General features: G+C 39.1%; 6 protein-coding genes across 10 annotated transcripts in view; 4 read left to right on the top strand and 2 right to left on the bottom strand.

Moving 5' to 3' along the window:
• The first annotated feature begins 10,376 nt into the window (after positions 1–10,376).
• Positions 10,377–34,495, top strand: rnf24 (ring finger protein 24). 2 transcript variants are annotated; one of them, XM_033965930.2, is made up of 6 exons: positions 10,377–10,466; positions 18,076–18,225; positions 21,101–21,143; positions 22,112–22,153; positions 30,238–30,317; positions 31,470–34,495. In XM_033965930.2, exons 2-6 carry the CDS (start codon positions 18,083–18,085, stop codon positions 31,600–31,602), a joined length of 441 nt encoding a protein of 146 aa, XP_033821821.1. In that variant the 5' UTR covers positions 10,377–10,466; positions 18,076–18,082; the 3' UTR covers positions 31,603–34,495. The 2 variants fall into 2 exon arrangements, with proteins under 2 accessions (XP_033821821.1, XP_055079556.1); XM_055223581.1 differs by lacking the exon at positions 10,377–10,466 and adding an exon at positions 15,988–16,455.
• A 3,750-nt stretch (positions 34,496–38,245) lies between these two features.
• ccdc86 (coiled-coil domain containing 86) lies at positions 38,246–42,614 on the bottom strand. Its single transcript, XM_033965708.2, has 4 exons — positions 41,972–42,614; positions 41,594–41,723; positions 39,080–39,154; positions 38,246–39,003 (listed from the first exon to the last, which is right to left on the bottom strand). Exons 1-4 carry the CDS (start codon positions 42,427–42,429, stop codon positions 38,836–38,838), a joined length of 831 nt encoding a protein of 276 aa, XP_033821599.1. The 5' UTR covers positions 42,430–42,614; the 3' UTR covers positions 38,246–38,835.
• Positions 42,615–43,043: 429 nt separating this feature from the next.
• glb1 (galactosidase, beta 1) lies at positions 43,044–49,491 on the top strand. Its single transcript, XM_033965040.2, has 16 exons — positions 43,044–43,116; positions 43,572–43,741; positions 44,354–44,504; positions 44,581–44,641; positions 44,716–44,810; positions 44,873–45,053; positions 45,168–45,226; positions 45,955–46,076; positions 46,217–46,257; positions 46,327–46,439; positions 46,529–46,603; positions 46,675–46,764; positions 46,835–46,948; positions 48,088–48,219; positions 48,311–48,544; positions 48,641–49,491. Exons 1-16 carry the CDS (start codon positions 43,045–43,047, stop codon positions 48,887–48,889), a joined length of 1,959 nt encoding a protein of 652 aa, XP_033820931.1. The 5' UTR covers position 43,044; the 3' UTR covers positions 48,890–49,491.
• Positions 49,492–49,519: 28 nt separating this feature from the next.
• Positions 49,520–53,475, top strand: cldnd1b (claudin domain containing 1b). The gene is made up of 5 exons (XM_033965834.2): positions 49,520–49,628; positions 50,209–50,616; positions 50,888–50,995; positions 51,086–51,223; positions 52,081–53,475. The coding sequence occupies exons 2-5, from the start codon at positions 50,331–50,333 to the stop codon at positions 52,299–52,301; spliced, it is 753 nt and encodes a 250-aa protein (XP_033821725.1). The 5' UTR covers positions 49,520–49,628; positions 50,209–50,330; the 3' UTR covers positions 52,302–53,475.
• Positions 53,476–53,498: 23 nt separating this feature from the next.
• Positions 53,499–61,724, bottom strand: LOC117370087 (N-acyl-aromatic-L-amino acid amidohydrolase (carboxylate-forming) A-like). Of its 4 annotated transcripts, XM_055223551.1 has the most exons (9): positions 60,519–60,575; positions 60,379–60,411; positions 58,619–58,657; positions 57,083–57,309; positions 56,823–57,015; positions 55,932–56,028; positions 55,744–55,851; positions 55,557–55,669; positions 53,499–53,849 (listed from the first exon to the last, which is right to left on the bottom strand). In XM_055223551.1, the coding sequence occupies exons 4-9, from the start codon at positions 57,307–57,309 to the stop codon at positions 53,655–53,657; spliced, it is 933 nt and encodes a 310-aa protein (XP_055079526.1). In that variant the 5' UTR covers positions 58,619–58,657; positions 60,379–60,411; positions 60,519–60,575; the 3' UTR covers positions 53,499–53,654. The 4 variants fall into 4 exon arrangements, with proteins under 4 accessions (XP_055079526.1, XP_055079529.1, XP_033821376.1 ...); XM_055223554.1 differs by lacking the exons at positions 60,379–60,411; positions 60,519–60,575 and adding an exon at positions 61,572–61,724; XM_033965485.2 differs by lacking the exons at positions 60,379–60,411; positions 60,519–60,575 and adding an exon at positions 58,740–58,863.
• A 2,827-nt stretch (positions 61,725–64,551) lies between these two features.
• Positions 64,552–70,701, top strand: part of tacr3l (tachykinin receptor 3-like) — a 6,579-nt gene continuing 429 nt past the window's right edge. Inside the window, exons 1-4 of the mRNA XM_033965821.2 lie at positions 64,552–64,916; positions 65,316–65,504; positions 65,745–65,895; positions 69,637–69,833. Of these exons, the coding sequence (XP_033821712.1) occupies positions 64,558–64,916; positions 65,316–65,504; positions 65,745–65,895; positions 69,637–69,833 (896 nt within the window). The 5' untranslated portion in view covers positions 64,552–64,557. The remainder of the gene's footprint in view (positions 64,917–65,315; positions 65,505–65,744; positions 65,896–69,636; positions 69,834–70,701) is intronic.

Below are 70,701 nucleotides of genomic sequence, written 5' to 3'. Positions count from 1 at the left end.
TGTGCCACATCCACACTTTACTCCATATGCAGAGTATAAATAACTTATTTTTCTCTATTACACAATCTTTTCACAGCTGGGTTCTTGATTTTATTGGTCGACACTGACCACATGTTCCTTTCCCATCGTAATTAGTTAGTTCCCATAATGAATGTGAGGTGATGGACACGTGGGTATGCATGTGTGTGCCTGAATGGACAGCAGGGGAGTACTGGTGATGTGGGACTGGTCAAGCAGTTGGCTGGAGGCAAAGGGCCTCTCTGTTTGCTTGTCTATAGCAGCACACAGAGACAGCACATTGTGAGTCTGTCCAGCATTGGGTTACTGTATTATCCAAGCTTTGAGCGCCTCCCTGTTGCTCACTTGCACAGCCACACAACCAGAGCGAGGGAAGAAAGTGCCCTTTTCATTGGACCATTGCACGGGAACTTTGACTGAGTACAAAGTCAGCAAGGCGGCCTTCTGTGGTGTTCTACCATCCCCCGGCAACAAGACTTCCAGGCACAATACAAAGTCCTGAGAAACGTTCAAATGACAATCACAGCATACAAAAGAGTAATAATGAGATGGTGGTTTTCAGTGATTTCTAACCAGGTGCAACATTGTATTCATTGGTTTCACTTTAGTCAGCCTGTAAACGCTCGTCTTTGCCAACTGTGCAAACACCGTTCACTTAAGGTGAAATGATGAATAACACAAAATAAATTACTTGAATGTTTCACTAACCTTACAAGCAGAGAGTCCATCACCTTGTATCCATGGAGATGTTATTGCTTTGCCTATGTTCCACAGTATGCCATTTTTAAGACCTTTCTCCATGGAAACAAACAGGTGATGGTACCATTTAAAGATACAGGTTAAATCAGTGGGGAGGTGAGGCCACTGACAGTAACAATGCATGTTTTGGTGTTTTTTTTAATTATTTTTTTATACAAAGCATTTGTAATTAACACATAGATGAGTTTAATGCCATACTGTGGATAATTCAAGCAAAGAATCAACATCTTCATGAAGCAGGTGCCAGAAAAATTACAAATACCTTTAATTTCAGAATGAATCCAATCCAAGCCATGTTTCCATTCAGGAATTACAAGAACTCTTTAACCACTTTAACCCAATTACAGTTTTAGAAGTGCAAAGATTGGCCTTAGTATTTTTCCCGACTTTCTCTTTTTTCTTTGTTTTGGTCCACACGATCACACCACCAGTTGCGCAACCCATCTTGGCCTGTGGTCTGAACTTTTTATTGTTGTTAGTTCACTGCCACCCCCGTCTCTGCTCTGCTTGCTTCAAGTGTCCCTGTGTCCCTCTGCCACACAATGGTGAATTGTCGTTGTCATAAACAGTGGCAACATGGCAACACTGTGGCAAGTTTTGTTATCCACTCTATTTGACCTGATACTGGCCACTTTAAAGTCCATTCAATTTATTTCTATAGCGATATAGAAATACAATTTCAGCTGACCAAAGTGCCTTACACAAAAGTAACCAAAACAAAAAAAAACAAAACAAGAATACAACACAAGATAACACGATACATAGGAAAACAACAATAAAACACCAAGATATCCTGTCTAGCTTTTCCCATTCACTAAAATATTTTCACTTAACCTTGATGTCAATGAACAGGAAATGTATTGGGTGTGTTAAGATTCAACCTGGAAAAGACCATCATGCCCCAGAGCATTGTCATGAGAAAATCTCCTTGATCTTAATTCGTAAGTCAACAAAATGTTCACATTTTACCTGACCAGCCAGGACCATAGGCTTTTACAAAGACGGAATGGAAAGACAAAAATGAGGAAGGACTATCTCACCTCCTGCAGTACCCCCTGACACTACTATCAGCACTATTTATTCTGGTCAGGCCCTGTCTGAACTCAGTAAGTCAAGAGTAATTACAATATACAGTAAGTCAAAGTTCAGCCTTATTGCATATGCAAAGGTGAACTCAATGAGTGAGCTTCCAGACCTGGTTTAAACCTGTGTCTTTATAATGAGTGAGTTTAGCATTTTGTCACATGTTTTAATCTTTCTCAGTGACACCTTCAGAAAATATTACAAATGGGGAAAGACATTGGTTGATTTGGATGCAGGAAGGAAGGGCGTTGTTTTGCGAGATATGGTGCTAAAGAAAGAGACTGAATGGTTTGACCAGTGTAACTTATGATGTTTACACTTCAAAACTCAGTCCCCAATCCAATGCAAATATATGGTCAATGATTTATATTTTACATTATGTTACCTTTGTTACCCAGGTTAGCCTAAATGATCCACTGTAGATATGGGCTATGTTCTAGATTTTGTGAGTCCGGGTTACACCTCTATCTTCTCTATCAATACAAGGATTTTAGTTTTGCAAAATATAATACTTTTCTATTTTAGCACTCTATTCAGGCATTTGTCTGTGGTGCCATATAATCCCAGGGTAACTTACAGTGTTACTCTTACGCCCTGTGCTATTGTGCCAGTAATGCAGATCAAATGTGAACAAATGTGTCATAACCTTTGTCACTGCCACATTATTTGTATGTACACAGTCATTTTAACAGCTCTAATAACAGTGTACAGTATTTACATACATTTCTCTTGTTTTCCCACTTTGATTGACAAGATGTAGATCAACAGTGGTGGAATCTAACAAAGTAAAAGTAGTAAAGTACTGTAGTATAAATTTGAGGTATCTGTACTTTACTTAAGTCCATTTTAAAATTGATTTTTTATTTTCATTTTACTTCACTACATTTGAGAGCAGGTATCTGAACTACAGACAGACACACCCGCTGTGTAAGGAATACACACTGACCAATACCTGCTGTTTGATTCACACCATCAACTGCAGCACAAACTCAGAGTTATCTGTACTCTACAACACAGAGGGAAAAGTGAAAGAGGTGCTCCTCTCCACATGTGGAGAAAGCCCTCTCTGCTTGTGGATATCCAAAATGGGCCTTCAATAGATTTAAGAGAGCTAAAAAAACAAACAGGAGAATAAGGAATCTGAACCTAGAAGGAAAGGTGTAACTATTCCTTAAACAGCGGGTGTGTCTGAAAAACTTCAGAGAATTTTCAAATGGTACAAGATTCCTGTCTTTTTCAAACCTACAAACACTTTAAGATAAAAACTGGTTCACCCAAGGACAAAGCCTCGAGCCATAAACAAAGTAATGTAGTCTACGCCATTCAGTGTAGTTAAGAGTGCAGTGAGAGTTACTCTGGAGAAACTAAACAGATACTCCATAAGTGGATGTACCAACACTGGCGTGAGAGCTCCTCTGGACCCCAGTCTGCTGTGCATCTCCATCTCAGACACTAACCACTCCTTTGAAGATAGTGAAGTTCAGATCTTAGGCAGAGAAAATAAATGGTTTCAGAGGAGAGTTAAAGAAGCTATTTTTGTTAGGAAAGACCATCCTTCCTTAAACAGGAATGGGAGCCTGAGACATCATCTCTCCCCATCTACAACACCCTCCTCAGTCCCAAAACAAAGAGGAGAATAGCAGGGTCATTAAAGGTTGAATAGGGTAGTGTCAACTGAAACTGGAGACAACAGCTGTTTACAGTTTCAGTGTAGTTAGCTCCTCCCGTCAGATATAAGGCAGTGTCCACCAGTAATCTGACCAGAACTGAAGAAGCGTCTTGGATGAGCAGCAAACGTCTTCATTCCTACAATAATTTGTCCAGCTGACAGACTTAAACTTTGTCTATTGCTACTCTTTAAATGGGATACATTTTCAAATGGGTACTTTAATACTTTTAAGTTGATTTTTTCATGTGATACTTTTATCTTTACTTGTGTATTATTTTGCTACAGTATCTATACTTTTACTTAAGTAACAAAACTGAGTACTTCTTCCACCACTATAAACTGGTAACAAAAACATGCTACTAATAAATATACATATCCTCTCGGAACCCTGATGACGACGAGCGCATGTGTTGCTGTAGTAGTGACTTCCGGTGCTTTTATTCTTATGAATGGGACACAGGCCGTGCTTCCTGCTGCCTCCACAGGGTACATGACCTGTGAACACAGCGGCACCATATATTTGGGACATCCAGGAAGGGAATGAGAAACCCACACCCAACTGTCGTCATCCTAACATGGGACAGGACCTACCTGTTCCTTCCCATGCGCTCCATAGGTCAGATGCTATAAACATGAGGTTTATGGAGCTCAACAGTCAGTGACAGTGCGATAGAAGGCTACTCATTTGACTCAAATGCAGTTAAAATTATATAGATCTTACTAGTTTGGGGCAGCAGATGTGATGTACAAATAATTAAATAAGCTGCAGCCATGTAGGCCTGTCTACATAAATACTGTATCGACTTATCGTTCAGTATATGACAGGTGAATCAATACTTTTTGGAGGCCAGTATTTATCGTGGGGACTTTTTCTTTTCACTTTTTTTTTTTTTTTTTACCATGATAACATGTGAGCTGTAGAGTGTTGAATTATGAACGTCTACGGCATATTATAGACACAAACTAACTACTTAAGTGCTGCAGTTTGCGTATTGCACATTTAGAATACTTTTTGGAGGATTATTCTGCTTTATGTTTTGGTTTAAATAACGTTCATCATCGTTTATTGTCTCTATTTACTTCTGCAATGCACTGTACTTCAAAATTTGTTGTATATGTTTATAATTTTAACATATTTCTTATTCTGTAAAGCACTTTGAAGTATTCTGTGTTCAAATTGTGCTATACAAATAAACTTGCTTTGCCTTACCAAGAATACCCCGCTGGACATGTTATTATTTTGCCTGGAATTTTCTACAAGTTTAATGCCACACCGTTTTCTATGGTGTGGCATTAAACTTGTCTACAAAACAATTTAAGAAAATAAAAAGAAAAGCAGTACTGTGGAAAATTCCTGACAAAGCAATAACATTTTTTACTAGAGCAAAGTCACATTTAGAAACACATGTTAAACACACAAACCCTGCATATTTAGGTTGAGTTCTTCTCTCAAACTGAAAACACTCTGTTCCACCTTGTGATGTCATGGCATAATACAGGAAGTGCTCCACTGTGTTTTAAGCTCCACACACGTTCACTGGAATCATTTGGATGATTTCAGCCCTGGAATTAAACAAATGGTGAAAGTTAGGTGGAACACAGCGTTTTGAGCTTTGGAGATATAAACAGACTAATAAAGCAGAATTACTCAAACATGTGTAAATGAAACAAAACACAACTCCAGGTCTGTTTATGAGGAGTTAACACCATTATAACATGACTTAAAGCTCATAAGAATCCATTATGTATAATATAGGATCTTTAACTGGCAAAACTCGTGAAACTGCTTGTTTCACCCGGACAACTAAGTGCAACTGATTAAAGGTGATTACTGAAAAGAATTACAGCTATTTTGTATGGAATTCTGTTTTTATAGAGCGTGATGCAATAATTTCCAGCCAACGCCATAGACCAGTTTTGGAAACTACTGGAAATCATGGAGCAGCAAAATCTTCACACCTTGACTGGATAAGTGAGTACAAGCTACTGAGAAAATGGTAAAAACTTCCTGCGCGCACAGTTCAACAGTTCAGCAAGTGAAGTCCCTACACATGAGGTCAGCAGAAACACTTGTATTTCCATCTACCCAATGTTTGTCACATGATCTGATCTGAGGACTCTGCTGCTATGTGGGTTCATGCATCCAGTTACAAAACATACAGTACCCAAAGTCTAGCATGCAGAATCTTACAGTACTTTATTAATAAACAATAAAAAAAGCTAAAACATTATAAGGAGGAGTGCAGCCAACTTTGTTAACTGACAGCTAGTACTCTGTTTGTAAGATTTATGATAAGCTTCTATCTTTAATTAATAGAACTTTGTATTGTTCTATTAATTTGCATAGACTCAACATATTGCACAACTGACTAACTGACTATATTAAAGCTCTAAATATATTACAAATAAAAGTACTGTGAGTTGCATGCGCATCATGTAATAGTCTTGTACTAAGCAAAATGGTACCACTGCGCCCTCTAGAGGCAAGTATTAGTCAAAAACAAACTTCAACCATTCATGAGAATTAAATATTAGATAACAGGTAAATTTTATATATTTATTATAATACAACAAACAAAAAGTATATATATATATATATATATATATATATATATATATATATATATATATATATATATATATATATATATATATATATATATATATATATATATATATATATATATATATATATATATATATATATATATATATATTATTTATATTATGTCATTTTCTGATCTATGTTCTAATGTTGTTTCCTCATCACAAACAGACCTGGAGTTGTGTTTTGTTTCATTCACACACGTTTAACATACAAATCCTCCATATTTAAGCTGAGTTCTTCTCTCAAACAAAAACACCACCTTGTGATGTCATGTGGTAATACAGGAAGTGCTCCACTGTGTTTTAAAGTCCATACACCTTGACTATAATCATGGATGATTTGAGCCATGAAATTGCCAATCTCTACTGAACTAAAGGTAAAAGGAGCTGTTAGATTGAAAACTACCACTGACATCATAAGGTGGAACAGAGCATTTTGAGCTTTGGAGAAGTAGACAGACTAATAATGCAGGATTATTCACTGCACACTGAAAAGGTCACAAAGAGGAGCAAAGTATTTTTGAGCCTTAGGCATGCAGACAGACTAATGATAAAGTGCTAGTCAAATGTGTGAGAATTAAACAAAACACAGCTCCATGTATGTTTTTGAGGTGTTAATGTGAACAACATACAAATATAAAACATTGTTCTGTTGTATGAGGAACAGGTGCAGGAATCATTTTGTGGATCTTAATGTGAGTTACAGCAGTACAGTCAGGTTAAAGGCTCCGTAAAGCAAAATTCAAAGCAGAGTCTAACAAAGTGAGATTACACCAGTGTTTTTATGGCTTACCCGTAGTGGGAGTCATGCACTCCTGTATGACAGGAGGCTACAGAGAACAAATGTGGCCTTAACCAAAATGACCGAAAAGTAGCTGCTATATCAGTTTTCTGTGATTATGATAAATGGCAACTGTTACATGGGAAGCAGAACTTTTTAAAACAGAAGTTTTAAGAAACTTTCTTACGTTGTAAGAAAGCAAGCAAAGCAAGCAATGTATTATATTTGTATATTGTTCACCGTTACAACATGGCTTAAAGCTCACAACATGGCTTAAAGCTAATTTGCATAATACAGGACCTTTAAGCATCTATTGAAAATGTAAATGTTCTCATCTTTTTCAGAGAGATCTTATCCTGCTACTTCGTTGTTTTTGGAGTAGGCTAAGGATATTGTACTGTACATTTACATAACGAAGGAATTAAATAAAAAACATGTTCCAATTCTAACCCGTTTGTTGACTATTTTTTCACCACTAGAGGTCAGCAAAGAGTGCACAGCCTAGTCTCTCCCATCAATAGTGAAACATGTTTTATGTTTTTACACACAGTATTGGGATTGGAAATCTGAAAGAAATAAAAAGGTATGTGATATTTTTTTATTGCTTCATTATTTTTCAACAAAAAAGTTGAATTAATGACTAAAATATGAAAATATGAGCAGTGAAATGCCTTCACTCCTACAACAATATCCCTTAGCCTACCCTACTCCAAAAACAAAGTAGTAGGATAAGTTATATTTTAGAAGCACTCATGTGGATGATGTAGTTATTGCATTGCATGTTGTATATGTAATATGTAATATGTATTTAATAGATGCATATACCCTTTGTTTTGTCTATACGTGGTTGTCATTACAAATGAGACGTGGTTCATTTCTCTACCATATATCTCTCACTTTAATTAAATTATCCTTTCCCCAAGCACCAATTCTTCTCCAGTTAATTAAACAGGAAGGCTATTGTGCATGAGTATAAGACAGACATGAATAGACTAAGGAAGTATAACATTGTGATAATAAAACTCCTTGCTCCAATTCTTCACAATAATCCCTGCATTGAGTCAGTACCAAGCAGCAGTCTCCTCCTGCTGTCCTGGAAGGGAAGGAAGACCAGCGCCACTCTTGTACCTCGTCTGCAGTTCTTCAATGGCCCATTGTGGACACTGCCATCCTTCCCCCTGCCCACCCCTGGCAGCCCATTCAGGACCATCACATGGCACTCTCGCTCGGTGCCCATCTCACAATGTAGCCCTGTCATCTGCACCTCATTGACATGCTCTCATAGTGCATCAGGGCATGGCTGTGCTCCTCCACTGCTTTCAGAGGAAATGAAGTCCCTACAGGCTGGGTGGCCAAAGTGTGGCTTCCTGGGTACGGTATTCATATTTGGGAGGAGGAAGTGCACTCCTCTTTAAACGTGGGAGATGGTGTGTGTGAGAAAACTGGACAACTTACAAAAAATGTGTCACAGGAAGCTCACATACACCTCTATCTCTGAACTTGTATTTAATATGTGTCCTTGTGCAGCATAGGCATGACAATGAGACCAATCTAGAAACTGTTCTGGGTGAGTCATGTATCTATCAAAACCATATCGCAGCTAGTGATAAATGTCACCCTGTTGTGTAAAATATTTTTCCTAAAACTTCATTTCCACAGATTAACTAGCACACTACAGCATTGTATTTTAACACAAAACCTCTAACTACAGTCAAACATGACTCATAGAGGCATGACCTGAAATTATATATTGCACAAAGTGAGTAAACCAAGAGTTTTGTTACTTTAAAGATGCAAGACAATCATTAGTTGGCCAAAAAAGCATTCAAACGTTTTTAAAAAATTTTCATGTTAAGCCTCTGGGTCACCGATCCATGATGGCAGAGTGGTTTGCAGTCTTTGTACCTTCCAGTGCAGATCCCAGGGCAACACTTCATCTTGTGAATGGAGTCATCTGTCTACTATTGAAGCCTGTTTTCAAAATATTCTAGAGTCTTGAATGCCTATAGGAAAAAAGGAGGAGTATAATCTCAGAGGAAATGTTGTTATTTGGTTAGATACTCGAACTTTGGTCCTGGGTTTCTAAATTTACATGATCTATAATACACTTAAGGTTAAAAGTCGCTTGGAGCATATTTTTGGAAAAACAAATATGAGCAAAGACATATTAGCTGTAAACAGAGGTAGCCTACCCAAACTCTGAATGATCTGAAGTCATAGTTTTAAAACATGTGTGTAAAAGGAATGCTCTAGAAGAATGTGATGATCATGTCATACTCCCTGTCAGAACAACTTCCTCTATCACAACCCAAATCTGCATATGAACAACAGAAGGGTCATTTTACCCAACGCCAATTAAATGACATTAACATTAACATTAAATTACATGTAAGCTACTTTAGGCGACCTGGGGTCAGTATTTCAATACTTTGAATCCCAGTATTTCAACACTTTACAGGTTTGGATCAAAATGATCCTGATCCTAACTTACATTCCCCATCTAAGGTGACATTTGGACAGAGATCAATCAAATTTTAATCAGATTTAAAACCTTGTATCTTCTTTTAATTCCACCTCCGTGGAAACACACTAATCATGTTTTACAGGACCAAAATGATCCAAATTTGTGTCTAAAGTTTTGAAATCTCCAAAACGGCAAAAAAGAAAATCCGAATCAAACGCAGGATTTGGATTTATAAATCGGGATATGAATCTTGATTATTAAATCCGGTTTGAAATACCCGATTTTGGATGAGTATGCTTGAAATACTGGCCCCTGATGTCATCTGTATCCAGCTCTGGGGCGGAGGTCAAGCGGTCAGGGCCTAGTCCAAGTCTGCTGAACACAGGAGTAGTTGCCTTAGTGATTTCTAATCAATACTCTTTCTTTTGCTCCTGGGCTTATTCTCTACTAAGATTGCATTAGTGAAAACACAGAGCTATGCCTTTAAGTGGTGCTGTCCCCCAGGCTCGTTTACATTCAGCTACGTGACTGTGTGCAGCCCCCTCCCTCTCTGCTTCTACAGCATCTCTCCCGTGTACACGCTGTCCTACCTCCAGCTCCATTCACCCTGCTCACAGAGTACGGCAGAAGGAGGAGGTGGGGTCTGTGTCCCTCTGGCCCAGTGGAGTGGGACGTGCGCGCCGTGCAGAGCCAGAGCCAGAGCCAGAGCCAGAGCTGGAGCCACAGTCAGAGCCACATCCTCCCTGCTCCCGTTTGTCCGCGGCTGTTTTTCTAACGTGCGACGTGAAAGCCTCTATGTGAACTCCTCTGACTGGACGAACATCCTCATTCCCAGTCACGTCCTCTTCAGTCCGTCCGTTCCCAGTTGGAGTCCGCGCGTCGCCTCTCTCTCTGCGTCCCGTCTGGACCTCACTGTCGTCGGCTGCGTGAGATGAAGTTCCCCGCCGCGCTGCTTTAGAGAAGGAAACGTTTATTTACAGTGTCCGTGTTCATCTGGGATCACACTCACAAACAGCAGCTGCTCTCGGGGAAGAAAGAGTTAAGATACGTAAAATACAACATCAGAAGTGGAGCAGAGGCTGTTGGTGAGTTTGTTTGTTTTTTATTTTTAACCCTAAACGCCCCTGTGTGGATGAGCGGGTGTCACTGATGATGAGCTGGATGCTGTTACGAGATCACATCTGACCTGATCTGTGTGCGTGGATTTAACACTCTCACTGAAGTGTTTATATTTGTCTTTATGATGCATTTACTTACCAAATGGCAATAATACATTTACGTTAAGTCCTGGATGACATTACATTTGTGGTTCGCGTACAATAAGTTAGCTGAGAGAAGCTAGCTAACGCTAACTGGTTAGCCGCGTGCCTACGCCCAGCTGCCCAGTATGATCCACTGGCCCAGTATGATCCACTGGCCAGTATGATCCACTGGCCCAGTATGATCCCACAGTATGATCCACACAGTATGATCCACACAGTATGATCCACACAGTATGATCCACACAGTATGATCCACACAGTATGATCCACACAGTATGATCCACACAGTATGATCCACTGGTCCAGTATGCCCGGGTCAGGGAAAGATGACAGTGTTATCTGTTATCTAAAGCAGTGGATCCTACTTTTAGTTTACAATCTCCTTTTTGAGAGTGAAATAAACTTGTGAAATGTGAATGACACACTAAAACAGGCTTTTAAACTTGTAGTTCCTTTGTCAGTGCACGATGCTGAACTCACATTGATATGGAATATGGTGTGTTTTATATTATTAAGTCAGTTTGAAAAGATTGCAGATATGATGATGAACAGACAGTGTAATATTTTAGTTAAGGTTATAAGGGCCATTATAATTGATATAATCATCACTGGGTGGGATCATTTCAAAGACAATCAATTCATTTTGTCAATCTCACCCACCCCTACAGTCTGTGTGTGTACTCCTAACATCACACATTCACATCATCAGAAACACACACCCACATGCCACTTCAGCAGGTGCATGAATGAAAACGGGTGGACGTATGTTCACAGATTAGTCTAAGCAGATAAAATTCTTAGGCAGATTCAAGTCCCATTGTTGCTCAATCACTTGTAATTGTTTATTGTTAATGGCAGACAGTACATAGTGCTCACGTGGTTTGATGTTCAGAATGGAGGAAAAGGAAATTGATCATCAGTGTCAATGAACTGTACTCACTGAGGTGAACAGCCAAAGAACATTGGGTCAACACTGGCCCACTCATGTTTTTATAGCATGTGTGTGGCAGCATTGTTTTCAAGCTAAAAGATACTGTTGTCAGTCTTAAGTTATTATTATTAAGATTCATATATCAACACAACACAATCATAATCATAATCATAATATTCATAACAATCAAAGTTCAAACCAATTATCTACCATTCTGAGTTCCTTGAATATTTAAAGAAGACAGATTTTTGGCCTGGTAATCTATGACACACAGATTATAATTTTACATTTAGTTAATTTTAAATCACAATAAATTATCACACACTACACATTATCAATCTGGAATGGCTCTTGTGGAAAGAAACCGAGAAATGGCAGAACCTTCAGACCAGAACTTCAGGATGATTGGACAATTCATCAACAGTGGAGCAGGTAAAAAATAAAAAAAAGATTAGGTTAAATCCAGTTGAGAGAAAAGCACCAGACAGCAAATGTACAAATCACTTCCCCCCTGTACAATTTGTCAAACATAACATAGGGGGTAGGTGTAAAGAGGAATTTTCAGAGCAATAGCGCCTTATATGGAGGATGAATAAACATTATGCCTGTCACAATGACACATTTTCAAGTACGATATATTGCTGAGATGCAGTAAATAAATTAAATACTTAATGAGTTATAGAAGTTATTTACTGGACCATCTACAGCTCAAATCTTATAGTGCAGAAAATGATAAAAGGTTCTCCACTAATACAAAGAAAAAGTACTAAAGATAAATATTGACCCCCAAAAATGATTGCTCATGTATTGAACGATAAGTCGATACTGTAATCATCATGACAGACCTACTAAACATGGATAAATCTACAACTTGGAGTGAGTAGGTAATGAGGGGAAGTTATTATAACATGTTTAAAAGTGGCATATGCCTCTGGGAATTGATTAAACAGAAGAAAAGGGTCTGCATTAGACTGTATTTCATTGCAGCAAGTTAAAACCAGTTGTGTAAGTCCACTTAAGAGGATATGAATGTGTAATGGCCATTCACCAAGTGTTGGGATTTAGATGGGGCCACTGGGTCCTCATGTTGAGGCCAGAGGTGAAATCGTGATCTTAGCCCGTTACGTAACAAATTTAAGGTACATTTATGTCCCAGAGATTTAGATTGTAAATGTAGTTTGTTTAAAGAGATCATATTATGCTATTTTTCTCATCACATGTCATGTATGTTATAGTGTTGTTTCTTCATCACAAACGGACCTGGAGTTGTGTTTTGTTTCATTCACACAAACACACACAAACCTGTATATTTAGGCTGAGTTCTTCTCTCATACAGAAAACACTCTGTTCCACCTTGTGATGTCATATGGTAATACAAGAGGTGCTCCACTGTGTTTTTAAACTCCACAAACCTTCTTTAAAATCACGTGGATGATTGTCAGTTGCTAATCTTTACAGAACAAAAGCAAAAAGGTAGATGCTAACTAAAAACTATCGCTTCATGACATCACAAGGTGGAACAGAGCATTTTGAGTTTTGGAGATATAGACAGACTGATAATAAAAGGTTACTCAACATGTGTGAATGAAACAAAATACTCCAGTTATGCTTTTGAGGAGATAACAACATTGTAACATGGCTTGTAATTGTCATTACAAATAGCAGATTTGCATGAGCTGCAAGATATTCAACGCATGGTTCCTATTTTCAAGGGACTTACTCATTAAATTTACAGATCAGATCAGATACATTTATTCTTACACATGTTTAACACTTGAATGAGCCAATTCTTAAACAAGAATTCAAGAAGTTGAAGTGAGTCAAGAAGAAATAGACTGTGAAATGGTATCGTTTCAGTTTGACACCTTACACGTGGGCACCTGGGCTTGTGAGTGTGTTTGTCAGTGAAGAGACTGTGGCAGATAGCCCCAAAAGCCAATATGACTGGAGGTGTTTTGGTTTCTACATTTCAGCTCCCCGTCACACGACTGCCTTTATTTATAGTAGCTGTGACCCTGTGCTTTACAAATATGAGACTCATATTTCTTCAGGATTTTTAACTCCTGTTCTAAAGAGGATCATTCATTTACATTACCCCTTGGGCTGGCAAATTTGATGTAGAACAAGACAAGTGTATAAGGGAACAGCTGTATTTACAGGTTCAGCTTGTGGCTATAGTAGTTCCTGTCAGCTGAGTGGTGATTGAGCCCCGGACACATTAAAGAAGATAGGATGAGAATGTAAAAAGTTTAACACAAAACAACATATATTTGCCTGCTAAATAATGGTGCTACTTATAACCTCTCCCTTTTATTGTAAAGAAGTGGATTGACCGCAGTAATAAAATTGCACTTGACCCCAAATTACTACACAAGAATGTCACAAAAACACAATGAAAAACACTGTTAAAATGTGAGATGGTCCATCTGTTTGTAAATCATCGAGTCAGCAGCTGTTATAGTTTGAGTGCTTGGAATTGGTCACATGTGGCCCCCAGATCTACAACTGTAGTTACAGTGACCTACATTATAAAGTACACAAGGCGGTCTTTTATATTAGGTAATACATTATCTTAACTACATGGACGGATTTGGTAACTCCTTACTCTATCATTTGTGAGTGTGTTTTAGCTGTACTATCGTGCCAAGTATGAATCCAAAACAACACAATGAGATGGAGGTGGGGAATTTATCATAGATGTACTAAAATAAAATGTGTATTAAAATAAAATTGTAATACAAACTGAAATTGTGCATATTATCCCAAGCAGCTACCTCTTCTGCAGACGAGGCCTTGGTGTTTGTTGCTGCCCTTTGGCATATTAAGTTTCAGATGTGCAAATCTCCAACCCAGGCCAGAGCTGGTGGAAATTTCCACTTCTCATTTGGACAACACCCTATGAATGTGATATGTTGAATGTCTGGATACGAAAATAAACTTTTATGGCTTTTGAAAATGTATTTGATAGGAAAGTTGGTAAAGGTATACGAATTACGAGTAGTTAAGATTTGTTGAATCTAAAAATGTCTTAAAACATCTCTTTTAGTTGTGACATTCTAGTGTTTTCTTGTGTAATGATCGTGTACAGAATGACGCAGCAAATCAATGTGTTGTGGTTTTCAGCTGTCGATAACTTGTCATCACTTTTGCCTGCTAACATGTGTTATGGATTACAAGATTGGTTAAATAGCTTTAGCTCGTCTGGAGGGAAACTGAGATGGAGACACATTGTTTTGAGTTCTCAGATGTCTGCCTTGAGATTTGAATTGATTTCAAAAGATACTTATTTTCTTGCCCAGCTACTGTATATAGTAGTTTAGCCTAACAATAAATAGATACATAAATCAGTTCAACAGTAAGTCGTCGTCCTGCGTATCCAATTCAGTTCAATCTTGTTTATATAGCACATTTAAAACAACTTGAGCTGACCAAAGTGCTTCACAAGTAAAAAAAAAAAAAAAAAGCAAATATACAGATAACACGATACAGAGGATAAGAACAATAAAACACCAAGATACCCTGTCTAGCTAGTGTTAAATGCCAGGAAGAAGAGGTGGATTTAAATGCAGTATGTTGTGAGACGTTATGTAAGAGGGTGAGGCAATGTACGTATGACTGAGTGAGAGAGGCAGATGGTGGGAGAAGTGAGGAGGAGAACAAGAGACAAGCGACATCTGTGCAGCCACATAGCTCCCATTGCTGGATTGTTTTTGTTGAGGATGTTTTGTATTTGACAGTAGCTTATCTTGTGTTTTATATCACAATGACTTCACTCTAGATGTGGGCAGTATTGTAAGTTCGTATCACAGTTTTCTGGAGCCTGGATGATGTTTGTTTCTTCACTATTCTTGTAGTTTTAGTGCCTTTAGGAGTCATGTAAAGCTGCTGCTTAAAATATGAGAGTTCAAATGTAACTGTCATTAGGTTTACATGTACACCCCAGGAAAACCAAAACCAAAAAACTAGCTGGCTTCAATGTCTTTGTGGAAGGAAATGACTGTATTTTCTAACAGGTCTAAAGGTCAAATGCTCAAAGTAAATGAGATGTGTGAAAGTGTGGATATATGTGTGTTAGAGGACGTATATGTATGTACCAGACTCCCCTGAACGTCCCTTGAAGATATTGTTTTTTTTGGGGGGGGTTTGGGTGGCATGTAGTCTGACATGAGTTGTCTGAGCAGTTTTCTGGAGAAATAAGATGATTTGTATTTTCATGTAAATGTTATGATAGATCTGGGCATTATATATGAAGCGATGTAAAAACTCCAAATTGTGTTAAAGCAATTCAAGACATTTAGTTGGTTCTTAAATCTCAAATACCAAGACTTCAGTTGCATACTTCTTTTGTAAATGACACCTTGGGGTAAGATTTCTTCATGTAGTCAAGGCAGATCTACGAGCAAAGTGAATCCTGATACTAACTGTCATCAGTTCTAACCTTAAGGGTGTCGATGTCAAAATGCAGTACATGGTGTATACATTTTATTACACGGGGAATGACCCTGAAATCTCAAGTGCCTTATTTGGGTCAAAGTTTATGTCTGATTCTTCCACAGTAAGGCGTGAATGTGAATCAGCATTGTAGACATTTAGTTAGAACTGAACTGAGCAGAAATGAATAGTCACTGTTTTTTTTTTTTATTGGAGAACAATAGTTTGAGTAGCTTGCCCTTTTGTCAGTGGTGACTTGTTTTTTGGGGTTAACGTGTCCGGGAAGGATCAGTTCCTGAGTTACATTGTTAAAATGGTCTACGTGTGGACTAGACCGCTGCTGTGAAGTGACGGTGATGTGGAGCCGAGTAGAAGTACTCGACAGCTGAGACAAGCCTGAGTTGTTTTGTTGAGCTAATCTTTGCTCTGCACCATGAAGTCTCCAGAAGGGTGAGTCTGGCTACTTGGAAGGCACTGGATTTGCATGGTGAGAAAAAAGGGGGGAAAAGTTGGTGTAGTATTGAGTTTTTGGGTGCTAAGTGCTAACAGATGTTGCGTTGTATTGACCAGCGTCATGGTCACAATGTTGAGGGGCAAGTTTGTACATGCTGTCAGCTTGGTAAGACACTGTTTAACACTGGCAAAGTTTGAGGTAATAAACTGGATTCATATAAGCACTACTTTTTACATTTTCATTAAAATGCGGTCTAGTATTTTTAGAAAACTTACCCTACATAACAAAAACAGACTTGTACTAAATACCATAAATGCTGTGAGCACATACGGTTTGTGTTAGTGACCCAAGACCAACGTGGGTGTGAACTGGGTCAAGGTTATGACGTTATGATACCATGGACAGTGTTGGGAAGAATACTTTGAAAATGTATTTAGTTACAGAATTCTGAATATCTTACATGGTCCAATCAGAATACCGTATTCAGAATAATATAATATTGTACAATAATGCAAAGTACTACAATATAACAGCTTTGTATTTGTTTTCTTGTTCGTTATGCTTTTATTTATTACTATTTAAAGAATAATGAAGAAGCAGTAACTTTACCAGAATATAGTGACTCAAAATTAGTATTCTGTCTTTTCAGTACATGTATTTAGTGACTTCCCGCGGACATCAAAGCTCAGCTCATCATAGTTTCTCAATCTCTGTCCTTTTAACTCACTGCTTATAAAAATTATGTTTGAATTATGGGAAAATATTATATTGTCATAAAAAGATATATGTGAAAGTGTAAATTTTTGTTTTTGTAAAATGACTCTAGAGCAGTGGTCAGTTTTGTTATCATACCCCCAGGACTTCAGCTGGATGTCTCTGGGAGGGGCAAACCCACAAAACTTTCCACTGAATATAAAGCCATTAGTGTTTGTGAAGGGGAGGGGCACAGGACGTTTCCCAAAAGGAGCCGGAGCTATTCCTGTCCTCCTCCTCTCTCCTCGGCTTATCCCAGGCATGTCTGGTCATGCTCCCCCATACCTATTGAGTAAGTTCCCTGATCAAGATGTTTTTTATACCACACATTTCTCAGGGTGTATAGCTCATGTTCAGTGTTAAGCATTAATAGAGTAAACTACGGAGGCCCCCCATAGACTGAAAACCAGCTCAGCAAAAAATTGGTAAAACAATTATACTTTATGCTTGTAGAGTTATCATAAACATAGAAGTAACCATTTTTATTCTGTAATCAGTGCGTTTTTGTTCAGTAGAGGCAATAAGTGACATTTATACAGCAAAATATTGTAAATAAATACATGAATAAAATGTTTCAAATATGGATCACTTGTGTTACCATACATATTAATGGATGGATATGTGTTTAGTATCTGAAAAGAAGCAAAAAGTGTGAATTCAAGTTTTGGGAACATTAGCATGTTTTGTACAGCTTTTGTTTTATTTAGCCTTTGATGAAAGTCTGTGGAGGTGAAACTCACCTTCTCATTTTGAAAGTGAAAGATCCCCGTCTCCCTTCACATCAGGCTGTGTTGTAATGCTAGTGGTATTTCAATGGATTGATGTAATTAGTTGACCTGATTTGCCTTGTGTCTCTGTTCCAGATTATCCATGAGCTCCGACTTTCCGCACTACAGTTTCAGAATGCCAAATATAGGGTTCCAGAACCTTCCTCTTAATATCTACATCGTGGTGTTTGGGACGGCCATCTTTGTGTTCATTCTCAGCCTACTCTTCTGCTGCTATTTGATCAGGTAAGTTCTGCAAAGCCTTCCTACATTTATTTTTCTTCTGAGTGGTGTTTGGTGAGTGTCGTACAGGCAGTGGTTCAGTCTATAACGTTTCAGTTAGACTAAACCATTCATAACCAACCCTCATCACCAACACTATTTAAATCCCTATTTTTCTAGTAATTCATGATTTTTATATTTTATTTTGGATATATTTGTACATGATTTAATAATACAGATTAATGCTGTTTTGTTTTATAGGAAGAAATCAAAATCATAAGAACAAATGTGCCATAAGATAACATTAGATGACTAGGGTTGTAAAACTGTTGCATATGCTAATGCTATCTCTGTTTTGTTCTTAAAGGTCCCATAATATGAAAAATGGACTCTTGTGAGCTTTAAGCCATGTTGTAATGTTGTTAACTCCTCAAAAACATATGTGGAGTTGTGTTTTGCTTCACTCACACATGTTTAAGTAACTCCTTATTATTAGTATGTCTACATCCCCAAAGCTCAAAATGCTCTGTTCCACCTTGTGATGTCATGAAGAGGTAGTTTTCAGTTAACGGCTACCTTTTACCCTATGTTATTAGAGATGGGAAATTCCAGGGCTGAAATCATCCAAATGATTCTAGTGAAGCCTTTTCCTCTCGTGTGTCTCGTTAGTTTCTGTTGAGACAAAGAATAACCTTGACCCAGAGATGAAATTCAAATTCAAATTTACTTCATCCACCAGTGAAGAGCAATACTAGAGTCTGTGCAACTGACATTCCCAGGCAGAGACTGAATGTTTATGCTTGTACAATGAGTTTTATACACATACTATAGTGGGAGGCCCCATGGTTTAGACTTAGCTCCTCTTCATTGGAGGACAGTCCAGCCAGACCCCTTGGCACATTGCACAGTCTTATCAGTCTGTGACAAGCATCCTTGCGGGGGGTTGTCTCTTGCACCGATTGCTGACACATATTTTGCTTGACCAGGTTGACATGTCATAAGTCAGTACATGTCTATCAATAAGTCACTGCACTACTTAGTTATTTGATTAGATTTTTAGATAGATGTAGAATATCTTGTACATGTCCTGAACACAACATCTGTGTCACACAGCTGTAATCAAGTCCTCGTCTCCACATGAGACTGGTACAATAATGAACTATCACAATACAATAATAAACTATAGCAGTGGTTATGCAGAATAGTTGAGCACAGTTATTTATCCTGACAGAGCACTTCCTGTATTACCACATGACATCACAAGGTGGAACAGATTGTTTTCTGCTTGAGACAAGAACTCTAAAGTCTAAATATGCAGGGTTTGTGTGTTAAACAAAACACAACTCCGGGTCTGTTTGTGATGAGGAAATAACATAACAGATCAGAAAATGTCATAATATGGGCCCTTTAAATGTTCTGATAATCTGACGACATCTTCCCCTGTATGACGCTCATCAAGTTTGCATTTTTATTGTGTTATTAGTAGTTTTGGTAAACCTCTTACCTGAAGGTAAAAGGGTTCAACAGCACAGTTTGGAGACACTGCTAACGATTTTTGACCTGCATGTCTAAATTATTACCATGGCATTAAAATTGAGTCGTAACCTATTTTTCCGGAAGCAGTTTCATCTTTTAATGTAAGACTATAAGAAGCTTCCCCTCAAAATTCACCCTTGATGCGGTAAGTATAGGTTATTTTTGCTTTGTCTCTGCAAAAAGACAACATAAGATTTTGATGTGGCACCTTGACTCACAGTGAAAGAATATTGCCATGTAAGTTTACCAAAGAAATAAGGGGAAGATTTGCCCCTCACTGCTCCTAAAGATGCAGCCTCCCAAAGGGCCCGGCACATTTGTCCTACCAGGGCTATTACTCACCACTTTGTACAGTAGTTCTGCCCCTTTGCCCCACTCTGTTATTGGTTCTCTTACTAAATTAAATGTAGTAATGCAGTAGTGTTAATGATTATGTCCCCAGTTTTATGGTGCCAGAGATCAGATTCAGGGCATGAAGCTAAAAACACCAAAAAGACTTCATGGACCATAACCATGTCATCCAGTAATGTAGGAATATGAGAGCGCTGGGTGTCCACACTCTGTCAGCATCACTATAGTGTCATTATAAGTTAAACAGCAAAGGAGGAAATTACAATCTTGACTTTTGTCATCTTTTCTGTTGTTTTTGCACTGAAAATTAGCTCTGGGCCCCAGCCCCTAATCTCCATTTTTATACTTTGGGAGTCTCTGCACCTTTACCTGCTGGTCTCTTTGAGAATCATGTCAGTTTCTCTCCTAGACTGTGCTGCTTGTTTTACAGATCCCTCTCACTCTGCTGCGAGGGGTTAAGGTTACTTTTAATGGAGGTAAATCTTACAACCTACATGTCTTATATATTTCCTTCCCTCCTCTTTTACAAAAATGTATCTCAAAGTTTCTCTTTTCTTGTCATCCATCCTTCTTTTGTCCTCCGTCCTCATTCAATTCTTTTGCACTCGGTATTAGGGTTATTTAAACATTTCTTTTTGGTATGGACCATCTACAGCATTGCACTTAGTTCATATTGTACCAGTGTTCTTCTGTGCCCACGGGTCTATCCATTGGGGGCTACGGTCTCTTAGGACTGATCATAGTACTTATACTAGTTAATGTGTAACTTAACTTACTATTGCGTTACATATTAAGCTCAATATGAATAAACTGCTGCTAACTAACTGTGCACAAACAATCCTGTTTAGAAACAATCTGGCCCAAAACAACAGCTTAAATGTCAAAATGCCTATTGAAATGAAAGGTTTTCTTTGTGTTATTTTTCTCTTGCAGGATTTAGGAATAGTTATTTGACATGGAGGTTTGATTCACAGTTCTAATCAAAGCATTGTTTTTTGTTTTGTTTTCACAGGCTACGACATCAGGCACACAAGGAACTTTATGCCTACAAACAAGTAAGTATAGAAACCAACCATGTCATGATGTTTTCTGAAAAAAAGTTTCAACCTCAGAATATCTTTATTTATCATTATATAATAATTGGTGTCTTTCTCAGTGGTTCAACTGGACAAGGCTGGTTTACACTTACTTTCATGTTCCTCAAAATGTTTTGGGCATTTCCTATTTTAAACGCATGGTCAGTTTGTGGCAAAATAAACATTACAAGGATATTCATTTTCAAACAGAAATAGGAGAATGATTTGTCAGGCTTCTGTAAAGGTGCTCTGAGGTAGAACAGGCATCTCCATAGTCTTATGTAACACCAGCAGGGGACAAACGCTGCATCAACCCAACACATTTCTATTTGTCATAGTCTGAGTTATGTAACACCACAAAGTTTATATGAACAGAAATGTTAAAGGGTCCATGTTACACAATTTTCTGATCTATGTTGTAATGTTGTTTCCTCATCACAAACACACCTGGAGTTGTGTTTTTGTTTCATTCACACATGTTCAATACACAAACCCTGCATATTTAGGCTGAGTTCTCAAACTGAGAACACTCTGTTCCACCTTGTGATGTCAAGCAGTGATACAGGAAGTGCTCCACTGTGTTTTTAAACTCCACACACCTTCACTAGAATCACTTGTTTAATTTCAGCCCTGGAATTGCCAATCTTTACTAAACAAAAGGTAAAAGAAAGCGGTTAACTTAAAAACTACCACTTCATGACATCACAAAGTGGAACAGAGCATTTTGAGCTTTGGGGATGCAGACAGCCCAATAATTCAGGGTCAGTCAAACATGTGTGAATGAAACAAAACACAACTCCAGGTCTGTTTTTGAGGAGGTAACAGAATTCTAACATGGCTTAAACCTCACAAGAGTCAACTTTGTATAATATAAGATTTTTCAGGACCCTTTGTCGCCTATATCACACTGCTACTGACCACATTATTTTTTTCCCAATGCTCTTTAGGTCATCCAAAAGGAAAAGGTCAAAGAGTTAAATTTACATGAGGTAAGTCATAATGTTCTGTCAAGTTATCTTTAACGCTGTCTGTCTTTATATCATGGTTTATGTGTTGCTAAATGCGGAGGGATAAGATTATCTATTACACTCTGTGGACTCTGTGAATGAAAAGTAATGTGATGATGGTTATATTTCGGGCTTCAATGTTTGTACCAGAGAACCACTGCCTGACATGTCCTTCAGAGATTTGGTCTTGTTTTTGTTTAGCCAATAGTTAAACAACAGCTACATGTAGTTTCAAAATGTGTCTGGCAGTTAACTGAAAGATGGAGAGATTGTGAAGCAGTCAAGTCGAATCGTCAATGATATGGTTGGGGGTTTTGAATCAAGAGGTCTACAGCCTGTCTTCTGTCCATAAAAGCATGTGGTTTCTTGTTGTAGTAAATTAAAATGACATCATTTTAGGAATTCTGTGTAAACCCTCAGTCGTCCACGTCTGATCCATAGCAAAAGATGAAGTTTAAATCTGTCAACTGGACAAATCATTGTAGGAGTGAAGACGTTTCGCTGTTCATCCAAGCCTTCTTACTTACTTTCTACTCCATTCAGTGGAGTGAAGAGTGCGGTGAGCGTTACATTGGAGAACCTAAACAGCTACTCCATAAGTGGATGTACCAACACCGGCGTGAAACTTCCTCTGGACCCCAGTCTGCTGTACATCTCCATCTCAAAGACACTAACCACTCCTTTGAAGACAGTGAAGTTCAGATCTTAGGCAGAGAAAATAAATGGTTTCAGAGGAGAGTTAAAGAAGCTATTTTTGTGAGGAAAGAGAATCGTTCCTTAAACAGGAATGGGGGCCTGAGACATAATCTGTCCCCCATCTATAACTCCATCCTCAGACCCAGACAAAGAGAACAATAGCAGGGTTGTTAAAGGTTGAATAGGGTAGTTTCAACTGAAACTACCTAAACTGGAGACAATAGATGTTTACAGTTTCAGTGTAGTTAGCCCCTCCCCTCAGATAGATATAAGGCAGTGTCCACCAACAATCTGACCAGAACTGAAGAAGCGGCTTGGATGAGCAGCGAAATGTCTTCACTCTTACAACGATTTGTCCAGTTGACAGATATAAACTTCGTCTTTTGCTATAATTTGAGGAAAGGAATCAAAATCGGCCCTACATATCAGCCCAAAAACATCAGCAGAGCCTCCTGAACTACCTATTTGCGAACATTCCAGTTACACCTCCGGACAAATGGTTTCAGACACTAGGCTCATTAATGATACACTTTTATTGGAAGAACAAAAAAGCAAAAATCTAACTCTCAACATTACAAAAAAACAAAGCACAAGGCGGCCTCGAAGCACCAAATTTCATCCACTATCACTTGGCAAATCAACTACAATATCTAGTTAAGTGGACAGGACAAACATACAATAATAGCACATGGATTTCTTTGGAACAGTCATACTTCAAAAATCTTTCTTTGGCAGACATACCTTCAATGAATACTACTCTCAAAAAACATAACTGCTTCAAGAACACAGTCATTTCAACAACTCTGACAGCCTGGTGGAAAGCTTTAAAAGTAACCAATTCTTCCACGGCACCTTGTAAATACACCCCCATCTGGCACAACCCTGACTTTCACATGAATAGTACCCCACTTCACTATCGCACATGGGAACAAAAAGGCATCACTCACCTTCACCACTTATTCCACAACAATAAATTCATAACATTTAGACAACATATGGAACAGTTCGAAATCAACAACAATAATCGCTTTCAATACTTACAAATCAAATCCATTATCCAAAGCAAGATTAATATAACTAATAATACCCTGGATCCCCCTCAACTATTAGAAAACATAAAGAATATCAAGAAACCAAAGAAACTAATTTCTAAACTATACAAACTTATCCATTCAGACAACATAATACATGCACCACAACTCAAATGGAACACGGATATAGATACACCATCTACATATGAACTCTGGACAGAAATTTGCAAAAATACGTTCTCAATGACATCCAACACTAATCTACAACTTATCCAATACAAAGTTACCCACAGGACACACATCACCCAATACAAGAAATACAAAATGGGACTAGCAGACACAGACACCTGTTCACAATGCACCATGGGAGTCACAGACACTTATTTACATGCACTCTGGGAATGTTCACCAGTTCAGGTTTTTTGGAACACAGTTACACACAAACTCACAGACATACTGAGCTGCAGAATTCCTCCCTCCCCATCTCTATGTTTACTTGGCATTATTACAACTTTCACCATACCACCTAAATATAAAAACAGTTTGTTGACATCTCTAACTATCGCCAAGAAAATAATTCTACAAAACTGGAAATCAAAACACTCAATAAACATCAAACACTGGTCTAACTCTCTCATCCATCACATTTCAACCTCTCAAATGACAGCATACTTTGAGGATGACATACCGTCTTTCATGGGAACATGGACACCATTCATAAACCACTTTAATATTGTTTTCAATCAGTCATCAATATCAACAACATAAACTCCACCATTAGACTATTATAACACCATTAACATAATTCATTAATGAGAACACCACGCACATTCATATACACACCCCCATTCCTACAAAGACACATACACACACACACACACACAAAACATTATCTAAACTATATTACAATAATTGCAATCATACCACCACTATTGTGGTATACCATTATTATTGTTGTGTTATTGTTTTCATTATATGTACAGGTTTCTAGTATTGCTGTCACTATTATTATTGTCATTATTATTCCCTTATTCATTAACTAATTTATTTATTGAATTATTTTGTGGTTCTGATGGACATAAATAAATGAATATAAACACACATATTAAATATTAAAATAAATAACATGAATTATTATATATATATATATATATATATATATATATATATATATATATATATATATATATATATATATATATATATATATATATATATATATATAAGCCCTTCATGAATAGAGTTACAACGAGGCCAGTTACGTCGCCCGGACTGGCGTTACCGGGGCCCCACCCTGGAGCCAGGCCTGGGGTGGGTGCTCGGCAGCGAGCGCCTGGTGGCCGGGCCTTTCCCCACGGGGCCCGGTCGGGCCCAGCCCGAAGAAACGACGTGGGGCCGTCCTCCCGTGGACCCACCACCTGCGGGAGGAGCCATGAGGGGCGGGTGCGGAGAGATCCGGGCAGCAGTCGAAGGCGGGGACCTCGACGACCGGATCTCCGGACATGGAGACTAGCTCTGGGGACATGGAATGTCACCTCGCTGGGGGGGAAGGAGCCTGAGCTTGTGCGGGAGGTTGAGCGTTACCGGCTAGATATAGTCGGCCTCACCTCCACGCACAGCTTGGGCTCTGGAACCCAACTTCTTGAGAGGGGTTGGACTCTCCATTTCTCTGGCGTTGCCCACGGGGAGCGGCGGCGAGCTGGTGTGGGCTTGCTCATTGCCCCACAGCTCAGCCGCTGCGTGTTGGGGTTCACTCCGGTGAACGAGAGGGTCGCGTCCCTGCGCCTTCGGGTCGGGGACAGGTCTCTCACTGTTGTGTCGGCCTACGGGCCAAACAGCAGTGCAGAGTACCCGGCCTTCTTGGAGTCCCTGGGAGGGGTACTAGACAGTGCACCAACCGGGGACTCCGTTGTTCTCCTGGGGGACTTCAACGCCCATGTGGGTAACGACAGTGACACTTGGAGGGGCGTGATTGGGAGGAACGGCCTCCCCGATCTGAACCCGAGCGGTGTTTTGTTATTGGACTTCTGTGCTAGTCACAGCTTGTCCATAACAAACACCATGTTCGAGCACAAGTAAGGGATGCCGTCAAGCTGAAGAAGGAGTCCTATCGAGCCTTGTTGGCTCGTGGGACTCCTGAGGCAGCTGATGAGTACAGGCGGGCCAAGCGTGCCGCGGCTCGGGCAGTCGCAGAGGCAAAAACTCGGGGTTGGGAGGAGTTCGGGGAGGCCATGGAGGAGGACTATCGGACGGCCTCAAAGAGATTCTGGCAAACCGTCCGACGCCTCAGGAGGGGAAAGCAGTGCTTCACCAACACTGTTTACAGTGCGGGTGGAGAGCTGCTGACTTCGACTGGGGATGTTGTCGGGCGGTGGAAGGAATACTTTGAGGATCTCCTCAATCCCACTGTCACGTCTTCCGAGGAGGAAGCAGAAACTGGGGACCCAGAGGCGGACTCGTCCATCACCCTGGCTGAAGTCACTGAGGTGGTTGGCAAGCTCCTCGGTGGCAAGGCTCCGGGGGTGGACGAGATCCGTCCTGAGTACCTCAAGTCTCTGGATGTTGTGGGACTGTCTTGGCTGACACGTCTCTGCAACATCGCGTGGCGGTCGGGGACAGTACCTGTGGAATGGCAGACCGGGGTGGTGGTCCCTCTGTATAAGAAGGGGGACCGGAGGGTGTGTTCCAATTACAGGGGAATCACACTCCTCAGCCTTCCCGGTAAGGTCTATTCCAGGGTACTGGAGAGGAGAATCCGACCGATAGTCGAACCTCGGATTCAGGAGGAGCAGTGTGGTTTTCGTCCTGGTCGTGGAACACTGGACCAGCTCTATACTCTTCATCGGGTCCTCGAGGGTTCATGGGAGTTTGCCCAACCAGTCCACATGTGTTTTGTGGATTTGGAGAAGGCATTCGACCGTGTCCCTCGTGGTGTCCTTTGGGGGGTGCTCTGGGAGTATGGGGTCCGGGGCTCTTTGCTAAGGGCTGTCCGGTCCCTGTATGACCGGAGCAGGAGCTGTGTTCGCATTGCCGGCAGTAAGTCAGACCTGTTCCCGGTGCATGTTGGACTCCGCCAGGGCTGCCCTTTGTCACCGGTTCTGTTCATTATATTTATGGACAGAATTTCTAGGCGCAGCCAGGGGCCGGAGGGGGTCTGGTTTGGGAACCACAGGATTTCATCTCTGCTGTTTGCAGATGATGTTGTCCTGATGGCTTCTTCGAGCCAGGACCTGCAGCAGGCACTGGGGCGGTTTGCAGCCGAGTGTGAAGCGGCTGGGATGAGAATCAGCTCCTCCAAATCCGAGGCCATGGTTCTCGACCGGAAAAAGGTGGTTTGCTCTCTCCGGGTGGGTGATGAGTCTCTGCCCCAAGTGGAGGAGTTCAAGTATCTCGGGGTCTTGTTCACGAGTGAGGGAAGGATGGAGCGGGAGATTGACAGGCGGATCGGTGCAGCGTCTGCAGTGATGCGGTCGCTGTATCGGTCCGTTGTGGTAAAGAAGGAGCTGAGCCTGAAGGCGAAGCTCTCGATTTACCGGTCAATCTACGTTCCTACCCTCACCTATGGTCATGAGCTTTGGGTAATGACCGAAAGGACAAGATCGCGGATACAAGCGGCTGAAATGGGCTTCCTCCGCAGAGTGGCCGGGCGCACCCTTAGGGATAGGGTGAGGAGCTCGGTCACACGGGAGGAGCTCGGAGTAGAGCCGCTGCTCCTACACGTTGAGAGGAACCAGCTGAGGTGGCTCGGGCATCTGCTCAGGATGCCTCCTGGACGCCTCCCTAGGGAGGTGTTCTGGGCATGTCCCACCGGGAGGAGGCCCCGGGGAAGACCCAGGACACGCTGGAGGGACTATGTCTCTCGGCTGGCCTGGGAACGCCTTGGGGTCCCACCGGAGGAGCTGGAGGACGTGTCCGGGGTGAGGGAAGTCTGGGAGTCCCTGCTTAGACTGCTGCCCCCGCGACCCGGCCCCGGATAAGCGGAAGAAAATGGATGGATGGATGGATGGATATATGGATATATATATATATATATATATATATATATATATATATATATATATATATATATATATATATATATATATATATATATATATATATATATATATATATATATATATATATATATATATATACAATAATTATTATTATTAATACTAAATTAATTATTAATCGATAATAACAGTAATAATTAACAACAAATACATATAAAGAGCAAGGAATGGGTCCGTTCTTAAGGGGTACTGCCCCTTGAGTTCGGGCTCACCAAGACCTTGCCTCTTTTAATGCATTGTACAGGACACGCACGCACACACATCATACATTTCAACCTAAATAACAAATACCACCATTAGGTCCACAAAACTAATATTGAGCAGTATTGACCAGCATCATTGAAGCTGTAAATATTGTATGTTTTTCTCTGTCACTGGGTGTTCTTCAATTAAAAAAAAAAAAAAAAAAAAAGCCTATTATGTATGTTCATGAAATCAATACTAAAACATTTTAATTTTGTTTTTGAAAAAACAAAATTGAATCAAGTCAAAAATCAAGATTGACCAATTTGAGGGAAAAATGTGATTCACTTTAATCCTAACCCATATCACCCAACCCCATTTCAAAACCCTGTCCTGATTTGGTCTCTTATGTGTTATGGTTGGTTAGCTCTCCAGGGTTAGAAAGTAACAGAGCAGTTGATGTTGTGTAATACAGTAGTGCTGGTGTCTCACTTGAAAACTGCTGGGTACTTTTTGACACTTGTATGCAAATGAAAGTGACAAAAGCAGGTACATGTATGTGGCCCTGGCTGGGAGTGCTGGAATTTCCCACTGGCACTTTTAAGCCCTGTTGTGGCAGACCCATCCTAAAGCACAATGGGAGTGCGCCAAGCTGTATTTGTTTAAGGCCAGTCAATCATTGCAGACACACAAACACCGGGAGAATGACCCACATTACAGGACAGCCAAAGCATCCATTTGGAGAAAGTATTTACACAAAGTTAAGACAAACCGGACATAATCAGGACTTTTTGACATTTTGAAGCTCATTTTGTGACAAAGTTAAAGGGCCCATAGAATGCTATTTTCTGATCTATGTTATAATGCTGCTTCCTCTTCACAAACAGACCTGGAGTTGTATTTTTGTTTCATTCACACATGTGAGTTCTTCTCTCAAATTGAAAACACACTGTTCCACCTTGTGATGTCATGTTGTAATACAGGAAGTGCTCCACTGTGTTTTTAATCTAGAATAATTTGAATGGCTTTAGCCCTGGAATTGACAATCTCTACTGAACTAAAGGCAAGGCAAGGCAAGTTTATTTGTATAGCATAAAATAAACACAAATAATCATCATAAAATTAACATTAAAACAGAAGAGTGCAGAATAAAACCCTTTCAGTCATATGCACAGCTAAACAGAACTGTTTTGAGCCTGGATTTAAACATTGTCAAAGTAGAGGCCTGTCTCAGCTTTAGCTGCATAAAACTGAAATGCAGATTCCCCATGTTTAGTCCTGACTCTGGGACCAGCAGGAGGCCGGTCCCTGAAGTTCTCAGAGTGTGAGATGGTTCATATGGCACTAACATTTCAGAGATGTACTTTGGTGCTGGTCTAAAGGTAAAAGGTAGTTGTTAACATCAAAGCAATCACTTCATGACATCACAAGGTGGAACAGAGCATTTTGAGCTTTGGAGATGTAGACCGACTTATAACTTAGACCAAACGTGTGAATGAAACAAAACACAACTCTGCGTATGTTTTTGAGGAGGTAACGGCATTATAACATGGCTGAAAACTCATAAGAATCCATTTTGTGTAATGTAGGGCCTTTAAATAGATGGTTTAACAGATTTCAACAGTCAATGCTCAACTGTATGTGACATGTACAAGCTCTGAATAAAGCACTCACTCTTTCACTCTGCTTTTATTAGACAATGTTTTCTGTTTATTCAGAGGAGTGAAGGGCCCTAAAAGCCCCCTGCTGCTATATTCACACTTGCTTGTCCATCTACTCTTTCTCTAAAAGGTGAGAAACTTGGTGGATGAAGGACTGAGAGTCTCAGCTAGACAAGGAAAACAGAGGGTGCCAAATTGACAAACTCCCCTATTGAAAGTAATAGTGACTGTCAGGCTCTGGAGCTCGGGCACTCACTGGATTCATTTTGTCTTTTGTTTAGTGCTGAGGTGTCTTTTTAAAACTGTGGCAGATCAGTTACAGGGGGAGGAAAGTGTTTGTATGTACAGCCACAAAGATCAGATCAAAAGTGACTTACAAAATGACTTTCCAACAGTGAAGTTTTTTCCACAGAATTGATTTTCTTTTGTGTGATTTTCAGATCTGTGCTGTGTGCCTGGAAGAGTTCAAACAGAAAGATGAGCTGGGGATTTGTCCGTGCAAGCACGCTTTTCATCGAAAGTAAGTGAGGGAACTGTCAGATCCACCATGTTATCAATTTAGTTTTTTTATAATGTGGTTTTAATGCCACTAGGAAAATACCCCGACATTGTTAAGAACCATTACTAACAAAGACAAACCAGTTTGAATAGTTTGAGCCCTGGGCCCCCTCACCTCTCGACCAGTTCAACTGACTTGTTTATAACAGCACGACACCTCCCCTGGCCTACTTTCTGTCCACTGGCAGTGAGAGGAGTGTGACTGTGTCTAAACTTTACACAAACATCATCCCTTAAGTGAAGCCACACTGTCACACACACTGTCACACACACTGTCACACACAGTGTCACACACAGTGTTACACTGTTACACAGTGAGCTGCATGTCAGCCACTGATCACATCAGATATTATGTATTTGTGGTAGTAGGCACAAAACTTACTTTACATACTTTGTTACTTTATACTTATATACCTCTACATTTATACATTGTGTATATAGCTAAGGCATTTCTTTAGTTTTTGTTATTTTGACAGAAAAAGCTGCATCATGGCTTGCCACATAACTTCTTCTCCTAAAGCTGGAGGGTGCTTCTGCCCCCTGCTGGCTCAGTCTGGATTGGTCCCAAACTCCTCCCCTTTGTTATTGTCACTTTACACAAAAAGAGATTTTCTTTTTTTGATGTGGCCATTAGTCTGACTGAAAACAATTAACACGTCCACACACTTGAGAATGAGAACGTCGGGAAAACAACTTGTTGATGGATTTGGAAAACAATTTGATAATTTTTTTAGGTTAATTATCAGTAGTATCAAACACATATTGGTGACAGTTGCTGGCTGTGTCTGAGCATGTGCAGTCGTCCCTGTAGTTTACATCTACGAACGTGGGATTCTCGGTTTATTTAAGAGTAGTGTACACCCATGGACCACTATGAACCTACTGGACACTGAGGGATTACACAGATATAAGGACACATGGGATAAAAGAAAGTACTACCATTTAATGTTGAAAATCACATTCTATTGTCTAAATAAAGAATATTTTTCATTATCATTGCAATATCAGAATCAGTATAGAGTATCACGTTCCTTATTCCTTAGTATCAAAATCGAGTTTGAAATTTTAGTAACATGATGACACCAGTGAAGTCTAATATCTGCCTATTTCACAGGTGCCTCATCAAGTGGCTGGAGGTGAGGAAGGTGTGCCCGCTGTGCAACATGCCAGTGCTGCAACTTGCCCAGCAGGCGGGCAGCATGGAGCCCACACAACAGCCCCTGCCTGGCATCGAGAACCTTGTGTAGGGACACATGGGTGTTCCTACACATCACCACACTCACAGCAACACTGGTCTGACTGAGTGTGAGCCCGGACTGAAGCGACACAGTGCTCTTCCCATCACAGTGCTTTAGTTCACTAAGGATTTCCAACACCATCCCTCAGAGTTTTTTTTTTAATTTTTATTCCTTTTTTACATGGACGATGAAGAAGAGCTGATTAAAAGAAGTCTTCTTGTTGGCCGGCACGGTCAATAGTGTTTCATAACCAAAGCACTTTTCTGGGGACACCAGCTAATGACCAGGAGGAAAGAACACAAAAGCCAAGAACTACATACACATTTTAATTAGCACTTTAAGACAAGTCGAACCTTATAATTGCTAGTGAAAGTGGTAACCAAGGTATGTTTTTATTTCTTTGTATAATACAGAACCACATTGGTTAAACTATTACTTTCAAGAAAAACGTCAAGGGGACAGAAAAGTTCAGTTCTTTGTGAGTGGCACAAAACTGACAAAATGTGATGAGTTTGAATGTGAGACAGGACAGGCTTTCAACACTACACTCGTTTAAAAGTTTCACATCTTATTTCTATACACTGTGGTGATCTAAAATGTGACTGTTGTTTTTCATCTGTGTTTTAGATGACACATTGAACAAATTCTATTTTGGTAAGAGAACGACTCCTCAGGAGTGATGTGCAGTACAAAAAGAATGTCGTTAGCAAGGCAATGTAGTAGATTAACAAGAAGTCAAATACAAAATGATTATAGTGGCAGATATCAAAACCATGTTTTGAAGTTTATTTGCCTTATGCTTTATGTCTGTGTATCTCCATAATAAAAGAGCGATACAAATCTGCCAACTGGACAAAAAGTTGTAGGAGTGAAGACGCTGCTCATCCAAGCGGCTTCTTGAGTTTTGAACTTCAGGGCTGAAGAAGCGGCTTGGATGAGCAGCAAACAGATTTGAATTGTTCTTATACTTTATCTACAAATGTATTTACAAAGCAACTCCCCACAAGCATAAGGAAACATGTCTGTGCTCAAGTGTTTAAATTCATACATGAATACTTAAATATCCATCTAAATCTGCCCAGAATGATGTCGATCAGTTGCACTTTTTTGCTTTCTGCTTGTCTATATTTATTATGTATTTATTTTTAATTTTGTGTTACATGGGGCGTGCCCATTGTCACCTACACCAGAGTCACTGCCTGCATATCACTGCACTTGGTCAGCATATCTTTTGGCTATGTAAGTGAACCAGGCCCTGTCCCGTCCATTCTGCCAGAGTGCCAGCAGTCAGCAGGTTGATAAAGGCCTTTTGGTTTGTACAATTGTGGTGCTGTCTCTTTGGTGCACGGTGGTTTTGCTCCACCACATATTACAGCTACTGCTACTGCTACTGAATCCTGTCTTCTTAATAGCAGATTTGACATGGTGAATATTGTTTGGGTAATAGAAGCCAAAATACAAAGTGATCTGATGATAATAAAGGCACAGTCTCCAGTCAGATTTTCAGAAATGGCTAAAAGTATGTGGTCACCCTTCAGCTATTTACTGTAGTATTTCAAGTTCTTTTAGTCTTAATTACAACCAAAAAAGTTGATTAGACCATTAAATACATTGGCCCTTAATACATCATTGTGATATCTTCAAATACGTGTGCCTTTTTAGCCTTTTACATGGTCAGAGATCATATTTGTTTTGAATCATAGTAATTAGGACAATGTTGAAAAGCCCATGAGAGCATATCGTGTTGAATAATCCCTAAGAGCACCCGTGTGCAGTCCTTTTTGTGCTACAACTTGTTACAACAAAGAAATTGTTGCTATTTTGATTTCAAAGACACTTGTTCTTGAAAATAGCCTCATCTTAACAAATACTACAGGGTCATCATATTCACATGAAATACAGCAAAAACTGATATCACGCTTTGAGGCTTCTGAGAAGGACAGATAATGGGCTTTCATCATGTAATATGGTAAAAAGCATCACCATGTACTCCAGTAATCTGATTTTATTTTTGGCCTTGAAATAGTCCTGCATTGGCTTCTATTTGTTTCTGAATGTGTAGAACATGTAGTTTAAAGGTATATGATATAAAACAAGCCTACCACTTTTATCACATTTCATCAGTGTAAAGTAGACAGCTGCATCAGTCGTGGTGTTTCGACACAGTGCTTAAGTGTTTGATTGTTAACTGCATCTCTCCCCGTTCTGTTTTTTCCTCCATGTTTACCGTCCACCACTTCGTTAAAAGTGCCAATCTAAAAACTCTTAAAAACAACTGTTAGGATTTAATGCTCCTGCCATTTGAAAACATCCTAGTATCACAGCTAACCCCAGAGACAGGCAAATAAAGAAAAAGAATGGTAGCGAGGCAGTCATGACTAGTAATGTCCTCTCTTACTGATAAATCTCCATTGACGTCAGCGCTGCTCTTGAGTTAACTCCTTTATAAATAGACTAGACACGTCCATAGAAAACGCGACAGTCAAATCCACATCAAACATTGACTCAGAGCAGTTACAATGGCATCACTTGTGAGTCTCACTGCCTCCCCGTGTCCTCCCTCTCCTGCTCTGTACTGTTATTTATTCCTGTGTATTCTTGTAACATTACTCTTCTAATCCTCTCTCTACCAAGACCTCGTTTGTTAACACTGATTCTGTTTGTGAGCTCTCACAGACATTGTTTATAAAACTAAGAATTCTGCAGCAGAATATTTTTGGAAATTTCTGTACAGTATTTGTAAGCTCTATTTTTGTATATTGGAATTTTGGAGAAAATAATATTCATTATTTTTTTTCTTTTTTGTTTAGCTAATTTCATGTTTATTCATTTGAAGAAAATGTTGCATGTGACTGACTTGAACTGTAAATAAAGTTTCCACTATTTGGAAAAGAACAAAGTACTAGTGACTCAAACTTCCCTGTATACTGCATTTATTCACAAACAGTGTATTTACTATTTGGGGGGGCACCACCTAGTGTATACAAAATGGCAAGTGTTAGTGATAATAAAGCCATAACTCACAGGATTTTTCATTTCCAAAAGTGCTTTTGCCAACCACCATAATTGTGCTCTTAAATGGCTATAAAGGTTTGTGCCTGGGGGAAACAGATGCAGTGCCATCACCATGAAAATGCTGATTTGAGGAAGAAATTAAGTTATAATATTAAATGTTTTATCATCTTTTGCCTCTGTTCTTTTGATAGATTATGATTTTGTCATTGTGTATTATTATCTAAAAGTATTTTGAATTACCTATGGCCACATAGGTAATTCAACTTGTATGTAGCATCTGCTCTTATTGGCAGTCACAGCTGAACTTGGGTTGCCAGTGCTTTACCCTGCAGATAGAGGAAAAGTACAAGTTTTTCTCATTCTCAGTATCACAGGCCATGGAACCTCTAGAATTCATTCACTGAGCTACAGAGACTGCACTAGCACTGATTCATGATTGGCTGCAGATGCTGGAGTTTGGGTGATAGTCCAGGCCAGGGGAGTCCTTTTAGGTTTAAACCTAGATTTCAGCAGTGAAACTGGCAACACAAATGAGAAACTCATGTGAGTCTCATTCTGCTTTTTGATTGGATAATCTCTTGAGAACCAAAACACCAAATTATAACATGAACATCATGGCCATCGTGTTCAAATTATCTTTACAATTATCAATAAATGCTATATTTAATTTGAACATGTTTACCTTTTATCTGTGGACACAAATAGATCAGGCTTATGGAATTTAAAACCAAAATCTTACATACAATTGCTTTAAATTGTACAAACTGTACATGACTTGTTAAGCACTCAACTTTTTAAGTCCACACTGAAGTTACGATGAAAAATGGTTGACAGTCACCATGGTGATGATGAAGAGTTGGAAAGATTTACACAATGACACAATAGCAAATATGCTCTGTCTCAAAGTGTCATTTTGATCCATGGCCAAGTTATCACGGCATTTGGAACAATATAAATAAAAGTCACACCAACAGTTGAGTCATTTTAACAGAAACTGAGATTGTTCAGTTTAAAAAAGTAATGATAATGAAGTAGTCTGATAATATGACATTTTAATATGCTAATAATAATTAAAAAAAGATGCCATGTATCATTCAAATTATACAAATCTGTCAACATGTATATTACAATTTGTATTACAAGTGTATTACAAATATCCACAATTTTGACGATGCATTGGAAGAAGTAATACTCCCGTTATGCATTTCATTTAGTTAAATTAGCTCAAGTAATATACTTCATTATGTGAATCAAGTGATCTAGATCTACACTTCTATCCTGTCAAGGGTTGTACATAAATAGGTTTCAGGTCATATTTAGCACAGAAACACCTCACAGAGATCACAGTATTAGGGTCTTTAAGAGCAAAGCTGTGAAGAGGCCCACAGCCAGACTGTTTGGGTACAGGAGTCCAACGGGAGCAGCGGCTGCACTGGTGCTGTTGGTGCCTGTCCCGCTTGTGACCAGGGCAGTGGCTGTTCCTGTGGCTGCTACTGTAGCCACTCCTGTGGCCCCACCAGTGGCTCCTCCAGTGGCTCCTCCTGTGGCTCCTCCGGTGGCTCCTCCAGTGGCTCCTCCCGTGGCTCCTCCAGTGGCTCCTCCCGTGGCCCCTCCCGTGGCCCCTCCCGTGGCCCCTCCAGTGGCCCCGCCCGTGGCCCCTCCAGTGGCCGCTCCAGTGGCCCCTCCAGTGGCCGCTCCAGTGGCCCCTCCAGTGGCCGCTCCAGTGGCCGCTCCAGTTGCTGCTCCAGTTGCTGCTGCTGTGGCAGCAGGAGTGGTGGCCTTAGAAGATGCTTTAATAAGTGACAGAAATAATTATTGCCATAGACATGACCTTGCACATCCTAAAGAGAATTTTGAGTTTAGACACGTTTTAGTGACAGTGTGACAGTGGCTCAGTGGTTAGAGTGTTGGTCCCCCAACCCGAAGGTCGGAGGATCGAGTCCCGCTTGAACCAAGTTCTGTCGTTGTGTCCTTAGGCAAGACACTTCACCCACATTGCCTAGTATGAAAGTGGTGTGTGCGTGAATGTTAGGTGGTGGTCGGAGGGGCTGATGGTGCAGATTGGCAGCCTCGCTTCTGTCAGTCTCCCCAGGGCAGCTGTGGCTACAATAGTAGCTTACATCACCAAGTGTGGAAATGAATGAATAATGACTATAGTGTAGCGCTTTGAGAGGCTTTGACAAGCCTGTAAAGTGCATTACAAGTGTAAGGCATTATTATTATTAGTGAACGGATGTAGGCCTCTAGTTGAAAACTCATAGTTTGAGACTACTAGTTAATCCCCCAAGACTATGGTCATGGTATGTCATTATGGTACTTTATGCATTTCAGATGATTTGTGCATGTTTGAGTAATGCTGCACTGTTCTCCATCTGAAGCACAAAAAGCTTAGGAAATGAGTGTTTTCACATACCCCCTATCCACTGCTCTGTGCTGGAGTCAGACTCTGGATCATACATGCATAGTTAAAAATGTTACATAGCCATTTTTCAAAAATAAAAATCTTTTTCTACAATAAAATGTCATTATAAAGAGCCATTTTTAAAAGGAAGTGAATGGACCTGTTTTATTATCAAGTCATTTTTGATTAATATAATGGTTTACAATAAGCAAAATTATTGACGTATATTACAGCTTTGTTTTTTTGAGTCCCAGATCAATTTGCATATCTCCACACCCAGAACAACTGTGCTCTCCAGTTGAAAAATACTTTGAAAATATTATTTATAGATTGAAGATAAATGAATAAGACCCTTACTCACCAGTAATCAGCAAGGAAATAAAAATGATGGACAGCATTCTGGATGTTTTTAATAACTAAAAGGAAAGATACAAATGTTCACATTAATAATGCTTAGTGCTAACTCTCTCAGACACTCAAAAGTTATTTTACATTTCTACCGGTAGTATCATTTGTTCACTCTAAATTGGATTGATGGGAGCTTACCAAATGTTCAGTGACTGGTGCTTCTTCCAAAATCCGACAGAACTCACTCCACAAAGTGCACCTGTAACTATGTTTTAGAGCACGCCAGGCCATTTTATATGGTTCTGTTACACCTGTATGACTAATGATGTTAAGAGCCAATATCCACATGACAGTCATTCCTCCCACAATGATCATGGCAGGGTGGCTTTGCCTGTTTTTTGACATTTTTAAATGTTTAAGTTATAGGGAATTTACAAAGCAAACAGATTGTGATGCATCTAAGGATTGGCCGAGCTGGGTGCTACAATAGGAGCACTGTTTTACATGGCAATGTCATTATTTGCTAGGTAACAATGAATGTCACGAAGTAAAAATGACAAGTTCAAATGAAGGTGAGAAGACAACAAAGTTCTTTTGTCTGCTGTCACATGTCTGAAATCATAGGCTCAACCAGGTCTTGTGACAGCGACCGAGCTAAGCAATCACTTTGACTAAAAACAAATTAACGTCAAATTTGAACTAAAAATAGATTCTTTGGTCATGAAACATGACCTTCCATGCTTTTAAGTGACCTCATCTGAGAGTGCAATCATCTGAGAATAGCAGCTTAAAATAATTTAGCTCCATTTTGCTCCAACTTAATTCAATTGTATAAGATCATGCCAGTGTCAGTGTAACAAACATAAAGATTAGAATAAAAAAAAGTGAAAGATAATTTCCATAAAGATGTTTAATATACAGTATAGAAGTATTTTGAGCATCCATAAATCCATAGGGGCGAATATCTCTCTGATTCTTTAAGGTCCCATAATACACAATGTTGTTTCCTCATCACAAACAGACGTGGAGTTGTGTTTTGTTTCATTCACACAGGTTTAACACACAGTTCTTTCAAACAGAAAACACTCTGTTCCACCTTGTGATGTCATGTGGTAATACAGGAAGTGCTCCACTGTGTTCAACTCCATTCACCTTCACTAGAATCATTTGGATAATTTCAGCCCTGGACTTGCCAATCTCTACTGAACTAGAGGAGCATTTTGAGCTTTGGAGGTGTAGACACACTAATAATAAAGGGTTACACACGTGTGTGAATGAAACAAAGCACAACTCCAGGTATGTTTTTGAGGAGGTTACAACATATTATTATGGTTTAAAAGGTAACGAGACTCAGTTTTACGTAATATAGAACCTTTAAAAGACAATGAACACGCCTCAGTTTGGTAGCAATACAAAAATCCATAACTATTATTACAAAAACAAGCGTAATAATAATCAGTATCTTCTAAACCGCATCCTTAGGTCAAAAGTGAACCAGGGGGACCTTCCTTTACACTTTTTGGGGCCTTGGGTTTTGTGCTCTGATTATTGTTCTTTGATTTTTGCAGCAGGGCCAAGGTGTCTCGCTTCTCAATCCGTCTCAACTGTTTCTTCTTCATCCTCTTGATTTTGGTTGTATTCCGGATCTGAAAGACAAGAAAACAGTTGTATAAAATAAAAAAAAACTATACAATAAAAAAAATACACTTTAGATGAACATACCACTTGAACAATCTCAGCTTTACGTTCATTCTCCGCCCGTCGTTTCAAGTTTTCTTCTCTCCTCTTCCTCTTATCCTTTTGCAACAAACAGAACATCGTCACCAAACATAAATGGTACAACACATATAAAACACACTTATTTGAGCTAGGTAGGCCTGTTACAATAATTACTATATCGACTTATTGTTCAATATACAATAGATGGAACAATATTTTTAGGGAGTCAATATTTATTGTGGGTACTTTTTTTTTTGCAGAAATGGAAACATTTTTTTTTTTTTTTTTTTTTGCAATATGATAAGATTTAAGCTGTTGAAGGTCAAATAAATAACTTTTATGACTCATTATAAATGCAAACTGACTATTTAATAGCATTCGGCCATTTATTTTTTTCAGCTCATTTAGAAAAGATTTTTGGGGACAATTCTGTTCCATATTAACTTTTATTGTCTGTGTTTACTTCAGCAATATATCGCACTTCTAAATTTATTATCGTGACAGGCCTAGAGATGGGTTTGTCAAAAGTATCGAAAATCAAATACTAATCAATAATAAAACTAGTACCGTATTTTCAGGACTACAAGTTGAACTTTTTTCATAGTTTGTCCGGGGGTGCGACTTATACTCAGATGCGATTTATATGTGAAATGATTCAAGTATAGAATTTCACATCTTCATTATTGTCACACAAGGCCATAGGGAAGCGGCACTTCATCTACTTCTGGAGCAGGGGGAGTTGTTCATAAATGACACCGAGGATGAAGAACTCAATAGATTTAGTGATTTGGAGTAAGATCCAGACTAAACTTGTTGCTTGTTTTTTATGCTTTAGTTATCTGATTAACTGTTAATATCTTACGTTAACATACCAGATACATATTCAGTTCTGTCTATGCTTCATGTAGATCACTAAATATGTGTTATGTAACATTGATTATACATGTTACAGTTCACTTCTTTGACCACTAGATAGCGGTGGTGTGTTTTTAAAAACCTATAAGAAAATTTACTTTAATTTTCCCAGATAATTTTTCATTTGGAACAATACTGTAAATGTTTAGTTTATCATAAGTCTAGAAAACGTTGTTTTCTGGGTCAGCCTTTTACACTACACTTACCTGACAGAACACTATTTAAGAAACAATTCAAAAGTAAAATATAAAGGTTTGGGTTCACCAGTTTGTTTACTCACAGAGTAAAGTGGTGTGTATATTTTCCATGCGTTCATATACAGTTTTGTGTGTATATGTAATATGAGCCAGAGCTTATGTTATATTTGATGTGTTGCTAGTTCTACGGTGTGAACTGTGATGAAGAATTAAGACCACAGTAAACATCAATGAAAAGAACTCTCATGTCTCTTGTGTTTGTGGACGAGCTGCATGTTACGTTAGTGTAGTTATCTGGTTAACTGTGACTATCTTACATAAATATACCACACACTATTCTGTTCATTGCATATGTGTTACATTAGTGCAGTGGTTCTCAAATAGTGGGGCGGTGAGATGTCGTGGGGGGCGCGTATGACTCCGCGTATGACACTGTAGTACTGTACGCGCTGTACGCAGCGCGCGCACAGCAAAGAGCAGGAGAGAGCGAACAGATCATGACACAGGGCAGTGAACAAGAAACACTTTTGCTAAAGAGACACTATGGAAAACATTTTAACAGGGATGAAAAGAAAGGCGGATATTGACGGAGGTAAAGTCACCCGAAAAATAAGACGAGGAAGTCTGATGAAGCGTATTTAGCACTTGGCTTCACCGTGACTCCGGTGGGACACGAGGACAGACCGGTGTCTGCTGTGTCTGAAAGTGTTGTCAGCGGACAGTATGAAGCCAAATAAGTTAAAGCACCACCTCATAACACCTCAGTCACGCTGATAAGACGCTGGAGTTTTTTCAGCGTAAACGTGCCAAATATTGCCAACAATCATCCCGCTTTGTAAATGTCACTTAAAGCAGCAAGCACTGAGCATCATGTAAGGTGGTGTACCAAATTGCTAAATTACTTGATTTAATTTGATATTTATTTAATTTTAATGTATTATTTTGATATTTATTTAATTTTAATTTAGTCATTTGATGTTTATTTAATTTTATTTTTTATTTGATATTTAATTACATTTCATTATATCATTTCATTTATTTTATTTTTTCGGGGGGGGGGGGGGGGGGGGGTAGATAGATAGATAATAGAAAATAATTGAGAAGCACTGCATTAGTGTGCTGTACTGCTATTCAGCCTGCTGTTCTCTATTTTATTATTATTATTATTATTATAACTTGCCTTGTTCTTGGTCACGGATTTCGCAAAATAAATTTCCCCCAAAAAATGCAACTGATAGTCCAGTGTGACTTATAGTCCAGAAAATACAGTACTATTATTTAATGTTGAAGATTACAGTGTTTTTATTATCATCGTGGTATCAGTGTTGAATATTGAATCTATTCCATAGTATTGAAATCGAGTTTGAAGTTTTAATATCGTGACAATTTGAGATGGATATTTTACCTCTTTCTGTCGAGCTTTCTCCTCCTTCAGCTGCTGAGAATACTGTTTGACCAGCTCCTTCTCTCGTTTGGCCTGCATCTTCTTCTCCCAGGAACTACACAGCTGTTTATCCCTGACCACTGCTGAGAACCTGGGTATAAACAAAGGACATTTTTTAACTCAAGTTTTAAACCAAATTATAGCCCATTAAAAATCTGATTTATGGCATGTTTGGCACAGATTTAAGAAAACATGCTGTGCCCCCCGTCCTGTGACCTTCTTAGGGCTATGCTCTAACCTCTGTCATCATACTGAAATAAGTCTCCACACTTTTGCCAGGGTCACGGATCTGTACATTACTGTACTCATGTGCCTGGAGTGTGCACGTGGGCCTTTTACCTTTGCTTGTTTCGATCTTTCCAAACTCTTCCTGATTTGGGTTTTCCCAGTGGGATTGTGGGGGCCTGTTTGACAGTCGGGGCCAGTCGGGGCTTCTTATTTGGGGCAGTGCATTGATCTGCGGTGGAAGGAGGCATTTCTTTGTCCTTGCATGTCACCTGCTCGTGTTTCACGCTGTCGTTTTGAGTGTTGGCTGTGTGCGCTTCGGTTTTTGGTTGTGCCACAGGTTCAGCTTCACAAACGCGGTCATTCTCCTCCTCGACAGGGACGTGTGGTTTCTGCTCCTCGTCTGTAGTATTTTCCTCCAGGGCTGGTATTTCCTGGAGCACTGAACGTCTTGTCCTGCGGCCTTGTGTTCTTCCCGCAGGCGCAGAGATCTGAAGTGCGGCAGGAGTGCGCACTCTGCGGCCGCTGCGGGTCCTCCTGGTGTCTCCCTCTGGAGCCTCCTCCTGGGACATGTTTGAGCTCCGGGATCAGGCGCTGAGGTGGTCTTTTCTCTATCGCAGCTTTATTCCCCCTCGACGTATAACAATATAAGGCAAAAAATGTACTCTTCAAACAAAATCTCTAGCTTTTAGCCGCACCATCCATGGACCCCACGTGCTGCAAGTGTTGTCAACGTGTAATACGCAACTTCCGCTTTAAAACAAACAACAACATGTGCGAGTGCTGCCCCCTGCTGGTCAGGAGCACTAATGTTCTCTTGTCTTATCCACCTAGAACAAACTTTGTTATTTTATTTATATATTTTACATATATATACAAAAAACTGCCCAGGGACCCAGCAAGCTGTGTGTCCAGTTGTTTATCCATAAACAAAGTCATACTATTTCTTCCGTGCTTCCGCGACAAAATGCTGCCCCTTTGTGGTCTTTTCTACAAGTGAAATGTATATCACGTGACTTCACGTCCGGACCACATGACACTCTCGTTTAAAATAACCCCAGTACAAGGAAGTAAGATTTTTGCTTGCCATGTACAAGTAGTAGTAGAAGTATTAAAAGTGGTGGTAGTAGTAGTAGTAGTAGTAGTAGTAGTAGTAGTAGAAGTAGTAGCAGTACTAGAACTAGTACATGAGTGGAGTCAGCATGTCCATGTTAACAGTAGGAAACCTGCTTCTTCTGCTCATGTTGTCTGGAGCGTCAGTAAGTAGCCACATTTTACCTTCCCATTGTCATCATACAGCGTCTTCCTTTGCTAGAATATATTTATATAAGGATATACCTGCTTCTATAATTACTGTAATAATGATATTTTACAGTAAATGAACATGCAGAATCACAGGTGCACTCCATAGAGATGTTATGTCTTTGCCTGGAACATTAAATGTAGCAGGTGTTTTTGAGAATTCTACATTCTTATTTGCATAAATGTTTAGCACAGACAGGCCAGGTTGAAACCAGTTTGACAGAATTCAAATCTTGACAATCGATTTGAATCACAGACACTTTGCTGACACTGTCTGATGACACAGAATCACCTGATGTCAACTGTGTGCCATAAAGACAGAGCTGTGAAACATACTGTAACTGCTATTCCACTGTCTATGAATTATATAATGTACTATCTATGACGATTAAAAATTGCTGTGTCCCTACAGATTGGAGCCCCCAGAACGTTCTCTGTGGATTACCAGAAAAACTGTTTTCAGAAAGATGGACAGCCCTTTCGATACATCTCAGGAAGCATTCATTACAACCGGATTCCCAGAGTTTACTGGAAGGACCGACTCCTAAAGATGTACATGGCTGGTCTGAATGCAATCCAAACGTATGTTGTCCCATAAGACTAACCCTAAACCCCCCTATTTTATGATTTACTTTAAAGCTGTATTTCTAAATGAATACTATATAATACGCATGAAAAATGCAATCAAACAACACAGCAATAGATGTAATAACTGAACTATATTGTCCTCATCAAAAACAGACCCGGAGTTGTGTTTTGTTTTCATTCACACATGTTTAACCCACACACACCCTGCATATTTAGGTTGAGTTCTTTTCTCAAACAAAAAACACTTTGTTCCACCTTGTGATGTCATGTGGCAATCTAGGACATGCTCCACTGTGTTTTAAAACTCCACACACCTTCACTTGAATCATTTAGATAATTTCAGCCCTAGAATTGTCAATGCCCACTAAAAAGGTAAATGGTAGCTGTTAACTTGAACAATTCCACTTCATGATATTCATGACAAGGTGGAACAGAGAATTTTGAGCTTTGGTTGATGAAGACAGATTAATAAAGCTCACAAGAGTCCATTTTGGAAAATATACCCATTGATATTCACACTTTCAAGCCGGGAAAGTAATAGTCTACAAAGAGAAGTGAATGTTTCTGCATGTTGTTTTGTATAACTTGTGTCTAAATGATTTGAAGGTATATCCCCTGGAACTACCATGAGGAGTCTCCTGGTCAGTATAACTTTAGTGGGGATAGAGATCTGATGTATTTTCTCAAGTTGGCACAGGACATTGGCTTACTGGTCATTCTTCGACCCGGACCCTACATTTGCGGAGAGTGGGAAATGGTGAGGAATACCTTGAGTAGCCTATGTAACTTGGATAATTCATAATGTCTAAAAATGTTTTGTTTTTATTTTTTAGGGTGGACTACCTGCCTGGCTTCTTAACAAAAAGGATATTGTATTGCGTTCATCAGATAAAGGTGAGGGAGGCCTTTGCATGCACTAACAAACTATGACTTTTCATTTTATATTATTTTATTTTCATCCACCTCAGATTACTTATCAGCGGTTGACAGATGGATGGGGAAATTGTTGCCAATGATAAAACCCTATCTCTATGAAAATGGAGGCCCTATCATTACAGTCCAGGTGAGCTGCATTGAGACTTATTTTTGCTTTATATAGTATTTATTATGTGAATCTTTTCAAAGGTAGAAAATGAGTATGGCAGTTACTTTGCATGCGACTTTGACTACTTGAGGCACCTGACAGGGTTGTTTCGGGAGCACCTGGGGCAGACGGTGGTGCTCTTTACCACAGATGGGGGCAGTGTTGGTTTCCTGAAGTGTGGGTCAATTCAAGGACTTTATGCTACAGTGGACTTTGGACCAGGCAAGTTTGTGTTTCGTCTTGTAAATCAGTATTTGGGTGTTTTTGTTTGGTGTAAATGAATGTGATGAGATGATTATGTTGCTCTTGTTTTAACTTTTAATTTTGATTCTATAGGAGCTAATATAACCGCTGCTTTTGAGGCACAACGGCATGCTGAGCCTAAAGGGCCCTTGGTAAATGTTCCTTTCCCTTGTTTTTATTCTGGTTGCTTTATTGTTCTCTATGCAGACATATAGGCGATATAGTTTCTACCCATACTGACAATGGCTGTGGTTACAAGCTCATCAAAATCTATTTAATATCTGATTTAAATTATTTATTATTATGATCAGACAGAAATCAGATGTTTTTGCTCTTTATGTTTCATTTTAACAATATTTTAGCTCCAAAAATCAGTTTTGAATGTGTGACTGGAGCGAGTGTTAATTAAAAAAAAGGCATAGCAGAGTATATACTATAGAAGCACAACAGCGCCTGGAACCTCTCTGTTAATAAATATTTAAAGGCTGTGTACAGGGAGACTTCACCGGAGTAAGACAGATGTTTGTGTCTCTGTGGTAACGTTAATGCTCATTTTGAAGCATAATAAATATTAAAACAGCATCACAAACTGAAGTATTCTACATATAAAAATAATTGGGTAGTCTTTATTTGGGTAGTCTTTATTTTATTTAACAGTTTGTTTATTTTATGTTTTATGATTTTAATAAAAGTGTTTTGAAACAGTAAGCTAGCATGCTACTGTGCACAGAGCCAATTAAAACAACAGCTGCAAGCAGGTGTACGCTACTGTGGCCCAGATGATTTACATGATGCCGTACAAACTTCAAATCCATATCTGCTTATTAGCTGCTGGAAAAGGCAGATTCCAGCTCACACATTTGTCTTTGTCTCTTTTCAGGTTAACTCTGAGTTTTACACGGGCTGGCTTGATCATTGGGGCTCTCATCACTCTGTTGTGTCAACTGACGCAGTGACCAAGACTCTGACTGAGATGCTTCAAATAGGTGCAAATGTCAACCTGTAAGTTCACAAAGAAAGCCTTTTTTAATTAATTATTATTATTATTATTATTTTTTTTTTTTTATTATCATCTTTACTTTGTTTAAGACTTTTGCTGTTTATAGTTTTGTGTGTATCAAGTCACTTTCTGTAATTGGCAGGTATATGTTCATCGGAGGAACAAATTTTGGATACTGGAATGGTATTTATAATCTACAACTAACATAATTTGAAGACCCTAGAAAAATTTTACTTTTATTTAATTTCTCAGGAGCCAATGAACCGTACAGTGCTCAACCGACGAGCTATGACTATGATGCTCCACTGACTGAAGCCGGAGACCTCACTAAGAAGTACTTTGCTATACAAAATGTAATCAAAAAGGTAAGTTATTATAGTAAAAAGTAGTATGCAATTAGTCTGCTCCCCCTGCATAACTTATTGAAGATTATATTTTTGTTCTTCTACAACAGTTTCATAAAATACCAGACGGCATTATTCCACCAACAACTCCAAAGTTTGCCTATGGGAGCATAACATTACAAAAGGTATAGTCCAATAGTGAGATTTTAACTGTGCTCAAGTACTGGATTAAATAAATAACGTATTCATGATTCAGTTGGAGACTGTGTCAGACGCTCTTGAGAAACTTTCGTACTCTGGTCCTGTCAAAAGCATGTATCCCCTCACCTTCACAGATCTTCACCAGGTAAGTTTTTAACTTTTATTTTAGTAATTTTAAAAATTTTCTTTATCATCTTTTTTCCTCCATTTTGCAGGTTTTTGGTTACGTGCTTTACCGGACGACACTTCCTGTTAACTGCAGTAAACCAACTCCACTGTCCTCTCCTCTAAACGGGGTACACGACCGGGCCTATGTGTCTGTGGATGGGGTGAGTTTGAGCTTTTTCCTAATCTACTATTAGTGTGGAAGTAGTTGGTTAATATCACCTTATCTTTGTATTACTTTGCCCTGTACATGTGTCATCATCCTGTAGTAATCATGTGCAAGAATGTAGCAGAATGTGTGAATCTTTACAGTACAATCCATCCAAGTCACTTACCTGGTATTTATTTATTTAATCTGTTCATACGCTGCACTGTACATAACCATAGTTACAGTAATAGTCCAGTGAGGTTCATCTGGTCTCCTGATAATTTATTTTAATTAATTTTTCAAAACAAGGTAAATTTCATACCTGACAGTTTGGACGGCTCACTAGCCTTCCTCAGAGTGGTCATGTTTCTGTGACATATCTGGTCAGCTGATTTAAACAGGTTTATCTTCGTTGCATTAAGCAGGATGACAGTGCCATCTGCAGTCTGACTTCTTCAGGACAGTATTTCTGGTGTGTGAGAGTAAAAAATAACCACTACAAAACACATAGTAGAACAGGAGCAAAGCAACTTTCTCTCTTTACGATTGTAAAAGAGAGAACCACATTATGGACTGGAACAGAGCAGACATCTTGGGGACAAAGGACAACAAACATCGTCACTGGATTAAGGAGGCAATAGAAATACGGAAACATGCCCACAGGACTTTAAACTGAAATGAGGGGGCCTTTTTACTCTCACACACCTTAAATCAGACTGGTCATGTGATGTCCCTGTAATGTGTCCAGTCAGCTGAGGAAGGCTAGTGAGCAGCTGAAACTGTCAGGTATGAAAACAAACTAATAACGTAGGTCTGAAAAAAATCTATTAAAATTAAATATATATATATATATATATATATTAGTTACAATTTATTGTACAAATATAATATAATGAAGTCTCCTTAACTGCTGTTTATTCTTGTCCATATGCTGCACTGTACATAACCACCGTCAGCGCCACAAAAGGCTGTAAAAAGTTTGTAGCCTTATAGTTTTACTCTGCTGACACCTGTTGTTTTAGTTTTTATGTCTATGGTAATCTGTATATTGCATAATTTATCTTTATCTAGATTTTGATTATTCTCCTACAGTTCTTAAACTTTGCGTTGCAACACTGTAATATTTGCAGGCTGTAAAACTGTGTCCTCTTTCAGGTGCCTGCAGGAATTCTGGAGAGATTCCAAACTATAACTATAAATATTACTGGAAAAGCTGGTAGTCGGGTGGACATACTGGTCGAGAATATGGGGCGGATCAACTATGGAAAAGGAATCAATGACTTCAAGGTTATTTCTAGTTTTGCTCATATATTGCATCTGGTCACTTACAGTGTTAAGAGAAATAAACATAAATGCATGACTTTTTTTTTTTTTTCAGGGTTTAGTGTCAAATATGACTCTGGGAGCAGATGTACTGACTGGCTGGACCATGTATAGTCTCAATATCGATGAGGCAGTTAGTCAGGGGGTCCTGGGGAAGTCCGTGTCCTCAGACCCTCCTCAGCCTTCCACACTGTCTCTTCCAACCTTCTATGGAGGCAGCTTTGTTATTCCTGATGGCATCCCAGCTCTACCTCAAGATTCTTATATTAAACTACCCAACTGGACAAAAGCAAGTCACTCAGTACTATTAATTTACATCACCTAGTTTAAAATGGGGTTTGAGATGTCTGTATAATGATAAATAATTACCTTTTTGTCTTTTCAGGGTCAAATTTGGATTAATGGATTCAACTTGGGTCGTTATTGGCCAGCCCGTGGTCCTCAGGTGACGCTATTCGTGCCTAGCAGCATCCTCAGCACCGCTGCTCCCAACAACATCACTGTGCTGGAGCTAGAGGCGGCTCCATGCAGCAGTGGACCCTGCTCTGTGGAGTTCACTGACACGCCCATTCTAGGCGTCACTCTCCACTCCAAGCCAATCAGCAGACTGTTTTCAAAGAAGGATTTATTATGAGGGAATAAAACCACAGATGGAATATAATTGTATAAACAGTCATGAAAACACTTTGAATTAATCAATGCACCTTTTTTGCCTTTTTAATAATTTACTTTTTATAGTGGTGGAATGTAACAAAGTAAAAGTAGTAAAGTACCATACCATACTATACAATACAAAGTATAGCATTTTAATTGGGATAATTACCAATTCATTTATTTCTGTTGAACAAAATTCAGCACAAGTCTGTGTCAGACTTCTTAAGAACTCAAAATATGTGCAAAATACTTTTACTTTTTACTCTTTAAGTACATTTTTAAAGAGGTTCTTTAATACTTTTACTTACGTTGATTTTTTTCTTGTAATTTTTACTTGATTTTTTTCTTTTTTTTTTCTTTTTTTTTTCTTTTTTTTTGCTTTATTATCTGTACTTTTATCTAAGTAACAAAAATGAGTACTTATTCCACTTCTGGCTAAAATGATGCACTTTATAAACTGTTCCTACCTCACCGAATCAGACAAAATTGGGCTGTTTTATATTTTACAGGGGATTTGGCATTGGTGTATGCGTTTGTGAATAAATGTCAGAAATAAATGTCAGAATAAATGATTGTACCTTGACTTTTGACCAGTTACTCCAAAACACGAGATGGCGCTGTGGTCCACGTCTCGTACAAACAAAGGCGGAACAGACAGGCCCGTGCAGCACAACAGCGAAATCTACTGCACTTTTTTTATGCGTTTTTAGCGAGAAGAGGTAAATATGCATCTCTGATCTATTTGAAAACACAAAATAAGGCTGGAAGAATCAGCTCTCTGTACACGAGTCATTGAGCCAAGTCTAATTGTTTAGCCTGAGTGTCGCTTTAATTTTTCTCTGTTAACGGAGCGTAAGATCAGTTTACTTAATGTGGCCAAAAACTCGTATTCTTACTTTACGGCAGTGTTTGTTAATTAATAAAATAGTTTATCTGAGTATTTGTTAAAGTCCACCGAGCCAAACCCTATGCAGATGAAGCACTGCCTCACATCTGTGTCTCTGCCTTGTAGAGGTCGGGACACTCTATTCTGTGTCTGTCTCTGCCCTGTAGAGGCTGGGACACTCTATTCTGTGTCTGTCTCTGCCCTGTAGAGGCCGGGACACTCTATTCTGTGTCTGTCTCTGCCCTGTAGAGGCCGAGACACTCTATTCTGTGTCTGTCTCTACCCTGTAGAGGCCGGGACACTCTATTCTGTGTCTGTCTCTGCCCTGTAGAGGCCGGGAAACTCTATTCTGTGTCTGTCTCTACTCTGTAGAGGTCGGGAGACTCTATTCTGTGTCTGTCTCTGCTCTGTAGGGCTGGTACACTGTAGAAGATGACATCTTTACGGAAAGAAAATAATGGGACACCATGAGATACTGATGCTTAACAACACTCTTCAAACGTACACTGAAAATTTGTAAAGCTACTGCAAGACCATGGTCGATAATCGTTACGCCACGGCTCTCGTGATCGGCTCCGTGCTGAGCCTGCTGGCCTCTGTGTACCTGTCTGTGGCTGTGGGGACTCAACACTGGTACCAGTTCAACAGCCCGCCCATCAAACACGAGACGAGCAATGTGTCCGAGCTCAGGGAGGAGTTCATCAATGGAGAATTTGATGAGAAGAGCTACAGTGAGACCATGTTCCGCCTGAATGGGACCCTCGGGCTGTGGTGGAGGTGCATCCAGGTGCCCAGCCAGTCCCACTGGTTCAAAGAGCCAGGTACTTACTAATGACTTAAGACCACTTAACAGCCTGTACATCTTAATTAATCTGTCTGCTAATTATAAAGCCATTTCCTTATCTGACAAAAGATTATTCTACTGAGAAGCTAATGCTCATGTGCAACACATATATTTAAAGTTTAGCTGGATGGTTTATTTTTCAGATTAAATACTTTTGTACGCACATGCATGCATGTTTAGATCTGCATTTAGAGTTGTGTGAGATAAATAGACTTACTTGCCACACTGCCTCCTAATCTCAATTGCAGATCCCAAACTGGAAACTCAGTGTGTCAGCTTCACTCTTCAGCAGCAGTTTTCCTCAAAATATAAACATCCTGGAAACCACAATGGTGAAGAGGATCTCCTAAGAACATGTGAGACACATAAATGCCATATTATTGGGGCATGTATTAAATCATGAACACATTTACCAGGCACAGTGTAATCTGACTTCTTCTCTCCAGACCTGTGGAGGTGCCAGTTCCTTCTGCCCTTGGTGTCACTGGCTTTAGTGTTTCTCAGTGGGCTGGTTGGAGTGTGTGCCTGCCTGTGCCGCAGTTTCACCCCTACTCTGGGGGTTGGAGTCCTCCACCTTCTGGCAGGTAGAAGAAGCTTTACCCTCAAACTTACATATCTCATATGTCAATACTAACAACAAGTAATATTTACACAGTTAATCAATTGATGTGTTGCTTATTTAGGTTAATTGAAAAAAAAAAATTAAAAAAAAAAAATATATATATATATATCACAAAAAAATGTAAAAAGCAAAATCATCTGGTCCCTCTGATCACTCGAATCAAATTTTGCAGTTTACACGTCTTTAGTCTTAAAGCAGACCTATTATGCAAAATTGACTTTTTAGAGCTTTTAACCATGTTATAATTGTTTCCCCTGACCATATACTAACCCAAAGTTGTATTTGGAGTAATTTGTGCATATTTGAGCAATCTAAGCGTTTATTTTCAAGACGCCATATTGCCTGTCAATTGCTGTTTTCACCGACACCGGTATAGGCCAACTGTTCAACTTCATGCTCCATTTTTATTTTTATTAATTGGTGATACGTACAGAACAGTGTTCTATAGTAATTTTGGTACAAAATGAAAAAGAATCTGCTACTCGCTAGCATGATCATCGATCCATTCGCAGTGCCGACTCTTTGTTGTGATGACATTTATAGCGACGTCAGCTCCCCTTGGGCACCGCAGTGTTCTAATGCAGAAGTGAGCAGACTTGTTTCTTTTATTAAGTCGTTTTACATGAATATTGGGGTTTAAAATGTGCAAATTATAACATAATGACTCACAGGTGTCTCAGCTGGTTCAGTGTGTTACAGTCATGCTACTTAATCAAAACTTGGCTATTTAACTTGCAAAAATAAATATGGTGCCATATCACTTTAAATGTATGACCATTACCAGTCTCGTATGATTTTACAATATCTTCCTATCACCAGGTCTGTGCTCCTTGGGTTCGGTGTGTTGTTTCCTGGCCGGTGTAGACCTCCTCCGTCAGTTTATCACACCTCCAGAGGGAGTGGATGGGTCACTCGGGTGGTCCCTTTACCTTGCTCTTATTTCCTTCCCTTTGCAAATGATGGCTGCTGCTCTGTTTCTGTGGGCTGCCCGAAGTCACCGCAGAAACTACACACGCATGACAGCCTACAGAGTGGCCTAATACTTTATACCAGCTCCATTGACTTCCATATTAATAGTGAACTGAAAATCACATGTAACTGCAATGTTTTTTCTTACATGGAACAACATATATGAAGAAAAGTCTGTAGCCACAAAGAGATCCCTCATTTTGATATATTCATCTTTTGTTTATATTTTTTAACCAGAGTTTCCTCTAAATTTGAGATTTTTATTTTTGTGTGTGATGCCTTTGTTGTATTGCTAAGCTGCTCACCATATTGTCCTTATTGTGCTTGCTTGCCACTTTTGACTTGTTAAATTATTTGTCTTTATTTGAAACATTTAGCATATGTTTCCTGTGCATGCCTTTAACTGCAATGTTTTGCAAACTGTGGTACTTGGTTTTCTGTGGTAATTTACGTTACTATTTACAAGTCTTGAAAAGACAGCCGTCTGTTTTGGTAGAGTAATATTGATACCAATTTCATTCACTATTGACTTTCTAGATCACTCTGAGATGTGTTAATGGGCTCTTTGCACAACAGCACCCTGCAAACCCACTGTTAGTGTCACTACTTCCTGTCCAGGTTTATCTCCATGAGGCTTTTGCCAAGTCACGCTAAAATGATTAAATATTTAAAGATAAGGCAGTGGAGCTGTGGATGGATGTCACTGACATACTAAAAACTAACGTAACAAATAAAATGATTACTTCACCTGAGGACACAGAAATGTTTGACTCAATGCTAATACTGAGGCATAATAAATATTAAAACAACACCACAAACTGAAGTATTCTACATATAAAAATAATTGGGTAGTCTTTATTTTAATTCATTTTAATTTTAATAGGTAGTTTATTTAATATTTTCTGATTTGAAAAAACGTGACTGTTGGCTTTGAGACACAGTGAGCTAGTGGAGTATTTAGAGCACACAATGACATATGTCCTGGCTACACTTTGCAAGTCAAAGCTCAACCAATATGAACACCTTCAAAACAGGAGGGATACGTAGTCGCCAAAACAAATATATACTTCTTATACTTATTTTTATATTGTTGCTTGATTAACTTTGCAAATGTCCTCAGTATAATTTAACAGTAAAAATGTTGATGTTATCATTATGTTGTTCTACATCATAAATTTGTGCTGTCCTTTGTAGAAACCAAAGCACATTCCATTTCCATATTAATAAACCAGACTTCTTACAAATGATACAGTGATTTATTCAACTATCCATGTGCATGTTAAAGTGACAAAATGGTGCTGTAGTGGTAGCTTCAGTCGGAGCAAAAAATAGTAATTCAATAAAATCTCATGTTCTTTTTCAAGTACAATTTACATAGTTCTAATCATTGCATAGAGCAGCAGCATCATTCAAATTAGTTCATTTTATTCTTTCTTGACACTTATCGGTGGAAAGGCTATTGTTTCCTTTTTGGCTAAATGAAAGGCTATCCTCTTCTCATAATATGCACATTCATTGATAAAGAACGGGTAAAGATCCTCTCCCTCATAGTTCACTGTCTCTCCAGTAAAAGTCTTAAAAATGGGGTTGCCGTGCTGCAGGAGTTTGAAGTCATTATCCTGGAGAAACAAAACAGATGTTAATGTTACTCAAACAGTTTCCAAGAAATGTGCCGTATTCCAGGACAGATAGAAATACGATCAGTGTTATGTTTATGAGTGAACACTAGACCCACCAACATGTACATGCTCAGAGAGGAGACCCCTGCCCCCCACCCCAGGGAACTAAATATGTTTTTTGAGGTAAGGCACATTGTGCAAAACTTACATGAACTTGAAACTACATTATAACAATATTTTCCTCATCATTAGCTTGATCAAAGGTGTATTTCATTTCATTCTTGCATGTTTGAACACTCATATTGTCCTGCATTTGAGACTTAAACAAACTAACTCTTGTAGCTTTAAACCGTGTTATAATGTTTTTGATACGTCTTCAAAAACAGACCTGTAGTTGTGTTTTGTTTCATTCACACATGTTTGAGTAGCACTTTATTATTAATCTGTCTACATCTCCAAAGCCCAAATTGCTCTATTCCACCTTGTGATGTCATGAAGCTGCAGCTTTAACAGCTCCTTTTACCTTTTACTTCAGTAGAAATTGGCAGTTCCAAGGCTGAAATTATCCAAATAATTCTAGTGAAGGTGTATGGAGTTTAAAAATACAGTGGAGCACTTCCTGTGTTTTCCGTTTGAGAGAAGAACTCCGCCGAAATATACAGGGTTTGTGTGTTAAACATGTGTGAATGAGACAAAACACAACTCAAGGTATGTTTTTGATGAGGAAACAGCATTATAATGTAACCTATTTTCCAGAGTATAAGTTGCATTTTTTTCATAGTTTGTCCAGGGGTGCGACTTATAAGTGAAATTATTCAAAGATATAATTGCACATGTTTGTTATTGTCACACTTGGGCACTCTAGACTTGTGTACCAGTAAAAAAATGCCCCCTAAAATCGTATTCTGCTGGGTCTGATGACAGCCATGCAGAAGAGGAAATGGTGCTTCATCTTCCTCTGGAGTTGGCGGAGTTGTTCAGAAGCGACACCGAAGATGAAGAATTTAATGGATTTAGTGATTTGGAGTGAAATCCAGAATAAACTTTTATGCTTTAGTTATCTGACTAATGGTTAAACCAGACACTTGTTCAGTTCTGTCTATGCTTCATGCAGCTGAATAAATATAAATGTGTTACGTTAGTGTGTTGTACTGCTATTCAGTCTGTTGTTCTCTATTTTATTGTTATTGGGGCGACAGTAGCTCGACATAAACATCATTGGTTGAGCGGTCAGATCCACTGATCCATAGGTTGGCAGTGCGATTCTAACTCACACAGATGAATGATGTCGTTGTGTCCTTGGGCAAGACACTTAACCCACCTTGCCCTCAGTGTCTGTGTACACTGGTGTGTGAATGTGTGTGTGAATGGGTGAGTGGTTCCTTGTTGTAAAGCGCTTTGAGTGCCTTGAAGGTAGAAAAGCGTTATAGAAAAATGTGACCATTTACCATTTATTATTACAACTTGTCTTTAAAGATAAAATGTCTGTTCTTGATCTCGGATTTTGTAAAATAAATTTCTCCAAAAAATGCGATTTATAGTCCATGTGTTTTGGGTTTTTTTGGGTTTTTTTTTTTTTTTTGTTATTATGCATTTTTGGCTGTTACAATTAATAAACTGTAAATTGATTATCTAATTATGTTACAGGTCAATACTAAGTCCCTGGAAAAAGCATATCTCTTCTTTAATTAGCATTTAGTAGCTTACCTGTAGCTTGGGGTGGATGACAGCTGTCAGTTGACTAGTTTCAGGGTCTCGAGGATAGTCTACGCTCTTCTCCCATACAAATACCTCCACTTTGTCTCCTTCAAATGTTGTTCCTTACAACAAAAGTCAACAGTTACAGGCCTGGTGACTGGTGTACATCAAAATACACTATGACAAACGTTCTGACCTGCATTAAATTTGTTGAGCCAGTCTAAAGTGTGATCCACCGCCTCTTTCATCATGTTATAAATGTCTGCCCTGAGTACTCCATGTGGCTGAGGGCCAACTTCAATGGCTGAAGTCAAATAAGAAGCTTTAGCATAACAGTAAATTTGTATACATTAACATTACTGTAGTGTAAGTTTATCTACTTACCAAAGCCATGCTTAGCCACAGAATCTACAGAATATGACAGAGATTTGGAAGCAACATTGGTGTTGATAACTCTTATTGGAGCAGTGGGCATCTTGATCTTAAAATAATAATAATAATAATAATAATAATAATAATAATAATAATAATAATAATAATAATAATAATAATAATAATAATAATAATAAATTACATTAAAATATGAATTCATTCTTTTGTCACTTTTTTTGTCAAGCTTTTCTATGAAACATTGTGTTGTAATCATTAATGCTATAATGTAATTTTGCTCTTGTATATGCAGTACTGGGAGGAATATGATGAAAATGTATCTAGTTGTCCTATAGAATACGGAATAAACATTATATCGTAAAACACAACATCAACATGATCAAAACTGGTTTATGCTTGTCTCTCCCCCTGTTTTGCATTTATTTATCACTAATAGAAAGTGCAAAGCTGCGATACCTGATTTTCAAAAACTGAGAGGAGAAAGTAGGTTGTGTTATGGCTTTCTTTATCTTTATTTGCATTGTTATGGATATTTTTGACCTAACCTTCATAATACCATCTGTTGTTATTTCTGGGTGTATCACAATCACCTCTCATCCTTTAAGAATCATATAATGACTCTTAAAAGTTTGACTCATGAAAAAAAACTTGGGTACTGCACCGTTAAGAAGCTTTAAGAGGAGAACCTGTACCAGAAAACACTTACACAAAATCATCTTTGTGAATTCATATGTTTGGTATCGTAACACTTTATATAAAACACATCAATCCATTGTTAAAGAAGAAAAAGTAAAGGTCAGTAAACAACATTTACTGAACAAGCAAATGAATAAAAACAATGTACGCTGTTCCTGCCAAATACACAATAGTATACTTTTACGTTACCTGTACATATTTGACCATGTGGAGGAGAATCCAGTCTAAAAAGTCTATGATGAAGCACAGGCCCATGTTGGAGGTTGTATTGTGCAGGTCACACACCAGGTCCATGGCCCGGTCACTCCCTTTGGGGCCGAGCAGAGCGTTCAGCTCATGGGCCCTCCTTAGTTCACAGGATGAGCTATCCGTGAGTGGGGTACTGAAAGACAGGCCGCTTTCAGACTATGATTTTTAAGTCAATATTTTGTGCAGTGCGTTCTTATTACCTCAATAAGGCGTCAGTAAAACATCGGTTCAGGTCTGTGTCGATGTATCTCCTGCAGACTTCAATGGACCGAGGGTTGCTGAGGATGGGGCAGACGGAGAGAGAGCCCATCTGATTTACATTGTGCTTCTGCATCTCTCGCACTATGTGGACGCCGGACAGCTCGTTCCCATGTGTGCCACCAGAGATCGCGACACGGGAGAAGGCTGGGAAGAAGACGTGGTCCATCTGGAAAAAAGAGCAGCTTTAGTAACACACTCTTTGTAAAATGCTCATAGTGTTGTCACAATACTGTCAAACTCAACTCAACTTTTGATTGTAAGGAATATACTCGATGCTCAATTTATTTGGACACATGACATACAGTTCTTTAACACATGAGACCTATTCAAGGCATCATTAAGACATTTGATTTCAACACATGACTTAACCCAGCATCACTCTGTATCTTTTCACACAGACATCTCCTGTTTTTCATTCCATTACACAGGGTTATTGTTTTCATCGCACCATGTTAGCTTCATACACAAAATATAAGCATACAGTTTATTAATGCTAAAATAATAATAATTTTATTCACATGGTCCATGGGTGTATACTAGTCTATGTGTCTTATACTTGTTCTAATACAGCTGAAGATCAATATAAACCTATTCAGAAAAGGTTCATTTCTGTATCTTTTAGTATCGATACTTGCTCAAATGAGTATCTAGTTTCGATACAAGCTTTAATATCAAATCGTATCAGATTTTCGACATCTGTGACCACCCTCCTCAGAGTTGATGTGACTGCAGCACATTTTTCAGTCAATTCTTGAGGTCTCGGACGAAGGTTAAAATGCAGCTAATTATGCAACTAATCCATAACCCAACAAGGTCCTAAGCGGCTTTAACTTATTCAACAGATCCGTATAAAGCTGAAGTATCCAACGCAGTTTTTAGTCCGAGAAACAGCTGTTCTAAAGCTGGTGGCCAAAAAAAATCATGCATGTTATTACTAGCGCTGTGCCAAATGATTTGTGAGAGCTAAGAGCAAGTTTTAGATCAAAATACCTCCTTCACTCACTTTCTGAAAATCAGGTGTCCTCGCTTTAATGCTGTTAAATAATTACAGACATGTTGAGCAACATAGAGCTGTCAATTATTATTATGGCAAGACACCGTAATAAAATGTTGAGAAACCTTGTAGTCTGATGTATGGATGAAACATAAACCTATTGTACTATTCACGGTTCATTCATTTTGCAGCTCCACATTTGTGAAAAAGACACAAAAATCAATCTGCAGCAGTGAGACTAAGTTAGAACCTTGAGAGGGTTTGATTTTCAGAATAAAGTGGTCGAACTTTAACACATCAAAAGTGTCAGCAGTGGAATTCACAGCAAGCATTACACAACAAAACACTAACACAATTATTATCAAGCTAGAACTTCCTTTGCAGATACAGAAAGAGCAGTTACCTTCATTCAAAAGCAGCTGTTTCTGTACTTTTAGAATCAGACTTGCCTTGATAAGACTTGAATGGAAGAGAAGCTCACCTCTCTGTAAAACGTTCTGAACTGCAGTGACCTTTGAACCTAAAAATGTGAACAAGAATGTTAGACAAAATCACACACTGAGAGTTCACTTCATTGAATCAGTTCTTGAGTCAAAACACACTTGTAGCCTTCACTTTTATAGATCTTCCACTTCCCCGCCTTCTTCCAAACCACCACTCATGTTGTGTCAGTGAGCTCAAATTTCAACTTGTTTTTTTGTATCTAGACTATCCACAAGGAGCCGCCCTAGAACTTTGTGCTGGGTCGGCTCTAGTTGTAGACAAAGGTGAACAACGCCTCCCCATAAGAAGTCCTTGCCCACCTTGCACAGGTATATGTCTATTTGTGCACCTGCACCCCTAAAAGTCTTTAACTTATGCAGTATTTTTTAAGATTACAGCATCTTTAATTTCATATATTTAAAAAAAAAGAGTTGCCTTCTGTGTTTTGTTGTGTGTGTTTTTTTGTCCAAAGTTAAAAGTGGCATGTTTTTTTAATCATTACTTTGTATAGTAGCTGTGGTAAATGTTTATTATAGTTCTGCACCGTTCAAGTGAGAGAAAGTAGAGCTGAGTTCTGAAAAGAAATCTGTGTCATCAGTACACATTTTTCAGGAGAGTGTACGCAAAATGAACAAATTCATCTGAGAGTTTCAACATGTTTTTATACTTTTGTGTTTCTCAAATAACAACTATATTGTGTGAATTAGATGGGATTTGGCCCTTGGTTTACAGTATGGTTGCTTTACTTTTATGTCATTACCTGTAAAATTGTCAAATGAGAAAAAACTAGCTAAGAATGTTATAAGTTTGTCTACTTTGGGTGCAGTTTAACATGGGCTACTCATTACTAGTTTGGATAATTTTTCAGTTCAGTTTTTTCAGTTCAGTCATTTTTATAGCACATTTAAAAACAACTTCAACTGCCCAACGTACTTCATATAAAAGTCAACAAAAAACAGGCATACAGTTAATATGAGCAAAGAACAATAAAACACAAAGATATCCTGTGCAGCTAGTGTTAAATGCCAGGGAGAAGAGGTGGGTTTTCAGCCTCATCTTAAACTGTGTTAAAGACTGAGAGGTTCTGACAGGCAGAGGGTGCTGTTCCATAGTCTGGGTGATGCTATCTGTGCTATTTTGTAAGTAGTGGAATAAAGTTGAGCCTATTTCTAAATATGACCACCGCCTTTGATAGCCTACTGTTGTATTTAGTAGACATTTAAACCTAGACCTACATTTTCTTCCCATGTTTGCTCCATATGTTTACTATTCAACAGGGTCAACAATAGGTCAACCTATAGAAATTTATAACTTGGAGCAGTTATAGATTGGTTTGGATTATAGTAAAATTAAACATTTGCTAACAACAAAAACTAATAAGGAGCACTAACACTAACAGCACAAGTGAAGACATTGTAACTTCACTTCTGGGTCCAGTGGAGTTTCAACTTCATTCACAACAAAGATCCATTAACCTAAACATGTTTTCCAACTGGTTAAAATGTCCACTGTCCAAGAAGAGCACTGAAAACTACTTTGGTTTTCTAAGGACACTGGCTGTTTTTAGACATATTATTTCTACCATTTAATCTAGGATTCTAAAACACTTCAAGGTCATATATTACACAAAATTGACTCTTGTGAAGTTTAAGCCATGTTTAATGTTTAAACATCAAAAACAGACCTGGAGTTGTGTTTTGTTTCATTCACACATGTTTGAGTAACACTTTATTATCAGTCTGTCTATCTCCTACCTACCTTTTACCAGGGGTGGGCACCAAATTTTGGGTCCTGGGTAGAAATAATCTTGATGAGCATGTTGTTGAATGATAATGCCCCTCCCTGCACTGGGCCCTGAGTAAACAGTGCCCTTATCCCCCTCAGTCCCTGCCTTTTACCTTTAGTTCAGTAGAGATTATCAATTCCAGGGCTGAAATCACAAGGTGGTGTTGAGGAATTTAGCCTTTTCCTCTTGTGTTCGTTAGTGTCTACTAAGACAAAAAATAACCTTGAAACAGAGAAAAAAATTCAGAAAAGAATTTACTCAATCCAGTGAAGAGCAATACTTGTACACAGAGTCTGTGCAACTGACATTCCCAGGCAGAGACTGAATGTTTATGCCTGTACACTGAGTTTTATACACTATTATAGCGGGAGGCCCCCATGGTTTAGACTTAGTGCCTCTTCGTTGGTGCACAGGCCAGGCAGGCCTCTTGGCACATTGCGCACAATCTTATCAGACTGTGATGAGCATCCTTGTTGTCTCTTGTTCCAATTGCTGACACATATCTTGCTTGACCAGGCTGACATGTCATAAGTCAGTACATGTCTATCAATAAGCCATTGCCCTGCTTAGTTATTTGATAAGATTTATAGATAGATGTAGAATATCTTGTACATGTCCTGTATCTGTGTCACACAGCTGTAATCAAGTCCTTGTCTTCACATGAGAATGGTGCAATAATGAACTATCACAATACAATAATAAACTATAGCAGTGGTTATGCAGAATAGATAAGCACAGTTATTTATCCTAACAGTGGAACAGAGTGTTTTCTGTTTGAGAAAAGAACCAAAATATGCAGGTTTGTGTGTTAAACATGATCCTTTAAAGGTGCACTATGTAACTTTTTTAGATGGAGGGCTGTCATTTCCTTGCCTCCATGGAGATGTTATTGCTGTGGAATGTTCCATAGTGTTAAACTGACATATGTTGCATTTATTCAAGTAGTCCACGTGTTTATAATGCCTTGGTCTACGCACTGTGAGTGGGGTTGTCTTTCTACAGATTTGACATGTAATTTGCACCAGGGATGTCATTTTTCTGTCTCCAAGGAAATAGATATTCTCAGTGCCATACTGTGGAACCTTCCAAAACAACAATTCGCATCCTAAGTGACAGGCAGGTGGCACAGAACCTCCGACCGGAAAAGTTATGTAGTGTGGTTTACCTTGAAGAATGTGTTGAATTTATCAGGAAGTTCAGACAAAGTTCATTTTTAGCGTCATGTCTAGGCTCGTTTCAGACTTCTGCGCTGTGGGACTTGCCCTACAGGCTGCGCACTCCAGTTTCAGCTTAACGAGCAGCTAGTGTGAAGAAACGTGAATTAATAAAGGCTTCAAACTTGAGTAGGCCTTGCCTCAGTCTCGTCTCAGTCTTGCCTTCTGCACAGCCTGTTTCCTCCTTTCTTTGGCTCACACGTCATGTACAGTGCGCTAAGCTCCCTTTAGAGCCGTAATGCCGTCAGACCTGTCCATCATAAGCTTTACGCTCCTTACGTCCTACGTCCCTAGAGGGTGCTCTCACTCTATGTGTCAGCCCGTGTGCAGCTCAGCCACTCACTTGACCTCTGACCTTGACTTTTAGCCTACCCTTTGCCCCTTGCAGTGTACTGCTTTAATGACACGTAATTTATGGGTTTTTATAGACACTTTGAGGACACTTTGAGGACACTTTTGTTCATATTTGTGTCTATTATAGAGGTCTGGGTCAGCTTCCTGTTTATAGGTGGCAATAGCTCCAGACTTTCATCACTCAAACACATGGATAGGCCTAATAACTCCACCAATAACCAAAGTTGGAAAGTTCATGTTCGTGGTCATCCATGATCAAAAGCTGAACTTTTGCCAAAAGAAAGACAAGGTCCCATAGAGACCTGTTTGGGACTGACTTTCATTGTGTGTCGTGTCTCTATGGCTTCTCAGGATTTGCTATTGACTTTTTTCCCTGTTAAAATTCCGAGGGTTTGATGGGAGCTCTTGGGGCCTGAGGCGGCTCTGAGTCTGTCTATTGATGATCACTACTTCAACTGTTATAGTCAACACATTTTCCGTTCAGATAAAGCAGGATTTTCTAAAAGTGGGTGGACAGAATTTGAACATTTCCAACTGCTCATGTGTAAAAGACGTGCTATGCTTTTTTGAGATTTGAGAATTAAACTAGAACATACATAGATCATTATTTTGCATTTTGTTTGATGTAAACTGATCTGAAATGGCTTAATAATATAAGCAGATCCATTGACTTCTTGTTCAAAACTGATGAGCTGATGAGCCCCAAGCACAAGATTTTCATTTACTAATTTTAATTGTTGAAAAAATTGCTATGTGGCATTTTAGAACCTCACACGTATGACCCAGAGTCTGCATTTTTGGAATAATAATCCAAGTAATTAGAGGCCAGTGGGTGGAGATAGGGGGTAGGTGATTTTCTGAGCGCTCAAACCTCACATGCACAAATCAATTAAAATACAACTTTGAGTATGTTTATGGTGAGGGGACGCCATTATGACATGCTTAAAAGTTCATAAAAGTTAGTCAAAAGTTAAAATTGTCAATAATATATCTCCCGAAATCCATATTTGGAGGCAAAATAATGACTTTCTCGCTTTGAGGGCGTACATCTGCTGCTACCAGACACTTCACAACATCTGTTCACCTCAAGTGTTAATGAGCTGTTTATTCTGAGAACCCTTAGCTGATTACTATCTGGAGGTATAACATGTGTGTACACCCATGATAAATTAACTCCCAACTCCTCTGCTCTGAATCTGAATCTTTTAACAGAAATCCCACCTTTTCCCAATAATGAATGTTCAACAAAGGCAGTTTTTCTTTTTTGATACAATTATAAGTTCACAATAAAAGTTCACAGTCCTGACCTTTTTAATATGGGAGTTGGGTGAATTTTCAAAGTAATTCAACACAATGACATTTGAAGGGGTGCAATCCCAAAGGAGTGTTCTGGGAGTAATGAGGTCCTGCTGGGAGGAAGGACTTGTGACCTTCTCATTTAGTGCACAAACACAACACATTATAAAGCTGGTGGGCCTATCAGGTCTCATGATATATCCGACACCATGTCATTGTTGGGGAATTTATAGTTTTATCAAAACACTGAGCGCAGCAGCAGAGAGTGAGTCTAATTGGTGCTTGTTAACTTGGCAGGTGGCTGAGCGTTCTATTTCTGTATGTGCATTTTCATTATTTATTTAAGTTTAATTGCTTTCTGTGCAGTTTCTGAATTTGTCATTAGGCTTTAGTGATAGTAAAAAAATGAACCTATTATTTCATGTCCTATATTTTGCTGTATAATCTACAGGAATCTGCCAGCAGACCCTGAATCACAAGATAAGCCTCTGTACAAAAGATATTTACTCTGTTTATTTGACATCAGCCCAGGAAATATGGGAGACAAAAATGATCTAACTTTGACATGAATATTGTTCTGGTATAACTTTAAAGCTGATGTGGCTATGACATCTGTGTAGGAAACATGTCATTGCCTCTTCACAACAAATCATGGATTGTGTGTTCCCAATACTGAATGACAGGAGAGTTTGCCAGGCTCTAATGACTTCCCTCAGGGAGCTATACTTACATAAGAGTCTATAAAGCCTTGAAACTACACCATAAGCTTTGCTTTTAGATGGCACTGCTCTAAAGGATTAACTGTCTCACTACAATCATCAACTTCGGAGCCGGATGCATTAATTTGAAGGACCAGAACTACTTTTTGATGTCCAGGAATAGTGGAGCGGTGGTCCAACCACAGAGACTACTACAGGGGAACTGAACACACCTGTAGAAATCATATCTGCATCTTAATAATCAAAGAATCTGTTTAAGGATGCTTGTTTGTTTGCTTTGTAATAAAACAAAAAGTATAAAAGTCAGAGTTTATGGAAAGGTTTTTCGCACTGCCTCCGTCTGTTTAATGATGGAGGACTGGACTAGTGCATGGGAGCCTTTAATAATAGACTTTAATCAAATGTTCTCTGTGAAGTGGATTATATTCCTGACACCTGTGATTGGCCGTGGTCGGTGCACGGTGCGTCACGTGCCGCGCTGAGCTCGTGCGGCGCGTCGGTGATGTCTGTGACTTGTGTCGCCCGTCAGCAGCTCAGGCTCACAGATCCCGCCGCTCATCTTTGAGGAATGGCCTTTAGCTCCAACAGCAGCAGTAATCTGACCAACCAGTTCGCGCAGCCCGCGTGGCGCGTGGCTCTTTGGTCCGTGGCCTACAGCACGGTGCTGGCTGTGGCTGTATTTGGAAATGTTATTGTTATTTGGATTATTTTGGCGCACAAACGGATGAGGACAGTGACAAACTATTTTCTCCTAAACCTGGCTTTTTCAGATGTGTCCATGGCTGCGTTCAACACGCTCATCAACTTTGTCTACGCTGCGCATGGAGACTGGTACTTTGGAGAGGTCTACTGCAGGTTTCATAACTTTTTCCCAGTTACTGCTGTGTTCGCCAGTATCTACTCCATGACTGCAATAGCCATAGACAGGCAAGGACATTTTTTATTTTTGCATTTTTATGTTGTGCCAGTTTTAAATTTAAAATGTAAGTGCTGTAAATGTTAAATACATGTTTTATGCATAATTTGATAGTTTTTTTTTCTTTTTAGAGCAACACTACCTGGGCAGTATCTTGGCATTCAATACACAATAGCGTACAAAAATAACCAGTTTAGAGTCCAGACTCTCAGGACAGGGCCGGCAATAAATCTTTGTCATTTGTAAATATGCTTAGGTTTTATTTGCTAATTATTTCATTCACAGCAGTAAATATAGGGACATTTTCTAGCTTTGATATGTCTTCTTTTCCTTTTTGTCCTGTATTGTGCGGTACAGATAATCCTGGCCAGTCTAATCCGACACTATTGTAAGAGCTGATTGTGCTGCAGGTACATGGCCATCATTCACCCCCTGAAGCCTCGCCTGTCAGCGAAGGCGACCACTGGCATCATCGTGGTCATCTGGAGCCTGGCTGTGGCTCTAGCTTTTCCCCTGTGCTTCTACTCCACCGTCAAAGTACTGCCTCGGAGGACCATCTGCTATGTGGCGTGGCCCCGCAAGGCGGCGGACCCTTTCATGTGAGAGTATACAGCAAACACACCCAGAATACTGCCAATATTTCTGCTACTTGCCTCAGGCCATATGTGATTTCAGCTTTATACTGCAGTGACAGTGAACAGTGAATGCCATGTAAATCAAGAGATTACTGATACAAAAAAAAAAAAAAAAAAAGGCTCCATGTATGCAGCATTCATTCATTGTGGATAATGTTTGAAAATTTGTCATTCTATCGTAGGTTTGGTCTTGTGTCCCTGCAGGTACCACATCATCGTGACGGTGCTGGTGTACGCCCTGCCTTTGGTGATCATGGCTATCACCTACACCATTGTGGGCGTGACTTTGTGGGGAGGAGCAGTCCCTGGAGACTCTGCCGACAACTACCATGGCCAGCTCCGCGCTAAAAGAAAGGTACTAAGAGTCATCCATACAAACATGGATCATTTTAACCGTTTAGCTTGAAGACAACAAAATCTGAAGGAAATTGTTATTTAACTACAGTGACTAATCGCACAACACTAGGGTCAATTGTGATATGTTTTATTTTATTTGAATGTTACTGCATGTATTAATGTGGAGCAAGTGCTGTAAATACACTGGATTCAGCTCAGAGCTACTTTCTTGTGGGATGAAGGAGAATCAAGATCTTCCAATTAAATCCCCTATAATAAACAACTTAAAGCTCTGACCCCTGTTATAATATGGTTTCCGCATCCATTATAATAGTGGTGTTTTGTGTGATTCTCGCATGTTTCTCTCATTATGTTTACTCCGTCTGCCTCCCCAGAGCTCATGTCATTCTGCATTTCATTTCTTTTTGTAATACAGAGCTCTTCATCATTTTTAAAAAATCATTTCTGAGTTCACATTTTTTCATTGAATCGTATAGAAACTGTAACATTAGTAAGCTGTGTTTTTAGCTCACACAGACAGCTTATATTATTGAAGTGGAAACAGGCCTCTTGAGGTTTGTGCAGTACAGTATTATATAATGTCTTTAAATATAAAGATGTTGGGGAGAGGCAGAGGAGCATATTTGGGCATACGTATCCATTGACTTGGCTGTAATCCGGCTTGGTCATCAGAACCACTGCATTTTAGCCACAGTCATCGCTGGGATTAAGGTCACCACAGCTGTCATGACATAATGCTGTCAATGCGGCTCGAGATTATTTATAAAATCCATTGATATTGCCTGTAGGTGTAGGTTATACAGCAGATTATGGTGACCTGGCTCAATTTTCTTTTTATTCTGAATGCCCCATAGAGACAAAATATATGTTAAATGTGTTGTTTTTTTCCACCAGTTCCTAAATACATTCTCTTTTAACTCACAAACAGCAGTAGAAGAAGTACTGAATGCTGATACTTAAGTAAAAATACAGATACTAGAACAAAAAAAGTCAAGTAAACATAAAAATATCACATGAAAAAATCGACTTAAGTAAAAATATAAAAATGTTCTTAAAGGGTAAATAGTTAAAGTATTTTGCACATATTTTGAGGTCTTACAAGGCTTCAAATGTAGGGATTTTGATAAAGATTTCTGCTGAATTTTGTCTATAGAAACAATTGAATCAATGGTTTATTGACCAAAGTTTAGTTTGTTTTCATACCTGACTGTTTCAGCTATTAAAATAAATGATTAAAAGACCGAACCTTATTGGATGATCCAGCTGTTTGTATTTGTATATTATTTGCTCAAACTACGAATGTGTTCAAATTAAACCCCTCAGCCTTTCCAGCAGGTCTCAAACTATAATAAAAAATACTTTTACTTCAGTCCTGTTCAAAAATGTAGTGGAGTAGACAGTACAGTACAGTTACTGCTCTCAAATGTAGTGAAATAAAATTAAAAAATACCCACTGTACAGATTCTTGTGTGCAGTTACTACTTTTACTTTGTTAAGTTCCACCTCCACCACTGCACTGAGCACTTTGAATGCCCCATAGAGACAACACAATTATGTTAAATATGTTTTTTCCCTCTTCAAAGTTTATACGCATTCTCTTTTTATATTACTCACAAACTGTATGTCACAACCTATTCTGACCTGCATTTAAAGAGAGTGACAAAAGAGGTGTGTATTCTAATCATTTGCAATTCATATGAGTGCCTCAAATTTCATCAAAGACACAGGCTGCAGCTAAATCGATGTGGGGGGAGCCAGACTGAAAAAGCCCCTATTCAAAGAGGTTGAAGATCTTTAGTGGTGTAGAGCTTTACTGATGATATAATTGTGGACCAGTCCCATTAACACCCTACTGAGCCATATTGTAAAGAGCTACCTGTGACCTGCCACTGCAACTACGTCAACGACGACCTTTCTTTCTCAAGCGCAAAGTGCTAGGGGCTGCTTTGAAAGAAACCATCAATATGATCTAAGTGATTCAAAATACACCAAATAACACTGCGTCTGGAACAATGAGAGAGCACACACAGTATTTTCACCAGAGAAGTTATTCAAAATGGCTGTTCTTTTATGTGAAGTATAAATCAGAAGCTGTTATACTGAAGAGATACAAACCATTATCTGTAATATCCAGAAGCCTACTATTTTTGGCCTACATAGTTTAAAAAATGGACAACAATGTGAATCCTGCAGTTAGCTTCTTATATAATAACCATGTAAACATAAAGCAGTTATGTCCCAAAATGTTAATGTTAAATACTGTCATGATAAACTTTGAGATTTTTAACACGTATGTAATGTTGAAGTTACGTTTCTGGAGAGGGAGCAATGCATGCAGTACTTATTTTATTTTGGAAGTTGTCACAGGTACTTCCCGGATCCTCATATCAACAGCAAATAGTTTTCTAAGATAAGATGAGATTAACTTTATTGTTCCACCAGCGGTTGGTGTTGGTGGTGTTTTGGGCATGTAGCAGTACATAGATATCAAATGGAAACAGAAGCAAATTTCTTCCAGTTGTTTATTTTCTGAACACAAGTAGGCCGAACCAACGCCAAAAGAGTAAAACATCAGTCTCAACTAGAGCAAGTCTCCAAAACAGACCAGTAACTGACAAATAAAGTCCTTATATCAACTTGTCGGCCATAGAAATGAATTCATTGCAGCCACTTGTGAAATCAAAGCAGTTCATAAAAATCATAATTCACAGGTCTGTACTGAATAAAAAGTAAAGTGGCATGTTAACTGGGAGCCTTAGGTCCACATGTGAGGGCCACCTGACATCTAGGCTAATAGGTCACTCTGTAAGACTATGAAGCAGTTTTAAGAAAGGGTGCAAAGGTGACATGTTTGTGTGCATGAACCATAGACTGTATAAAGACATGGACAAAGTGAATGTGATGTCACCCACAGCGTTCGACTCCAGTTAAATGAAGCTCATCGAGGCTAAAGCAGTTATGGGGCAAATTTAAGTTCTATATTTAGAATTCCGACCATGAGTATAATAGCAACCAAAGAGCCAATCCGGAGTGACGCTGCTGGTTTAGCAATGCTGTCAATCAAACCAGTTGAAAACACTAGTGGGAGCAACCCTGGGGAAAGACATCTGATTGTTATCTGTTATTAATGTTCATGTCTTCATTTACAGACACAATAGCGATATTAACATACCAGGATCATGTGTGAGCGGGTTAATGTGAACATGTTAAAACCAAAACGACGAACCTCACAGCAGCAGATACAGAGAAAGGGGCCACAGTTTTTCAATAGAAAGTGAATTGGGAGTTGATGGAGCCAGAAGCGCATCCATGCTCACTTGCTATTTGGAATGCAGCGGCTAGCAGATTAGCTATGTCCATTTATATAAACAGTCTATGGCATGAATACTGAACATTTTGCACAAATCAACATAATATTTTAGAGGTGAGACTTTTCCATTGAAATGTGTGGGATTCCGGATTACTGGAAAGTGCCACAGTGCCACACAAGTAAAAGTGGGTGGAGTGGAATAAGGTGGATACCCTGTTATGTTAGCACCCACCTCTTGTCCCTGGCATTCAATACTAGCTAGTCAGGATTTATTGGTGTCTTATCGTTCTTTGCCTCTGTATCGTATTTTTGTTAAGTTTACATAAAGTACTTTGGTCATCTGAAGTTGTATTTAAATGTACTACATAAATAAAATTGAATTAAATAGGTCAAATGTACAGAAAACGTTTAATTTCTGCATGTCCACAGGTGGTGAAGATGATGATCATTGTGGTGGTGACCTTTGCCCTTTGCTGGCTGCCCTACCACGTCTACTTTATAGTGACGGGTCTGAACAAAGATCTGAGCAAGTGGAAGTACATCCAGCAGGTTTACCTCAGTGTGCTGTGGCTGGCCATGAGCTCCACCATGTACAACCCCATCATCTACTGCTGCCTCAACAGCAGGTCAGGCCTCTGTGAGACAGAATCATAATAACAAGAATCGGTTTCTCTAATTGTTCAGATTTTCAGTTGGCCTAATGTTAGAGCTGCACAATACACATATAAAAACATTAACTGGGCAATCTATTTATCTATATGTATATATGTGCACGGAGGAGAGAGCTAGTACTATAAGTTGTATTTTGATATAAGAGGCAGTGACCAAGCCATACCTAAAACAGATGAACAGGGTCAGGGGCACTGGTGGAGGTCCCATAGGTCCCTCATCACCCACCTCTAGCCTGTGACATCAGCAGTGACATCACCCAATCAATGGAGAAAGAGAGAGGGTCAGAGGGTGAGGTGGAGCACAGAACCACTAAAAATAGTACAGCTAGTTAGATTGTCTTCCTTAGCCATCTGGATACATTGTTATGGGGTCTTGCTATAAATTCTGTAAATATATAAACTGTATTAAAAAGCTGCGCACACAATTAACTCAAATGGTCGAGTAGAAGTGGGAAATACATTTAAAAAAGAAGTACTCTGTTACTTGTTAATGCTTAAAGAGGAAAAAGTAAAAGTATTCATATAAAGCTCTTATAAAGGTTTTTATAAAGCTTTAAATGGGGTGATTTTGAGAGATTTTCTGCTGAATTTTGAATTTACATTTTGTTTTTCTAATTGTTTTCATATGTATATTTTTGGTGCTCAAATTATGAACAAATGATGTGCCTCAGGAGTTTCTGTGGGTCTCAAACTATAAAAATACTTCAATTCAGTCCTGTTCAAAAATGTAGAGGAGTATAAAGTACAGCTACCTCCAATCAAATGCAGTGAAATAAAAGTAAAAATACCCAAAGTGTACATAGGTAAATCACAGATACCTAAC

The sequence above is a fragment of the Periophthalmus magnuspinnatus genome, chromosome 1 (assembly GCF_009829125.3).
Source record: "Periophthalmus magnuspinnatus isolate fPerMag1 chromosome 1, fPerMag1.2.pri, whole genome shotgun sequence".
In the NCBI taxonomy this organism is placed as follows: Eukaryota; Metazoa; Chordata; class Actinopteri; order Gobiiformes; family Gobiidae; genus Periophthalmus; species Periophthalmus magnuspinnatus.
The sequence above is the reverse complement of the archived record's forward strand: the minus strand, read 5'-3'. Positions and strand labels throughout refer to the sequence as shown.

What these genes read in the sequence shown, in the direction of transcription:
- ccdc86 (XM_033965708.2), bottom strand. Translation starts at nt 42,429, where the DNA reads ATGTCCCAGGAGGAGGCTCCAGAGGGAGACACCAGGAGGACCCGCAGC. An exon ending in AAAGATCGAAACAAGCAAAG is followed by an intron (nt 41,724 to 41,971) that starts GTAAAAGGCCCA and finishes GTTTATACCCAG; the next exon opens with GTTCTCAGCAGTGGTCAGGG. An exon ending in AAGCTGAGATTGTTCAAGTG is followed by an intron (nt 39,004 to 39,079) that starts GTATGTTCATCT and finishes CTTGTCTTTCAG; the next exon opens with ATCCGGAATACAACCAAAAT.
- rnf24 (XM_055223581.1), top strand. An exon ending in AACTTTATGCCTACAAACAA is followed by an intron (nt 21,144 to 22,111) that starts GTAAGTATAGAA and finishes AATGCTCTTTAG; the next exon opens with GTCATCCAAAAGGAAAAGGT. An exon ending in AAGAGTTAAATTTACATGAG is followed by an intron (nt 22,154 to 30,237) that starts GTAAGTCATAAT and finishes TGTGATTTTCAG; the next exon opens with ATCTGTGCTGTGTGCCTGGA.
- cldnd1b (XM_033965834.2), top strand. Translation starts at nt 50,331, where the DNA reads ATGGTCGATAATCGTTACGCCACGGCTCTCGTGATCGGCTCCGTGCTG. An exon ending in AGAGGATCTCCTAAGAACAT is followed by an intron (nt 50,996 to 51,085) that starts GTGAGACACATA and finishes TCTTCTCTCCAG; the next exon opens with ACCTGTGGAGGTGCCAGTTC. An exon ending in AGTCCTCCACCTTCTGGCAG is followed by an intron (nt 51,224 to 52,080) that starts GTAGAAGAAGCT and finishes TCCTATCACCAG; the next exon opens with GTCTGTGCTCCTTGGGTTCG.
- glb1 (XM_033965040.2), top strand. Translation starts at nt 43,045, where the DNA reads ATGAGTGGAGTCAGCATGTCCATGTTAACAGTAGGAAACCTGCTTCTT. An exon ending in TCATGTTGTCTGGAGCGTCA is followed by an intron (nt 43,117 to 43,571) that starts GTAAGTAGCCAC and finishes GTGTCCCTACAG; the next exon opens with ATTGGAGCCCCCAGAACGTT. An exon ending in TACAAAATGTAATCAAAAAG is followed by an intron (nt 46,440 to 46,528) that starts GTAAGTTATTAT and finishes CTTCTACAACAG; the next exon opens with TTTCATAAAATACCAGACGG.
- LOC117370087 (XM_055223548.1), bottom strand. An exon ending in TTTACTGACGCCTTATTGAG is followed by an intron (nt 57,016 to 57,082) that starts GTAATAAGAACG and finishes CCTGTCTTTCAG; the next exon opens with TACCCCACTCACGGATAGCT. An exon ending in TGTGGCTAAGCATGGCTTTG is followed by an intron (nt 55,852 to 55,931) that starts GTAAGTAGATAA and finishes ATTTGACTTCAG; the next exon opens with CCATTGAAGTTGGCCCTCAG.